Source organism: Eleutherodactylus coqui, chromosome 13 (genome assembly GCF_035609145.1).
Source record: "Eleutherodactylus coqui strain aEleCoq1 chromosome 13, aEleCoq1.hap1, whole genome shotgun sequence".
Taxonomy (NCBI): domain Eukaryota; kingdom Metazoa; phylum Chordata; class Amphibia; order Anura; family Eleutherodactylidae; genus Eleutherodactylus; species Eleutherodactylus coqui.
Window position 1 is genome coordinate 17,037,589 of NC_089849.1, and position 72,089 is coordinate 17,109,677.

A 72,089-nucleotide genomic window follows, 5' to 3' on the forward strand; every position below is an offset into this window, starting at 1 on the left:
ACTATGCAACTTTGTATAGCCAAAACTACATCCCTCTCCTCCGTAAGATAAGAGTACTTCTGGAAAGTTGGAGTCGCTATCACATTTCTTGGATAGGAAGAATTAACGCCTTGAAAATGACGCTCCTTCCTAAACTACTATACTTTTTTCGAGCACTCCCGATTAGAGTACCCGTACATCTGCTAAAAACCCTCCAAATAATATCCCACCGATTTGTCTGGAACGGAACGATCCCAAGAGTATCGCGATCCACCCTTTTTAGACATAGACGGAGAGGAGGCCTTGGAGTCCCTAACTACCAAAAATATTATCAGTCTGCCCAGGAGGCCCAGATGGCTCTTCTACACTCCTTTCACAACACCCCACTATGGGTATCCTTAGAAGCCATGGAAATACATCCTCTAACAAGAGATTCCTTACTATGGACTCCACCCAAACATAGACCCATAATAACAACCCGATTATTAATCACTCTCTCCACATATGGGATTCCATAAAGTATTCGGGGAAATTAATATCTCCTCATCTTCCCCTTGCACCTTTATTGCGCAACCCTATGTTTTTACCAGGCAAAGAATCGCCATTATCATTCGCGAACTGGACTAAGTCGGGTCTCACTAAATTACACCAGCTTTATACAACAAATGGACCAATTTCTTTCCCCACATTGCAAGAAAGATACAACTTACCACCTACTGAAATCTTTCGATATCTGCAAATAAAGCACTTTATATCCACTCTCCTCAAAAATACAAGCTCACCACCAACCCTAACACCATTTGAAAAACACTGCACCAAAAACCCACATGCAAAAGGACTTATATCACAGATCTACTCAGACCTAGTCCATTCTTCCTTCCGAACACAACTCCCATACGTAACCCGCTGGGAAAGAGACCTTGGCAAAACCCTCTCAGAAGAAGAGTGGACCCAGATATGGAATGCCACTAATAGCAGTGCCAGAAATATATTAATGATGGAAACATCCTTTAAAGTCTTGCTCCGCTGGTACCTAACCCCGGACTGCGTAGCCCACGCAGTCCCCGAACGATCCCCCAACTGCTTTCGCGGATGCTCAACCCCAGGAGATATGCTCCATACCTGGTGGACTTGCCCCCGAGTAAAAAGACTTTGGATTAGAGTCTATTCTCTAATATACTCAGTCACAAACCACAATATTCGTAAAGATCCTTGGGAGGCTCTCCTAAACAAACGCATAGACAACATCCCTTCTGACTCTAGAAAACTAATATCATTTTTCTTCCTAGCCACAAAGCAAGTAATTGCTCATTCATGGCGAAAAGCCTCACTAGACTTCACTGAAGTCAAACGTAGACTAGACTGGTACCTAACGAACGAAAAACTAACCTCTATCTTGGCTGACATACACGAAAATTTTTTAAAAATATGGTCCCCATGGCTAGACTACTCATTCCCTTCACAAAACAACAGATTCTTGACCTCTCTATAAGGGACAGAAGAAAATATCAAATGAAATTTAAAATATAACAACCACACGAATCGAAGCTGTCTCTGGTAGCGTCCACCCCATGGGAAACCCCCAAGAAGTCTCAGACACACACCCCTCCACCATTTCCCCTCGTTATCTACCTCCCATACCCACCCAACCCCTTCTATAAAACCAAGTTGGGCCCTGGCCAGGCCGATTATTTCAAATGCTATTTCTCTTAATTAACAGTTTAAAGTTAAGACTGAGCTGGAATACTACAGGAGAGCACCATCTAGAAGGCTCATTTGAATGTATCCCCTCAGTCAATTCTATTTCTCTGTAGACTATGATTATAAAAAATGAATATGACTGTTCAATTAACCTGTAAAATGTCTACCATTTTGTTGTAAAACCTGAAAATCTTAAATAAAACATAAGTAATAAAAAAAAAAAGTGCTCTTTAGTGATCCATTCACAGTAATAGAGCCCCTCAGTGTTCTTCTCACAGTAAGAGTCCCCCCAGTATTCCTTACAGTAATAGTGCCCCTCAGTGACTGTTTCTCAGTAATAGTGCCACTTAGTGTGCCTCTCACAGTAATAATGCCCCTACATGTCCCTCAGTAATGGTGCTCCTGCATGCCCCCTCAGGAATTCAGTAATACTACCCCTGCATCACCCCCTCAGTAATAATGCTGCTGCATGCCCCCACTAATAATGCCCCTGCTCAATAGCCCTTCCTGTTATGTAGTAATATAAAAAACAGGCGGTACAGTACTTACCTCTTATGCCCCCCCCCCCACCCCATCATTCTGTGCCCATTCATCATTCTGTGCCACTTTAGTCACCCGCTCACTTCTTGGTAGCACAATCACATGATCGCTGCAGCCAGTCTCTGGCTTCACCGTTGGCACAGCTGAGGCCAGTGATTTGACTACAGCGATCCCTTCAACACAGCACATGGTCACACTACCTGGAAGTGAGCTGGGGGGTAAGGGGTGCGGACCAGAGCGGCAGGGGGAGCGAAAGAGGAGCAAAGGGAGGCAAAAGTTTTATAATTTTACTCCATTACCAGCCGCCCAATTAGACCCGTCTCCTGCGATGGAGGGACCAGCCCAAAAACTGAGACTGTGCCGCCGAGTCCGGGTCGCATATATCTATATTACACTCAACTTCCGCACTATGGAGCAATTGTCGGTTGGGAGACATAGTCTCTAGATTTAAGCAGGAGTGTTTCCATTCTCTCAGAGCAAGCAGAGATCTTGAACACTTTGATAAAGTTTGCTAGAAATCTGCAGAACTTTTCTTTATACAGAAATGAGCTTTGCTTCTGTTTGCAGTGAAACTGAAATCACCCTATTGCTTTCTGTTATCAGCCACTTCACTAGTGTAGTGTTCTTCAATGGTTTGAGTCCAGAAATCTCCCTGTGCCCCACGGTCAGCACCTTACACCACATATCAGATCCGGGGAGCAGCAGGAGGGAGTCCACACATAGGTGCGCAGCACTTGTATATAGGGGCCCTTTAGCTGTAGGATAACCAGGGGGTTCGTTCGTGTACTCTGCCAGGAGCCTGGTGGCGGTACGGAGGACTATCACCCAATCCAACCACCCAAAATGTAAGCAGCTGAGATGCTAATGAACCCCCACTGCCCAAAGAGAGTGTTATAAAGAGCGACAAGGCTGCTGAGCGTCACAATGGATCAGTGTAGTCATTGGGGGAGGGGGTGCAGCGGCGCCGTGTGGATAACTGACTGCAGGCGCGTCTGTGGGTTTCTGTGTGTGCGCCGGCCTCGTATTTAGCTGATTGTCAATCTGAGGTTTGGATCGGGGGTCCATCATGTTCGTGCATGTTGTCACCCAACTTTCCCAGAGTCCTGAATGGTTTCTGCCTAGTAATGCACTGACACCGCCAGCTCCCATATTAGGGCCAGTTCACATTAAGAGCCGCACGTGTTCAGTGTGGGTTCGCATCTCTAGCGGCCGCGGGTCAGCATGCGGATTATACAAAGGGGCAAGCCTGCTTTTGGGGAAAGTGATGCAGATTTCACATGGATCCCATGCAAGGTCCACTTTTCTCTTGTGACCTGTCGCACATGGATAAATCAGCGCCGTAGAGATCATGGTGCAGAAACAATGGGGACAAATCGGACGCAGATTTCGCCATGGATGTGATGCAGAATCCACGTGAAATCAGTGAGGACTCCACATCAAACCTGCTGTGAAATTCGCCATGTGAACAGGGTCGTAGGATTGGGTCACACGAGGGTAACCTGCGCCATAACACACAATGCCGTATATTGGACTTCAGCACAGATTTCCATCACAGTTACTCCTCCCTCACACGGGTATTGCGTACAACAGTCGCGTAATACGTAGAGTACTTATGCAGCTGTAATACGTGTATTCCCTGCGTATTTCGGACTTTTTTGCGTGCCTATTTACGCAGTGATCACGGCATATTTCGGGCTCTTGCACGTGACCGTATGTGCATATACACTCGCGAGACTATGACATGATTGCACTCTAAATAGAGCGTTATCACATGCTTTCTCGCTTGTGTCCGTACATTTTACTATACTTTTTGCACTGCTGGACCCGTTCACATTGGCGCGGGATGCACGCACGCTGTTCTTGCAGCAGCTGATCAGCCTAATTAGTTCCCAGTGTTATCAAATAACACAGCGAAGTCAAACAGTTACATGTGCGATATCGCGAGGATGCGGTTCTCATTTGTGCACCCCCATAGAATTCTTTAGTGCCTTTAATGCGCACAAAATAGGGCATGTCGCGTATTTTTTCCAGCAACGGAAATGCATGTGCAAAAACGTGACGTCACACGGGTGTATTTAAAAGTTGTGCCCGAGATTCTTCGGCGCAACTCGCATCGGCCAGCACTCGGACACCCGGTCTGTATGCTGAACAATATACAATGACGTGCTATTCTCGTCCAAAAATGCTGAGATTTTTTTTTATGTCCGTGTGCAAGTAGCCATATGTGGATTTGTAGCAGCCACGGATCTGCCAGTGGATACTGCATGGAATCTGCATCGCGAAGTGACATCAGAAAGTGCTGAGGATTTCCATTACAGCTTATGATGCGGATTTTGGCCCAGATTTGATGTGGAATCTGTGTTAAATCCATGGCAGAGCCCAACTAGATCCAGTGCAGTTAGAGAACTGCAGGGTTATAACATAGCATGAAATACACTATCCTACCAAAAGTATTTGGACCCCCTTATCGGTAGGCTGGGTCGTGTCTTACTAGCATGTCACGTGTCCTACACCATGTTACATAAGATGCATTGCAGACCCTTGGAGGTGGTGCAAGAAGGTGCAAGAAGCGTCGTCATGGGACAGTTGAGCAATAGAGGAAAGTTCTATGGAGTGATGAATCACGCTGCTCCTTCTTCATATCAGATGGCTGTACCCGGGTGTGGAGGATGATGGGGAACGTCTTCGGCTTGAGTGTGTTTTGCCAACAGTTAAGTACGGCAGAGGTTCGGTTACGGTCTGGGGATGGCATGGCATGGTCTTGGTCCGTTGGTTGTAATGACCAGAACCATGAACACAGAGGTGGACCCTGACATTCGAGACAATAATGTGCTGCCGACCATATGGCAATACTCTGGGAATGGTCGGCCATACTTCCAACAAGACAAGGCACCTTGTCACAAATCCAACACTGTTTTATGTTCGTTTGAGGATGGTGCACAATTGAACTGGCTGCACGGAGTCCCGACCTGAACCCACTGAACATCATTGGGATGAGCTGGAATGTCGGGTCAGAAAAAATGAACAGCATTCCTCTTCTTTGAGAACACATTCAAGACATTTGCAGGATGAATGGAGGGAAATACCAGCTGAAGTGTATCAAATGTTATTAGAAAGTGTGCAACAGAGAATATCCGATGTCATTAGGGCCAAAGGAGCCCCACTAAGTATTAATATCTGGAAATAAATGCTACTTTAGATTCTTGCTCAGGTGCCCAATTACTTTTCGTTGAATAGTTGTATGTTATGAAGAAGGCAGCAAACAGTTCTAAGCATTGTGGGTAGCTGTGGCCGTGGGCTGCTCTCCTCTGCTCTGCCGTGAGTTCTCCACATGGTCTCATGAAAGGTTCAGTGTCTAGTAGGAGATTTATAGCCAGCAGGCCTGTGCCTACAAGGTGTCTTGTAATGAAATGCATCCAGCACAGGAACAAGTCACAAGAAGAAGGGGAAGGGGGCGCAGCATATGGAAGCGAAGAGACAGTGAATACCACGAGCGATATAACAGACGGAGAGAACCTAAAGGAACATTTACTTATACATCCATGATTCACATTACAACTCCTCTTAGAATGCAGCTTAGTGTTCCTTTAAAAAGCATTTCTAAAGTATTTATAAAAAGGGCAGTATTATAGTAGTTATATTCTTGTACATAGGAGCAGTATTATAGCAGTTATATTCTTGTATATAGGGGGCAGTATTATAGTAGTTATATTCTTATACATAGGGGGCAGTATTATAGTAATTATATTCTTATACATAGGAGGCAGTATTATAGTAGTTATATTCTTGTACATAGGGGCAGTATTATAGTAGTTATATTCTTGTACACAGGGGCAGTATTATAGTAGTTATATTCTTGTACAAAGGGGGCAGTATTATAGTAGTTATATTCTTGTACATAGGGGGCAGTATTATAGTAGTTATATTCTTGTACATAGCGGGCAGTATTAGGCCTCCTTCCCACGAGCGTGACGGGCTCCGCAGCGTAATATTCCGCTGCGAAGCCCGTCACGGCGCCCCCCAGAGCCCCTATACTTACCTGCGGGAGATAGCGTGAAATCGCTTCCCCGCCCACCGCCGCGCGTCACCGCCCGTCACCGCCCACCGCCCTCGCGTCACCAGCCGTGTCACGTGCACGGCCGGCCGTGTCACGTGACGTGGCCGGACCGCGTCATTTGGCGTCATATGACGCTCGGCGGTGGGCGGGAAAGCGTTTTTTCACGCTATCTCCCGCTGGTTACAGCGGGAGATAGCGTGAATGGACGGCTTCCATTGACTGCAATGGAAGCCGTCAGTGCGTACAGCCCGTCCTCACCCGCAGAAAATAGAGCATGCTGCGGGTGAGGACGGGAGAAATCGCGGTGCGTAATTCCGCGGTGGAATTACGCATCGTGAGCATTGTGCTATTAGGTTCAATAGAACCTAATAGCTGCGGGCAACGCAGCGGATTTTCGCCGCGAATTACGCGGCGGAAATCCGTTCGTGGGAAGGAGGCCTTATAGTAGTTATATTCTTGTACATAGGGGCAGTATTATAGTAGTTATATTCTTGTACATAGGGGGCAGTATTATAGTAGTTATAGTCTTGTACATAGGGGCAGTATTATAGTAGTTATATTCTTGTACATAGGAGCAGTATTATAGTAGTTATATTCTTGTTCATAGGGGGCAGTATTATAGTAGTTATATTCTTGTACATAAGGGGCAGTATTATAGTAGTTATATTCTTGTACATAGCGGGCAGTATTATAGTAGTTATATTCTTGTACATAGGAGGCAGTATTATAGTAGTTATATTCTTGTACATAGGGGCAGTATTATAGTAGTTATATTCTTGTACATAGGGGGCAGTATTATAGTAGTTATAGTCTTGTACATAGGGGCAGTATTATAGTAGTTATATTCTTGTACATAGGAGGCAGTATTATAGTAGTTATAGTCTTGTACATAGGGGCAGTATTATAGTAGTTATATTCTTGTATATAGGGGGCAGTATTATAGTAGTTATATTCTTGTACATAGGGGGCAGTATTATAGTAGTTATATTCTTGTACATAGGGGGCAGTATTATAGTAGTTATATTCTTGTACATAGGGGGCAGTATTATAGTAGTTATACTCTTATACATAGGAGCAGTATTATAGTAATTATATTCTTGTACATATGGGGCAGTATTATAGTAGTTATATTCTTGTACATAGGGGGCAGTATTATAGTAGTTATATTCTTGTACATAGGGGGCAGTATTATAGTAGTTATATTCTTGTACATAGGGGGCAGTATTATAGTAGTTATATTCTTGTACATAGGGGGCAGTATTATAGTAGTTATATTCTTGTACATAGGGAGCAGTATTATAGTAGTTATATTCTTGTACATAGGGGGCAGTATTATAGTAGTTATATTTTTGTACATAGGGGGCAGTATTATAGTAGTTATATTTTTGTACATAGGGGGCAGTATTATAGTAGTTATATTCTTGTACATACGGGGCAGTATTATAGTAGTTATATTCTTGTACGTAGGGGGCAGTATTATAGTAGTTATATTCTTGTACATAGGGGGCAGTATTATAGGAGTTATTTTTTTGTACATAAAGGGCAGTATTGTAGCAATTATATTCTTGTACAAAGGAATAGTATTATATTAGTTATATTCTTGTATCTAGGGGGCAGTATTATAGTAGTTATATTCTTGGTGGCTGGTCACGGCGGCCGGCGGCGCTCCCCGCTCCGTGCGCAGGCGCACCTGTCCGCTGGTCGGCTGTGCAGCGCTCTGGTCAGTGCGTGCCTCTGGGGGGAGGTGACTTTGTGATTACCTCTGGTGTCATGTGACTTCTCCTTGCCCCTCTGGGCGGGATGTTCTGCTTACATACCTGGCTGGGCCAGACACTGGTTGCCTACACCCGCATTATTGACCTGACAACTTGTGTTCTGACTTCGGTTTCTATTCTGACTCTGTTTTTGTTTTGTCATCCTGTACTGCGCACGTGCCTTTCTAGTTTGACCCGACCTGTTTCCCAACTGCTCTCTGGTTGTTTAGTTGTTTGCGTCTTGTCGGCTATGTGGTACCCACCTGCCGGTCTCCCTGCCCCTCTTCTCTTGGGGGTCCCTGTCCCTAGTGCAGCGCAGGGACCGTCGCCCAGTTGTCACCCTGGGGCCTAGCCCAGGCAGGCAAGTAAGTATGGACACGGGAGAGGGCTGGCGTAGGCACCCCCTGTCCACCTGTCCCAGCCAACCGTAACAGAAACACTGGCCCATATTGCTGCTGGGTTCCCGTTTTGACCTCCCCGCTTGAACTCTGATATGGAGGCAGTTGCGGGCTTGCCAACCAGATGCAAGTCTTGACTGGTTTGGTGCAGGACCTGTCCGCTTGACTCCAGCATCAGTCCCGGGGTTGGGGGTCGAGCCTAAGTTCTCTCTGCCTGGCGTTTTTTCAGGTGACCGTAGGATGTTTTTCTCATTTCGGGAAATTGTGCCGGTTATATTTTGTCCCCACTCATCGGGTTCAGAATACCAGAGGGTGGGCATAATTATTTCTCGTTTGAGGGGCGACCCTTAAAACTGGGCATTCTCACTACCTCCCGATTCACGGCCCCGTCAATCGGTAGATGCCTTTTTTACGGCCCTTGGGCAGATTTATGATGAGCCAGATATGGCAGGGTATGCCGTGAATAAGTTATTGAGTCTTCGTCAGGGAGGGCGTTCCGCGAAATTCTGCTCCCAGTTTTGGCAGTTTTGTATGGAGTCAGGGCGAGCACCCACTGGCGTTTTTTTACCTGCGTTTTGCGTTTTGCGTTTTTCCTGCACAGGCATAGAGATAACATGTGTTCCTGTCCACTGGCGTTTTTTTTGCGTTGCGTTTGCGTTTTTAACATAGGAACTGTCAGTTGCATATGTGTCCTTATTTTTCTCCATGGAAATTAATGGAAAACCCGCGAAAACGCCGCGAAAAACGCGCGGAAAAATCGCGGGAAACGTGGCGAAAACGCGGCGTTTTTTCCCCGCGGAAAACGCAAACGCCAGTGGGTGCTCGCCCTCAAGGTGGAATGATTTATTTCTTACTGGGTTGTCTGAGTCTGTTAGGGATCTGTTGTTGTCGCACTCGGAACCCGAGACATTAGAGCAGGCCATGACTATTGCGGTAAAGGCGGACCGTCATCTTAGGGCCCGACGCAAGACGCACACCGAACTGCCTGTGAACCGGTCCGACAATTCGTCCAGGACCTCAGCTACCCCCGAAGTCGAGTCAATGGAGGTGGGCTCTATGTCCCCACGGGAACGCAAGGAATTCCGGCTCAGGAACCGATTATGCCTGTATTGCGGAGGTCCAGGTCATCGGGTTGCCAACTGCCTTAAGAAACAGCTGCCGGAAAAACTTCCACTCCTAGGCGATGTCCGGAGGTATCGCCTAGGAGCCCAGGTACTTCTGGACTGTTCCAAATTGTTTGATTGTTTGTGCCGTTCACTATCTCTTATAATGCCCATCATCTCCATGGTCGGGCTTTCATTGATTCGGGGGCTGCCGCGAACTTCATTAATTCTGAATTTGTCTGCATGTCTTTTACCGGTGAATCCTCCCATCCGGGTCTCAGTATTGATTCTACTCCGTTGTCTGCGGGGTAAATCAGTACGAGGACTCCTGAATTAGTTTTTTCTGTAGGGGGCGCTACATTCTGAGGTGTGTTCTTTTCTAGTGATGGAGAGCCTATCAGTCGATTTGGTCCTTGGGTTACCCTGGCTCCCACTTCACAATCCCCTGATTGATTGGTCCTCTGAATTAGTGCAATGGGGGCCGGGTTGCAGCGAGCATTTGGTCTCAGTCCAGGTGCCTTCCACTGAGTGTAAGATAAAGAGGTTACCTCCGTATATTGAGGATTTTTCTTACGTGTTTTCGAAACAACTGTCTGTGACGTTGCTCCGCAGCGGGAATGGGGTTGCAAGATTGATCTTATTTCCAAGAGCAAGATCCCCAAGGGGGGAATATACAATGTAACAGTTCCTGAATGCGAGGCGATGAAAGAGTATATTATGGAGAGTCTCGCCAAAGGACATGTACGTCCTTCCGAATCACCTGCGGGGGCAGGGTTATTTTTCGTGAAGAAGGAGGATGGTGGCCTTCGGCCCTGTGTTGGTTATAGAGCCCTGAACAGTATAACCATCAAGAATCAGTACTCTTTACCCCTGATTCCTGACCTCCTCAATCAGGTTGTAGGAGCCTGTTGATTCTCCAAGCTTGATCTTCGGGGAGCTTATAATCTCATTCGTATCAGGGAGAGGGATGAATGGAAAACAGCGTTTAATACTCCTTTGGGGCATTTTGAATGTTTAGTCATGCCATTCGGGTTACGTAACGCGCCAGCTATTTTTCAAGGTTTTATGAACACCATTTTCCACGACATCCTGGGCACGTTCATGGTTGTATATTTGGATGACATTCTGATATTCTCTTCTGATTGGGAGAGCCATGTTAAGCATTTACGGACAGTTCTTTCCCGCCTTCGAGCCCCTTACCTGTATACTAAATTTGAGAAATGTCTTTTTGGGGTACAGGAAATTACTTTTCTAGGATGTCATTTCTCCATCAGCCATCCGGATGGACTCAGACAAGGTCAAGGCCATCACAGAATGGGTGCAACCCGCCAACTTAAAAGCGTTACAACGCTTTTTGGGGTTCACAAACTTTTATCGGAAATTTATTACGAACTTTTCGGTGGTGGTCAAACCCTTGACTGACCTGACCAAGAAGGGGGCAAGGGTTGATTTCTGGTCGCAGGAGGTGGTTAAGGCCTTCACAATTCTCAAGAGGGCTTTTTCCACAGCACCGCTTTTGGCTCAGCCGGATTTAGATCGCCCGTTCATCATTGAAGTGGATGCCTCTGAGCATGGTGTGGGGGCAGTCCTCTCGGAGGAATCTCCCGGCCAACCTGGTCTTCAACCCTGTGTGTTCTTTTCAGGGAAGTTTAACCAGGTGGAACGCAACTTCGATATTGGCAACAGGGAATTATTGACCATAAACTGGGCAATTGATGAATGGAGACATTTCTTAGAGGGCGCTCGTCATACTATTACGGTCCTCACAGACCATAAGAACTTGGTTTATCTGGAGTCCGCCAAGCGCCTGAACGCTCGTCAGGCTAGGTGGGCAATGTTTTTTTCACACTTCAATTTTGCAGTGACATATGTGCCTGGGTCCAAAAATGTCAAAGCTGATGTTTTGTCCCGCAGCTTCGGGGTACCTGAGGTAGAGGAGCCTCAGCTGTATGGTACTTTGGGCCCGGACGTGGTGTTAGCTGCTCTTACATCCGACACTGCTGCTCAACTCCGGGTGGCTCAGCAGTCCGTTTCCGATGGCCTCCCCGAGGGGAGGTTATTTGTTCCCAGGGCCTTGCGGCTTCTCATACTGGAGGAAGTTCATTTTTGGTCTTAGCATGTCATCCAGGTGACCAAGGCACCCTGGAGCTGTGTGGTCTTCTGTATTGGTGGCCACAAATGTCTCGGGACGTAAGGGAATTTGTCAAGGCCTGCCCTAATTGTGCCCGGGGGAAGAGTGTACGGAGACGGCCTGAAGGTCCGCTTCTTCCCCTTCCCGTTCCATAGAGACCATGGACCGATCTGTCAATGGATTTTATTACCGACTTGCCCAAGTCCCAGTGGTGCTCGTTCATCTTGGTGGTCATCAACAGATTTTCCAAGATGGCGCATTTTACTGCCCTTAAGAAGCTTCCGTCCGCTCCTGAGCTAGCCACCATATTTATCAAGGAGATTGTGCAGTATTGGTATCGGGTTGTCGCTTTCCTCTGCCTTCCACCTGGAGACTAATGGGCAGACAGAACGTATGAACCAGGAACTGGTTCAGTACCTCAGAATGTACGTGAGCGATTGTCAGAGTCTCTGGGTCAATTATTTAGCGTAGGCTGGATTCGCTATCGTCTGGCGTTTCTCCCATCTTCTGTAATTTTGGTTTTAATCCCAGTTTCACAGAGTCCTTCTCCTCCTCCTCTAACAAGCCTTCTGCAGACACTCGGGTCCAGGACCTGCAGGAGGTGTGGGAGAAGGTGCGTGGCAACTTGGAGTCGTCCAGAGGTGTGGTGTTAAGGAGGAGCAGAAGTACCCATACCATTTCGGAACCTTTTTCTGTGGGCCAGTTAGTATACTTGTCTTCCAAGAATTTGAAATTAAAAGTGCCTTCTTTGAAGCTGGCTCCCCGATTTGTGGGCCCTTTTCCAGTCACCAGAGTGGTTAATCCTATGGCGTACGAGCTGGCCCTGCCGGACACGTGGAGAATCCATAGGGTGTTTCACAAGTCGCTCCTAAAGATGAAGCCTGTGTATGACAGTGTGCATTAAATATGCTGTCAAGCGCAGGCAAAAAGTGCTGCCATATGCCGCGATACGCAGGTCCACAGCTCGGTAAAATGCTGTGTTATATTCGCAGCGTTTTACCACAAGCACATACGCCTTGAATCAAAGTAAATGTAATTTTCAAATCAATGTATTATACATTCATTAATCTATATGCATATTTATCCATAATTTCATATTTTGGGTATTTTTCCTCACTTCTAAATATTTAACCCATCTTAGTTCTGTCGTTTTGAGGTTCAGTGCTGACATGATCAAATGGCTCATTATGGATGGACACTGTAGTTCATGTATGCCAGTGATGGTATTTGATGATGGTAATTATGGGATACATGGTCTCTTGGTCAACGCTATGACATTAGATCGTACTCAATAGATGATGTCTGGGTATTTCAAGGACTGCAGCCTGGGAATTTTTAACTTACAGGATATTTCATGCCATTTTTTTTTTGCTCCCAAGCACTCTGATATAAAATATACTATTGTCTCCTCCTGCTGACAACCCAAAGGATGCTTTTGATCTGACATACCTTTGAGTTCCCTCTAACATAAATTTTCCCATGTAAAGACAGCCAAGCAATATCAGAAACCGTATCAGGGAGCCTCACTCCATTGAGAAATGTCATACTTTCCCGTAAGGTTGCAGTTATGCAGTCTTTCAGTATGGCCTGTAAGTAGAAAAACGTCCTACATACTCTGAAGTATAGGTCCTTCCTGGTCTTACTTGGAATAAGGACTTTTTTATACCCCATTTTTTCAGACACCTAAGTCCATTGTCTAGAAACAGGGGAACGTAGTCACGAGACCATCTTCACCTCTTGAGACTGCTGCCTCGCATCCAAGATTCTGCAAAAGGCAATATCCAATCCCTCATACTGTTTGCCCACAAGGAACTATTGTTTGAGTCCAGGTCTGAAAAATTAACTTTTAGACACAAGGAGTCAAAGAACGCCTTTGGATTTAATACATCCAGCCAACCCTCTCTCTGCTATAGGTAGGTAATCCCCCTTTTTTTATTCAGTTCAACCTGTTTCGCCAAAGGAGCTGAAAAAACGGACTGAAGAGCCCAGCCGAGAAGGATTCGGGCAAGGCAAGAACCACAGAAACGTACAAGAAGACAGGAACCAGGTAAGTCTTCAACATTTTAACCCTTTCTCTATAGGACAGCCTCCAGTTCTTCCATCGCTGAACCTTTTACATTTCTGGTTTCCAACTTCTCCTCCCAATTTAATTGGAGATTATCTTCCCTCCCAAATGTAACCCCTAGGATTTAATATAGGTGGAGGCTTTCACAAACTGTGGCAGATCAAAGTCAGGATCAGTATTCAATGTCCAGAGAGCTTGCATTTTTTTAAGGTTAACCAGAGACCTTGAGACCCCTGAGAATCTTCTGATGGCAGCTAATGACATCTGCAAATCATAAGGCTTGGACATCACCACTGTCACATCATCCGCATAGGCAATAACTCTCAGAGGCAGACGTGGGTGGACTGGTACCCCCCGAAAATCACACTACTGCCGTGACTTCAGAAATGGGTCTATGGTGAAAAAATAAAGCAGTGGACTCAAAGGACATCCCTGCCTTACCATCGCCTCAACCCTAAAGGTGTCACCCTGCCAAACGTTGATCAAAGGAAAGCTCTCCTCCAGTTCTTGATGTCACTAGGCTCCTTACCTTTAGACAGCAGAATCAACAAGGGCCCTCTCATGGATGGAGACATCCATGGAGGTGATTTTCTAGACAGGTTTTGTACACATCCACAAGGATTGGAGCCAAAGGTCTCTAAACTTCTTGTAAAACTCTGCTGTTATATCATCAGGACCTGGTGCCTTCTTCAGATGAAACTTAGCAATAGCCTCCTTAACCTTCTCCACCATTAATTCCACTGTCAAAATAGAAAAGTCCAGATAATTAGTATCAGGGATTGGAGTTGTGTCCAAGAATTGAGTCATCTTTTCTGTATCCAAAACCTTCTTCTGAAAAAAGTCAGCATAGTAAGGACCCATAATCCCGTTCAAGAACCAGGGACGTATACCAGTTGTACTAATACTACCTTACCTCAGATTTCTGTTTCATCCTTTGTTGATCATCCCCACCCGCCGAATAGAGTGACTCTAATTCTTTATGCAGCTTGAGATACCGGCTATACTTAATCTTCCCTTTCTTTGCTGACTGTCTATGTAAGAGGGATCTGATCTCCTTCTTGAAGTCCTCCTACCGGTCAGCCATGATGATATAAAAGTCCACTCTCTGTAGTTGTTCCCGAATAAGGGCATAAACATAACTCTAAACATAAACCTCCTCCATGAGACTGGAACTCATTTTTCATAACCCCGACCAACATCGGGAAGCTCAGTGACTCTTAAGCAGAAACATAAGGCCTTATGATCTGAGAAAGAAACGATTTTTTTCACCTATTCCGCTGTATCAGTAGGACTCATAAAGGCAAAATCTGTCCTACAGCTCCTATCAGCACAGGAATATGTGAACTACGGCCCCCGACCACCCTGTGTGAACACGTCACTCAAGTGAACCTGCAGGATCATTTTATTTAAGACCTTGGAGTCCCTGTTCTGGTCGAGGATCTGTTAGCTGATGTCCTGACAACATTGAAATCCCCAGCGATCACCACCCGTACAGAGGAAAGAGATATTGCTTCACCTGATATAACAGCTGGATCCTATCGGTCACTGTCTGTGGGCCATAGATAATAATGAATCGGAGGCTTCTACCATGGATGGTGACTTCCAGAATCAAATATCTTCCCATAGTCTCCTGCGTTAATCTATGTACCGTGACATCATTGGTATTAAATAGTATTGCTGCTCCATCATAAGGCTCCACAGCCAGTGACCAGACCGCCATTCTCTCTCAGCCTTGCGTATAAGTCCCAACGTGGTCAGACGTGTCTCCTTTAGGAAGATGACATCTTCATCCAGATGTCTAAGATGGTCAAAAACAACATGTCTCATCCTCCTCACTTTAATGCTATTCATATTGCTTGATGTCACTTTTAATGTGAACCCCCCACATCGTAATGCAACACCACAAGAGCAGAGAAATGGACGCCAACTTCACATGTTGCCATCTGAGCCTCTCTGCGCAGCACCTGCCTCCATATATGACTCTACATTTACAGGGGGTTGCTCTTGGCAGAGGATGGTCCTCCATGTCCCCGTCACACGCGTTCTCTGTCCTTTTTAGTTCTTGCTCATAATCACCATCTGTCTCTGATAGGGCGTCATATCTATTACATAACACCATGACTCCTGTGTCATCACTGACCCTTTTCTTTGGCCTTTGGTCGATGCTGTACTCACCCTCAGGCTTACAGGAAGACTTGTCTTTTTCCTGCTCTTGTTTAGAGTGACATTCCTTAGATACAGATTGTGATATAGAAGAGGCCCCTTTTGACCACCTCTAGCCCCGAGGGACAACCTGTATGCCCCCCTGTGCATTCTCTGAAGGCTGAGGGTCTGGCGCTTTATTACCCGACACCTGCTGGACCTCTTGTCTTGGCAGTATTGCCCGCGTCATCAAAGCCTCCTCATCAGCATCTGCCCTGCCACAAGCTGTTCATCGGGAAACTCCTTGCAGATGTTGTGCCAGGCTTCTGGACAATCCCTGTGAAGGCGGCCGATCCTTCCAAATAGATAACAGCGGATATTATGGCATTCTGCGCTTACGTGGCCGACCTCACCGCATAGGTTACACTTCACCACCATGTAGATACTTGCCACATGACCCACCTAGCCACACTTAAAACACCTACGGGGTTGACCAGGATGGAAGCAGATGCCTCTTTCACTGCCAATAAAGAAAGTGTTGGGCAAATGCCAAGAGATGTTATTATGTTGGTGCAATTTTACCAGAACCTTCCACCCACCAGTCCAGATACCATCAGAGACTCTGTTCTTGGTCAGGTCAGACACCAAGTCACAGTGCCTCTGGAGCCGCACCACAATGTCTTGGGGGGGGGTAACAGACTCATTCCAGAAGACGATATTAGTGGTGACGGTATCTGGCTTGGAAATCAGGATGAAGATAAACTTATTCCAGCCGTCTGTATCCCTGAACTTGGGGAGGTTGGCCCAAGTATATCCAGGTTGGACATGAGCTTAAAGCTTATATCATAGCCCTGCCATTCTGGAAGATTGTGTGAGGACCTGGACAGTGATTCACAGCTCAGTCTTTGCTCCATGTCTGTTCCTTATTTCTGTAGGTGCAACCGGCAGGGAGAGGGGGAAGGGGACGGAGCCCCTGCGCTTAGTTATTGTTTCTAAATTGGGGTAAAGATCCTGTATCACTCGTGACGCCACCGTTCCCACACACACCATTATTCTATGCCGCGGAGTAATAAACACAGTGACTTGTGTGTCGTACCTCTGGCCCTTAGGAACGGTTCAGGCCCGGTAAAACTTTACTTAAATAAACTTGAAATAACAGGCAGTTACAGGTATCCTTCACTTGCATAACATTCCATCAGAAGCTTAGAGGTTGGAAGGAAACACAGGAACAATACGGCCCTTTAGTCCACGTTATCTATATGTCGCCGGAAGTGGAAATTGGCTATACTCCAGAGGAGGTAAAAGGTAGGGGTCACTCTACATACACTCTGGCAGACAATTATTGAAGACGGCTTAGCCTAGATGCAGCCCACACAACTTTCGCGTTGCTGTCACAATCCTGTACCTCTGTCTGGTGATCCTAATGGTGGACGGCCACAGAGGAAAAATGATGCCTGTAGTGTAAACGGGTACCTGGTTCAGTGGGTTGCTCTATACAGAATTATTTGGGGGTTGCTCTCACTCTGGGGGATTTTAGTAACTCACTTGTTCTCCCATGTATTTCACATGCGGTAGTGATGTCTCTCCTTCTTCTCCATATTAGACACAAGGAAACCAGAGGTGTCTCCCTGTGCCCCTGCGGTTTCTCCAAAGGACTGTGGAAGAGGGAAGATCCTCAGCTCTTCCATAGGGAGCCTCTCCTTCTTCTCCATTTTAAATGCAAGAAAGCTAAAGGTGCTTCCTTGCATCACTGTGGGTCCTCCAACAGCATGGGTAGATGGATGATCATCAAAAACTTTTCCTGCTCTCAGACATTCACTTTTATCACCTCACTTGTACCACATGACATAGTAGGAAAGATACATTCAGCAGACAAAGCTGATAGGCAATGATTTTATGGGAGTTAACCCTTCAGACGCCGCAGCTGTGCAACACACATACAGAAAGTGGACATGACAGCTTTGCACAGTACATCCATATGAGACAATACATGTATGACAATGATGGATGGGACCAGGATGTTATTCTGGGACACCACATAGGTCTGAGCCAGCAGTCCCATCCTTTCCAGGATAGTGTCCATCTCTCTTACCATAGTAGCAAGTTCCAGGCGGAGTGCATGAAGCTTCTGCACATAAGGGTCTCACCTGCTGGATTAGCAGTCCATCTCCACCTGCAGCATTTGTTTCTGGAACATTAGATCAATCATTTTCTTCACCAGAGCTGGGATCTCCTCCGCCAGCTGCAGCTCAGGTGTCCGTGCCGTCTTTTTACCTGGCTGTATTGGCTTCTCAGGCTGTTTGAACTCAGCTTCCTATTTTCCCATAATGGCTCCCATGGGTTCCCCACTGGCCCAAGACCGACTTACATTAGCCGTATCTGGATCGCACTCTCCAAGTCTTGCAGAGGTAACTATTGTAGTTGTACTGCAAGAACTTTCTGTAGATTTCCCAGACTTTAAAGCATTTTTACTACTGCCGCTGCCAGACTGCGATCTCACATGGCCTGGATGCGCCATACTGGTGACCACATCATGCTGCTGCAGGATTTCCTGCAAAGTCTGTCTTTCTAGTGATTTCGGCTGTGTTCAATGTGCTGGGGGGCTCAGCTGCACACTGGCTATATGTGATGTGCTCTACTTCGCGGCCGGGGGACCTTGCTGGCTCTGCTTTACACTTTTTAGGTTTTCTACAACAGAACCTTTTGAAAGTCACTTGCTGTGTGCTCCGTGTACCCTGGCGGCCGGCTGCTGCACATCACTCTTCTTTGCTCCACTTGCTGCTGTTACTTCTTTGATTACTTGCAAGACTGGAGGTACTCACTCCGTTATGAACCGGTCCCCTTCTTAACCTAAACGGAAAACTCCACACATATTGGCTTTTTAAGTGGGGTAGGCCACAGCTTTATTAAATTCCAAACAACTTAAAACCTATAAACTTTAACCCTTTTCATGCTTAAACTCCAATTTTGATTTTGAGTCCGGAAGGCATCCAAAAGCCCCGATATATCGGGCTTGATGAACCACCCTTCTCCTACATAAATGCTGGCATGGAAAGAATTTTCCGCCTACACCTACAGCTTGACGACTTTCAATTCCTCAGTATCCAAAAGTCCACGACTCCAACAAGAACCTTCTGCCCTCTTCTCCTAGGAGGGCAGGAGGGTGTCTTCCACTTGGCTCTAACTGTGGTGCTCCTCCTTCTTCTTCCTCTTCTTCTTCTTCCTCTCTCCCTATCTCTTTCCTCCTTCATCCCTTTCACTCCACCCCTCTCCCTGCAGGTTGCAGCCCCTTTCCTAACCTAAACGCACCCTACAGTCCATGGCAGCTGCATTATGCTACCTTGCAGACTGGAGGTACTCACTCCGTTATGAACCTGCTCCCCTTCTTAACCTAAACAGAAAACTCCACACATATTGGCTTTCTAAGTGGGGTAGGCCACAGCTTTATTAAATTCCAAACAACTTAAAAACTATAAACTTTAACCTTTTTCATGCTTAAACCCCAATTTTGGTTTTGAGTCCGGAAGGCGTTGGAAAGCCCGGATATATCGGGCTTGATGAATCACCTTTTTCCTACAAAAATGCTGGCATTGAAAGAACTTTCCGCCACAAAGGATGCAGTATAACTCCTATGCTGCACTCCACCCCACCTGCCAGCACCAATGCTGCCTCTAACCCATCCCGTAAACCCGACAAAAACAAATACCAACCATATATGGTTCAGGTGCACTCCATCCTCCTGAAGAACGCTCCAATCCCTGCTCTCCAACTCCAAATGCCTCACAGCTACTCCCCCCCATTGATTGAATCAACTTGGGAAGACCAAATCCAAATAACCATCATCCCCTCTTACCGGCACCCAACCTACCAAGCACTTCAAAGAACCATCGAATCCAGATGCACATAAAACTTGTACTCATCCGATTTCCATCTACCCAACCTTTTTACCCCCTCTGTATTTACATCACAAGCATTCGCTGTCATAGCCGCTCCGATCCTAAACGAATGCGTACCGAATTCCCTCAGATCCAAATCCAGCTTCCACAAACATGACCAAAAAAACAAAGAAAGTTGATAGCGCGTCAGTGGAAGGCCCGAAATGTGCACCAATAACTGATTTCCGACCTTGTGCTGTGCTAAATACTTCCCCACTAACCCAACCGGACACCCCTCCAAATCCAACGCACCTACAGACAGCCATTCTTCCCTGCCATAAATATTCATCTTTGGGGCTACTGACGCACACCTTCAACACTCCATTCACCACCAACACATCCTCGCACCTCAAACCTGCCAACTTGGACTTGCTAGCCGGAACCAATTCAGCAATTTTAAGGGCTGCAAAAACACCAGCGCAAAACCAATTCTGAATAACAACGTCTCTTGCTCATTCACGCACACCTCCTTCAAGACCTCCAAAATCCGACACAACAAAGAAAATGAGATAGGGTGGCAACTGTTGACCCGCCCCTACTACTTCCTCCAACCTTTTACAGTTTGGCCAAAAACAGACTGCTTTGTCACATCAAGCCTGCCATGCAAGCACAATAAAAACGCGATACCGGAAAGGTATTTCGTGGCTACTTCCATCGAAACCCACCTGCTCCACAATCCCGACAACATGTCCAGCGTTACCGATCATGCCCGCTCAGTCCCCCGCAAAACCCCTTCTGTAAAGGACAACCACAACAACCAAATGGTACTGTAGCTCCGCCAAGTATTTTCTGACACCGATGCCCAGACCAACTTCTACTATCCCCCATAAAAAGAAGGGCAGCATACCCCCTCGGCATCCGTCATCGGGTACATTTCCCTGAATGCCATCATCTGAAAACAAGAAAGTGCATCAGCCGCTCCATTTTGATACCCAGGCACATGTTTTGGCCTGAATCTCACATTTGATTGCAAGCAATGAAAACCAAATGTCTCAACAACGCCAAAACAGGAGGGCGATGAAGAAGATAGCTTATTAATCACCCGTACCACCAACTCGTTATCTGACCAAAAGTGTATTCTTCTATCAACCATATTTGGGCCCCACCCCTCTAACGCCACCACAATGGGAAAAAGCTCCACAAGCGCCATATTCTGCTTATCTTTCCAGCACCTGCACCAGTGATTGCCAAAAATAACCCCAAAACCGATGTGTCCAGCCACATCTGAAAACTAGCTGAGCTCGCTATTGGGCAACTCCTCCTTTTAACATACAACCTGTCCATTGAACGATTGCAGAAACTCTCTTCAGAGATGGAGATCGTTCCGTATGCTCCGCGTAATCTGCACAAAATGGTGAGTTGCTTTCACTTCAACCGTCGCCGATAAAAGTCGTCTTGTGAACGCGTGACCCATAGGCATGACCTCGCATACAAAGTTCAGCAGTTCCAAAAGCACCTGTATTTGATGCAACGTCGCTTTCTTTCAGTTGCCGACCATCTCCACCATTTGCCTCAGATGTGCCACTGTTTTGAACAGCAACCGAAAAACCATGCCTTCCGTATCTATCTCGATACCCAGAAATCTAGGCGTGACACCAGCCCCATCATTTTTTCTTCCGACAAGGGGACGCCGGCATCAGCCTCCGAAACAACCTCAATAAAAACTCACAGACCGTCGAACCTTTAGGTCCTACAAATAGGAAAATCATCCAGATAGTGGATGACCGATATGATGCCCGTCTCGTAGATCAACATTCACTCCACGAATGAGCTGGTTCTGTCTCTCTTTGCTGCATGGATGCATGCTGAATTAGTTATGCCTGGGAGAAGGTTGGAGGTGGGGTTCTCTAATTGCTTTGCTAGTCCTCAGGTGAGGAGTAGCTTTATATTCTCACCCTTCCCTTTGCTCAATGCTGTTTATTCAGCTCCATAGAGGAATATTGGAGTTTGGCGTTCCTCTGTGTCGGGTGTTCTGCTACGTCTAGATAAGTTGCTGTTGTTTACTTTTCAGTTTGTATTTCTGTTTTCATTTCTGTTTTGCTTTGCTGTTTGGTTCGTCTCTCCAGGGGTCTCAGTAGGGACAATCAGGGCCCAGGAATTACACCATGGGGCCGCCTCTATTGAGGCGATTACTCCGTTTCTAGGCAGGAACCCTTCACCCCCCTGCTAGGTTAGGGCCAGGCTTCCTTCTCCCTGGAGGGGTGCTACTGTTCAGCATAGTGAGGTGCGCACTGTTCTACAGTGCATGGTATTGTCAACTCCAGTGGTTGTGAATGTCACCCTGCGTCCTTGCTGAGCGTGGTGCTTGTGTGCCTCAGGGACGTGACAGTATTATAGCAGTTATATTCTACTGCATAGGGGATCAGTATTATAGTAGTTACAGTATTGTATATAGAGGCAGCACTGTATATGTGAAAGGAGAGGAAATCTGTGTTCCATTCTGAGGCATGTATCATTCATTACATTTTATCTCAGCTTAACATCTTGTAGGTCTAACTATTTCATTTTTTTGGGGGGGGGGGGGGGGTCTTTAGCAGTAATATCTGCTGTGACTGGCGTGGCTCTTTAATTGCTGTTTATTGGAAGTCACCCCATCCAGGTTTCTTAGCTTCTGTAACTACTGGAGACTGAAGTTATGGCAGCTCCGCAGTCCCGAATTGACAGACAACAAACATGGTCGTAAATAAATATAATCCAATGAGTATTTCAAACACTTAAAAGTGAAAATGAGATAGATGACTTTCCAAGAACGTCTCTGGTAGAACGCGGGACACATCACACATACTGAGAAATTCTGGCTCCATGCCATCACTATGATGGGAGATGAAGATGACTGTGTGCATCACAACCAAAGAAGATTTCTGTAGTTTATAACATGATGAATGGTGAAGAAACAGGATATAAACTTTAGGAAAATGAAACATCTATCTATCTCATATCTATCTATCTATCTATCTATCTATCTCATTATCTATCTATCTATCCCATATCTATCTATCTATCTATCTATCTATCTATCTATCTATCTATCTATCTCATATTTATCTATCTATCTATCTCATATCTGTCTATCTCTCTCATATCTATCTACCTATATCGCATAGCTATCTATCTATCTATCTATCTATCTATCTATCTCATATCTATCTATCTCATATCTATCTATCTATCTCATATCTATCTATCTCCTATCTATCTCATATCTATCTATCTATCTATCCCATATCTATCTCATATCTATCTATCTCATATCTATCTATCTCATATCTATCTATCTCATATCTATCTATCTCTATCTCATATCTATCTATCTATCTATCTATCTATCTCATATCTATCAATCTATCTATCTCATATCTATCTATCTATCTATCTCATATCTATCTATCTATCTATCTCATATCTATCTATCTATCACATATCTATCCACCTCTCTCCTATCTATCTCATATCTATCTATCTATCTATCTATCTATCTATCTATCTATCTATCTATCTATCTATCTATCTCATATCTATCTATCTCATATCTATCTATCTATCTATCTCATATCTATCTATCTATCTATCTCATCTATCTATCTCATATCTATCTATCTATCTATCTATCTCATATCTATCTATCTATCTCATATCTATCTATCTCATATCTATCTATCTCTATCTCATATCTATCTATCTATCCATCTATCTATCTCATATCTATCTATCTATCTATCTATCTCTCTCATATCTATCTATCTATCCATCTCTCTCCTATCTCTCTATCTATCTATCCATCTCTCTCCTATCTATCTATCTCATATCTATCTATCTATCTATCTCATATCTATCTATCTATCTATCTATCTATCTCATATCTATCTATCCCATATCTATCTATCTATCCCATATCTATCTATCTCATATCTATCTATCTCTCTATCTTCTATCTCACATCTATCTATCTCATATCTATCTATCTATCTCATATCTATCTATCTATCTATCTATCTATCTATCTATCTATCTATCTATCTATCTATCTATCTATCTCATATCTATCTATCTATCTATCTATCTACCATTGTATATAGTCTAGAAGCTTACTCTGTAGTGGTAACACACCCTGTGTTGAGCACATAGCATGCTCTAATCTCCAGACAATACAAATCCGTCATATAATTGTATAAAGTCTGCGCACTTTCTGTAATTACAAGTCCGAGCGGGCTGCTCATTGGTGCTTTGTGATTGGTACTTTCAGAAGAGTGAACTTTGTGGGATTAGCAGATATTTAATCATGTACATTTGTGGATTGCTCTCTCTGCCATGTTTCACTTTAATCCCTTTTCTGGTTGGGAGATTGACAACCTGGAAAGTTCTTATGTGTGGAGAGCAGGAGGTCAGCATGGAAGATAACAGCAGATATTAAGAAACTTCTCTATAATATTCTTGCACTGTAGAATTAGGTAAGGGGCTCAGACATTTTTCGATCATGCATTATAAAGGAGTGCAAAGGCATATTGTTGTAGAAATGACACTTCTACCTGTAGATGTATAGGTTGTCTGACATCTGCACAGAAAGCGGGGATCCATATATTCCCAGATAAATAGGTGGATAGATAAATATGAGATAGATGGATAGATGGATAGATAGGAGATAGATAGATAGATAGATAGATGGATATGAGATAGATAGATAGTAGAGCTGAGCGAGTATACTCGCTAAGGCACATTACTTGAGACGAGTATACTCGTCTCAAAAGATTCGGGGGCCGGCGGGGGTCGGGGAGCGGCGAGGGAGAGCCGGGAGTTACCGAGGGGAGATCTCTCTCTCCCTCTCTCCCCCCCGCTCCCCGCGGCAACTCACCTGTCACCGGCGCCGCCCCCCGAATCTTTAGAGACGAGCGGGGAGATACTCGGTTAAGGCACTACTCGCTCATCTCTAATAGATAGATAGATACTGTTTATCTGTTTTTGTAAAATGTAAACACCTCCCTTTCCGCCATAAAGTTCTCCACTGTGCTGCGCCACCTTATGTCTCCCCCTTCCTCACCTCTCTCTACCACCCTACCCGTGTATTCTGCTAACAACCTTACACTAAATTCCTCAATAATCTGAATCTCCTTCTCCCATCTGCAAGACTTTTCTCCAGATGCACCAGCTCTCTGGAATGCGCTCCCCCAGACAATCAGGTTTACCTCCAATATCCACAGTTTTAAGTGAGCCCTAAAAACACAATTGTTTTGGAAAACCTATCACATTCCTTAATCTAACTCTTCTTAATTCATCTTCAGAATCTGTCTCTCTTCATCCAATGTTATCCCCCACACTCTATACACCCTAACACACCTCATACCTGTACGTACACAGATACAGTACCAGCTGGTGAGCGGCTCATACAGATCTATATACGCTTCCCTATTTATATAAAAGATGGCCAGGCCATTGTGCAGAACAAGCACTGCTACCTCTTATGTCATCACTATTTCCTCAAACCTGTAAGCTCTTGCGCCCCCCCCCCCCCCCATTTCCTCATAGGTTGTAAGCTCTTGTGTCCTATTTCCTCACAGCCTGTAAGCTCTTGTGTCCCCTGCTTCCTCATAGATTGTAAGCTTTTGTAAGCAGGGCCCCTACCCCTATAGATCACATTGTTTATAGGTCTATAGGTCTGTATGTAATGTCTGCTTTTTCGTCTATATGTTCCCTCTGATTAGTAAAGTGCTGAAGAGTATCAGGTGCTGTATAGATAAAGAATAGACAAGAGTCTATTTCCAAACTTTTCCAAAGACCCCTCTTCCTCATTATCTACACCAGGTGTTATGTGGCAGCTGGATGATATAATGTATATACTTATATCATCTCTTTACCACCAGTGTCTCTCTCTCGCCTTTCCATGCTGCATTTCCTCCACTCCATTGTGTCTGACATCCTCTTGCCAGTCCATCACTGTGTGAGCACTGCCGCTTCCATGATTTTTGCTGCTGATGACCCTGAATTTATTTTGCACCCCTCCCACATCTTCTCTATATTCCCTATATGTTTAAATTCCTGGTCTCCAACCTGTGACTCTCCAACTGATGCAATAGCCTGCCTGGGCATGATGGGAGTTGTAGTTTCATAACAGCTGGAGAGCCGCAGGTTGGTCACCACGGCTTCAGATTGTGAGCTCCTAGGCGCAGGGCTGTCATGTAGCAATTTTTAGACACATGGGAGGGAATTTATCCTTAGGGGAACTTTGGATGCCACTTTTGTAACAGCTTATTTTTTTCTCCAGTTTGAAATGCAATAAATGTATCAAATATTGCAGAATGTTGATACATTTTCTTCTCCTCCGTACGAAGCGCTCTGTCATTCTACAAACCCTCTCCAATATGAAGACATGGTGCAGAATTGTGAGAACGCTCTCGAATTCCTCACTTGCTCGCAGACCCTGGAGCGGTGGATTTCACCCACCCACATGTCATGCTGCTCACTGGAGAACGCCACAGATTGAGGCACAATATGAGGAAGACCTCCCCGGGCAATGTGTACACAACCCACTGCGGAACACGGACTGTAGATTCATTGTAGCATCCTCCCCACAATACGAAGCAGAGTAGTACTGTAGAATGCTTGGAACGGGAGACGATCGGCAAAGGACTTAGATCGGCGCTCATTTACTAATCGCAGGATTGCTGATATCGGGGCCAATAATCTCTAGTATGATTATCCATCCCCCTACGGCTATCACTGTCAGCTGCACATTGCCCTCTTTACACGGTGCGATGTACAGGTGAAGAGCGAGCGCGACCAGACGACAAACGCAGACGATAATCGAACAAACGGATATTCTATTATTGGTGGTGTAAAAGATCCTTTAAGAACCCGTTCATACAGCTTATTCGCAGATTCGCATCAGACATGGATGTAACACTGAGGCTGTATTTACACCGGCGATATTCATGCTCGAGTTCTGAGCACTGGCGAGGCGTGTGTTAAAAAACATTATTTTCATTTGATTTTGAATTTTGCATGAGCGATTTTTTTTTTTTCTTTTCGCTTACACTGATAGTGCGAGATCGAGAAATTGCAGCATGTCCTATTTTTGCGTTATTCCGTCCATCATTTCCTGTAGGAGTTTGAAAAAAATCACATTGCGCTCACATGCGAGTGTGATGCGTTTGGTGCATGCCGGGTGTTTGTGTGTATGGAGTGGGCTTGGGAGCTGAGCGTGCTACATACACTATGGGTGTCAGCTGTCTGTGACAGCCAACACCTGCCAGCAACAGCCCTGATCAACTGTCAATTCTGACAGCATTTAAATGCCCTGATCGGCATTTGGGAGTCCCCAGGCCAGCCATGAATGATTGCCTATGAAGGTGTGCTTGTGACACACCTTAATATATGGCCTATCAGAACACGGTAGAATACTATATAATTGCATTATATGTCTTAGTGATCAGATGATCGCAAGTTGAAGTCCCTTATGGGGACTAAATAAAATGTAAAAGTGAGTTAAGAAAAAGTTTTATTAAATATTACAAAAAAATAAAAAGTAGTAAAAGTTAAAACAATCCTTTTCCCAGCTGTCTCATCCAAAAATTAGAAAAATAATTTGAAAAAGTAAAAATTCGATATCATTGCATCTTTGCAAAAGTCCAGATTATTCATATATTACATTACTAATCCTGAATAGTGAACACCATCAGAAAAAAATATAAATGCCAGAATTGCACTTTTGTGGCCCCCTCGTATCCAAGAAAAAGGGTTGGAGCAGGAAGGGGTTAAAGAAAATAGAAAAAATAGCGCTGCACTATTTTTTCCCAGTAACATAGCAAACAATTTAGGCAAACCGAACAGCCATTAACAATTTACAGTTAGTGAACGCTTAAATCATAAACAAGACTCATAGACCCTCATCTGTTAGGTGTCCGCTACCTGGAGCTGTACCTTTTATACATGGGAAATGGAAATAAAACTTTAGATTTACAGTCAACTTGAGGTGGCAAATATAGTGCTAGTAAAAGCATGGTGGATAACTTTGGCAGAAAGTAGGTGCAAATGCTACTTTTATATAGAACTGAAAGGAAATGATGACATCATCCATCAATGGGGATTTTGATGACCCGGTAGTCGAGAGGTTTTATCAAAAAAGTGATAGGAGAGAATATGAGAAAAGAGGATTTCAGAAACAGAAAATTGTGTGAAATCACAGTAGAAAAACAATGTGTGCAGAATCCGAGCAATGGAGAAGAGATGAGAAAAGAAGCAGATTACAAAATTGTTACAAGACAGGAGAAAGTTGTAGAAAATAAAACAAAAAGCGTCTAAAGAAGATGTAGAATATGAAGATTAAAAGGATGGGATGGAGGCTGCTGACATGGAGCGGCAGCAGAGGAAAGAGGGGACATAGCAAAAGGACTAAGGGAAAAAAGGAAGGAAACTGTGAATCTAAGGAGAATGGAAGTAGAAGATATATGAAGGCAGCAGAAGAAGAGACAGGAAGGGAGCTTTAGAGAAATGGAAGTCTACTAAGAAATGGAAGAAGAAAGCTGGAGACCAAAGAAGGAAAATAGTGGAAAGATGGAGGAAGGAAGCTTCATAGAGATTGAATTTGATGGAAAAAAGAAGAGGAAGGAAGCTGTAAAGCGAAAGAGGTAATAGAAGAAAGATGAGGATGAACATTGTAGATAAAAGAGGGTAAGAGAGGAAAGATGAAGAAGAAAGTTGTAGAGATAAGGAGGTAATAGGCGAAAGATAAAGAAGGAAGCTGTAGAGATGAAGAGGTAATAGAGGAAAGATGAGGAAGAAAGTTGTAGAATAAAGGAAGCGATAGGAGAATAAAGAGGAAGGAAGCTGTAGACATAAGGAGATAATAAGAGAAAGAAGAGTAAGGAAGCTATAAAGAAACTGAAGTTTACTGAAGAAAGATAAAAGGAAGTAAAGCTGTTAACCTAAGGAGGTAATAGAAGATGGATAATTAACTAATGTATAGATATAAAGAAGTAATAGAAGAAAGATGAAGAAGGAAACTATAGATATAAGGAAGTAATAGAGGAAAGACAAGGAAGGAAGTTGTAGACATAAGGAAGTAATAGAGGAAAGACAAGGAAGGAAGCTGTAGACATAAGGAAGTAATAGAGGAAAGACAAGGAAGGAAGCTGTAGACATAAGGAAGTAATAGAGGAAAGACAAGGAAGGAAGCTGTAGACATAAGGAAGTAATAGAGGAAAGACAAGGAAGGAAGCTGTAGACATAAGGAAGTAATAGAGGAAAGACAAGGAAGGAAGCTGTAGACATAAGGAAGTAATAGAGGAAAGACAAGGAAGGAAGCTGTAGAAATAAGGAGGTAATAGAGGAAAGACAAGGAAGGAAGCTATAAAGAAATGGAAGTCTACTGAAGAAAAATAAGACGAAAGTAAGCTGTTAACCTTTCGGAGGTAATCGTAGAAGTATGAGGAAGGAAGCTGTAGAAACGGGGTGACACAAGGAAGAAAAGGAAAGTAGCTGTCGGTCTACAGTAAACAGTTATTCAAAAGAAAGAAGAGAAATGTATCATAAAAGTGAAGAAGAATAATTAAGCTGTAGACATGGTTTAGAAATGAAAGAAGAGGAAAGATCTGAAGATCTTAATCCTTTCCTACCCCAGGGCATATATATATATATATATATCCTGGACGGGAAGGGGGCTTCCATGAAATTACATATATTTATGTCATATGGATGGAGCAGGCTATTGATTGCAGCATGTATGAGGTTAATAGAAGGAGGGCGCTCCCTCTGTGATGTCATCAGCCCTCCACCATGAAATTACAAAGGGCTGATGAGTTGTCATGGCAACTAGATGCCAGTCAATCGCGCCCAGATTTGGCATGGCCTGTAATCACTATAATAAGTGATAACACACTGCAGTATAGAAGTACTGCTGTGTATCATCTGATTTTTTTATTGTAAAAAAAAAAAAACCCAAAAAGCTCAGATAAAAATTACCAGAAAGATCCTTTTTGCGCATTTTCACCCATTTTGTTTAAAAAAATGTAAAAAAAAACATGTTTGGTAATGTCACATCAGTAACAACATATATAATAAATTGAACACACTTTTTAGACCAGTTTGCTATTAAAAAAATGTAAAAAAAAAAAAAAAGGAGCCAAAATGGTTTTTTTTTGTTTATTGCACTTTCCAAAAATGCAATAAAACTGATAAAAAGCCATATGCACCCCAAAATTGTACCACTAAAAACTACAGCTCGTCATGCAAAAAACAAACCCTCACAGAGCTTGGAAAAATAAAAAAAAGTTCTGGGTCTTTGAATGCAGCCATGCAAAATTAAAAGTTCCAAATAAAAGTTTTTTTTATTGTTCAAAAGTAGAAAAACCTACAAAATATATAATTTCGGTATCATTGTAATCGTACCAACCTGCAGAAAAAAAGTTATCATGTCATTTATATCACAAAGCGAATGTCATGAAAAGAACCCAAAGCAATGGCAAAATGGATGTATTTTTTTCTCCCAGCCCTCCGAAAAATTAATAAGTTATACAATACATTTTATTTGCCCCTAAAGGAGACCAATAAAAACTACAGGTAAACATGCAAAAAGCAAACCGCATACAGCCATGTAGATGGGAGAATAAAAAAGTTATAGCTTTTGAAAAGTGAAGATGAAAATCCCCCCAAAAATGTAGTCCTTAGGCGAGTCACTAAGGGGTTAATGAAATTAATGAAGAATAGAGGAAGGAAGCAATAGACTTAGGAGATAACTGAATAGAGAAGATGAATAAAGTTGTAAAACAGCAGAAGAGACATAAGGGGGTGATTGAAGAAAGGGAAAGAGATAATAAAAGCAGATCTGTGGATGAAAGGACTTACAAGGAGCAGGTAGGAAGATGTATATAGTGCTGGAGTTATGGGAAGAAAGAGTAAAGTATATATAGCTCCAGGGGCGCCCCTATCATCAGGCGACCTGAGACTGCTGCCTGCACCTCAGAGGGCCGGTGCTAGGGCTGCTGACCAGCACTATTAGTATGGCGGCTGCTATGGGGACCACTATTACTATTCGGGCCACTATAAGAGATACTATTGCTTCTGGAGCTACTATGGGGGACACTATTACTACCGGAATCACTATAGGGATCACTATTATTACTGGGGCTACGTTGGGGATCACTATTATTACTGGGGACACTATAAGGGTCCCTATTAGAGATGAGCGAGCGTACTCGGATAAGCACTACTCGCTCGAGTAATTTGCTTTATCTGAGTATCGCTGTGCTCGGGGCTAAAGATTCGGGTGCCGGCACGGAGCGGGGAGCTGCAGGGGAGAGCGGGGAGGAACGGAGGTAAGATCTTTCTCTCCTTCTCTCCCGCCCGCTCTCCCCTGCTCCCCGCTGCGACTCACCTGTCAGCCGCAGAGGCACCCGAATCTTTAGCCCCGAGCACAGCGATACTCGGATAAAGCCAATTACTCGAGCGAGTAGTGCTTATCCGAGTACGCTCGCTCATCTCTAGTCCCTATTATTATGGAGGTCACTATTATTACTGGGGACACTATAAGGGTCCCTATTACTATTGAGGTCACTTTTATTACTGGGGCCACTTTAGAGGTCACTATAACTAATAGGGCCGCTATAGAGGTTACTGTTACTACTAGCGCTACTATGTGGATCACTATTAATATTGGGCTACTATGGGGGTTACACTTACTACTGGGGGCCCCTATAAGGGTCACTATTACGTCTTGGACCGTTATGGGGGTCACTAGGTCTACTGGGGCCACTAACAGGGGCACTGTTATTATTGGGGTCACTATTGTGTGAGGGTCAAATATGTGTTGGAAATCTTGTGTATTGGCGCTCTCAGTGCCTGTGAAATAAGTGGGGGGCACTATTTCCCACTTTGCTTCAGATAGTTTACATATGGAAGAAATTATGTTCTTGAAGATGGAAACTTCATACAAAAGGAAGGAAATTCCTACAGAAGGAAAGGAGCAAGTGCAGAACAGGAGAGCAATAAACAGACAGTGCAACAGGACGACGACCAATGTAGATAAAAGGAGCACGTAGACGCCTAGGAAAGTGTGCTGTGTTATATGACAGGGGGTAGGAATGGAGAAAGGCAGAAGACAGTAAGTATACACTGTCCTATCAAAAAAAAAAATTGGACACCCCTACCAGTTGAATGGATTATGTCTTATTAGCATGTCACTTCTGAAACTATGCTACATAAGTTGCACTCCCTTGGAGGTGTCAGCCATAGTTTGTAATGGGAACTGCACACTATTGGATATACAGGTTATATCGCTGCACACAAGCCATCCATCATGAAGCACAATACATCAGCCTGTCTATAACGGTGCAAGGAGCGTTGTCAAGGGACAGTTGAGCAATGGAAGAACGTTCTATGGAGTCACACATCAGGCTGCCCCATCTTCAAATCAGATGGCCATACCTTGGTGTAGAGCAGTGTTTCCCACACTCCAGTCCTCATGGAGCCCCACGGGTCATGTTTTCATGATATTCTACTATAAGAACACCTGTGGCAATGTTCGAGGCACCGAAAATAATTACATCACCTGTGCAACACTGAGAGAATCCAGAAAACATGACCTGTGGGTGTCCATGAGGACTGGAGTTTGGGAAAGACTGGTGGAGAGGATACCCGGGAAATGCCTTTTGCCTGAGTGTGTTGTGCCAACAGTTAAGTACAGCAGAGGTTCTATTATGGTCCAGAGATATCTTACGTGGAATAGTCTCGGTCCATTGGTTGTAATGACCAGAACCATAAACATGGATGTGTACCCTGACATACTGGACAATAATGTGCTGCCGACAATGTGACAATACTCTGGGAATGGTCAGCCATACTCCCAACAAGACAACGTGGCTTTTCAGTAATCCAACGCTGTCTTACATTGGTTTGAGGAAATGGATGTTCTGCGATTGGACTAGCTGCAGAGTCCTGACCTGAACCTACCCTGTTTCCCTGAAAATAAGACATACCCTGAAAATAAGACATATCAGAATTTTTGAGGATGCAAAATGATTTTTCAGGCTCTTTGAGGATGCTTGAAATATAAGCCCTACTCCAAAATTAAGCCCTGCTAACAGTTAATTTAGAAAGTCAATTTAAATTGAGTCCAGGCAGCTATACTGTACATGTAAAAAAGTTAAACCTTTTTGAGCAAAAAATTAATATAAGACACTGTCTTATTTTCAGGGAAACACGGTACTAAACATCTTTGGGGCAAATTGGAACATTGGGCTAGGAAAGTTGAACAGCAACTATCTTCTTTGAGAGAACTCACCAGACATTTACAGGATGAATGGAGGGAAATACTAGCTGAAGTTTATCAGACATTAGTAGAAAGTATGCCACAGAGAGTATCCAATGTCATTAGGGCCAAAGGAGCCCCACTAAGTAGTAACATCTAGAAATAAATATTACTTTTCATTCCTGCTCTGGTGTCTACTTACTTTTGGCCTATATGTAATGGTATAGGTAGGGGATAGGAGGTTCATGCAGGAGATATCAGTAAGAACCAACTAAGAAAAATAATGCATTAGTGATATAATGTTCTCCAGATACGGATCCGGACTCAAAATGAATGGACTGGGAAAAGGAGAATGTCCATAATATGAAGCCACAGCATGGAACGTTAGAAAGTCTATATCATAGAATGGAGCATGAGAATGCCCGTAATGTAAAACATGAGACAATCCATAGCATAGAATCTGAGAATGACCACAGCATACTACGTGAACATGACCACAGCACACAACATGAGACTGTCCATACCATAGAAGTGAGGATGACCATAGAATAAAACATGAGAATAACCGTAGCGTAGAAGTGAGAATGACTATAGGAAAGAAGAACAAGAGAATGACCACAGCATAGAACGTGACAATGTCCATAGCATAGAACCTTATAATGCCCATAACATGGACCATGCGAATGTCCATAGCATAGAATGTGAGAATGTCCATAGCATAGAATGTGAGAATGTCCATAGCACAGAATGTGAGACTGTCCATACCATAGAAGTGAGGATGACCATAGAATAAAACATGAGAATAACCGTAGCGTAAAAGTGAGAATGACTATAGGAAAGAACGTGAGAATGACCATAGAATAGAAGATGATAATAATCATTGCGTAGAACAAGAGAATGACCACAGCATAGAACGTGACAATGTCCATAGCATAGAACCTTATAATGCCCATAACATGGACCATGCGAATGTCCATAGCACAGAATGTGAGAATAGACATAGCATAGAATGTGAGAATGACCATAGCATAGAATGTGAGAATAGACATAGCATAGAATGTGAGAATGACCATAGCATAGAATGTGAGAATAGACATAGCATAGAATGTGAGAATGACCATAGCATAGAATGTGAGAATAGACATAGCATAGAATGTGAGAATGTCCATAGCATAGAATGTGAGAATGTCCATAGCATAGAATGTGAGGATGACCATAGAATAAAACATGAGAATAACCGTAGCGTAGAAGTGAGAATGACTATAGGAAAGAAGAACAAGAGAATGACCACAGCATAGAACGTGACAATGTCCATAGCATAGAACCTTATAATGCCCATAACATGGACCATGCGAATGTCCATAGCACAGAATGTGAGAATAGACATAGCATAGAATGTGAGAATGACCATAGCATAGAATGTGAGAATAGACATAGCATAGAATGTGAGAATGACCATAGCATAGAATGTGAGAATAGACATAGCATAGAATGTGAGAATGACCATAGCATAGAATGTGAGAATAGACATAGCATAGAATGTGAGAATGTCCATAGCATAGAATGTGAGAATGTCCATAGCATAGAATGTGAGAATGACCATAGCATAGAATGTGAGAATGACCATAGCATAGAATGTGAGAATAGACATAGCATAGAATGTGAGAATGACCATAGCATAGAATGTGAGAATGTCCATAGCGTAGAACCTTATAATGCCCATAACATGGACCATGAGATTGGCCATAGCATAGAATGTGAGAATGACCATAGCATAGAATGTGAGAATGACCATAGCACAGAATGTGAGAATAGACATAGCATAGAATGTGAGAATGACCATAGCATAGAATGTGAGAATGACCATAGCATAGAATGTGAGAATGACCACAGCATAGAACGTGACAATGTCCATAGCATATAATATGAGAATAGACATAGCAATGAACATGAGGATGACCATAGTGTAGAACATACTACATGACCATAGCATAGACTGTGAGAATATGCATAAACCAAGAGGAACAGTCTAGAACTTTCTAAAAGCAGAAGAGTAGATGTACAGTATCTGATGTTGGTTTTGTAGGTGCCTCGTTTATGGCCTCCATTATTTAGAAGGTCAAACAACGAAGCTTGTTACATGTCAGGAATGATAAAGATGAATGTTGTCTCCTTCGTAAGCACAAGACGCCTCAGTAACGTCTTCATTAGTTGTTAAATACCAGAAAGGAGTCAGGTTCCAGGACAAAATCCTTCTACTTCCAATTAGCACAGGATGGCAGACAGCTCTGTAAATCGATTTAATAACCTTAACTGGTCCCACCCTGGGTTGTGTGACAGATCTATTGAGACATGTCCCTGCCCAGGGCCCTAGACACAACGAGGAAGCTGCTAATGAACACAGAATGAGCTCTGGTGCTTCCTATGTGTCTGGGATTTCATCTCAGGCGGCACAAGTAGTCTCATGGTGGAAAGAGCGGGTTTCGTATAGATGCTGCAGAGCTAGATTCATCATCTGGATCTTTAGATGGACATTGTGAGTCACAGTCCTAGGAAAAGACATTGTAATATCGGGAAATGACAAACTCAGCTCTGCTACATCGTCCATTATTATATTCTACGCACAGAGTAGCACGAAGCACTATTCTTTAAAGTAATATTGTGGATACCAGAATGGAAACCTGATGGACCCTATTATAGTCAATAGCATTTGTCGGGCAACGTTGGGGTCCGGCACCGCCAATAATTTCTTTGTTCTGCTTCTATAAAGTGGAAAAACAATAGAAAGTTGTAATGGTTTGCAAACGCCGATTTGATTAAGACGTTACATAACACTGTGAATAATGGCGCACATTTACTACCGTTGTTATGTCAGAACTCTGGGGTAAGTGGCGCCTCTTCTTATGTTTTTTGGTCAATTTAGATATATTTGCGTCAAATGATTTGCGCCAAAAAGAAGAGATGTTCCGTCTCTCACTTCACTTTTCAAAAGCATCTAGAATAGGGGCGGGGCTTGAGGTGAGTTGGAGTTTGGAATAGATTTAAGAATTGCAATTTTTTTAAAAGGTTGCAAAATTGTCGCAGTCTCATTCCAACAGCTGGGGGTGTGCAAGGTGATACGGTACTACACCGCTAGACATTGCGAAATTATCAACTACATGCGACATTTGATAAATCTATCTTCCTATCTGCCTACTTATCTATCTAATATCTATCTATCTATCTCATATCTATCTATCTATCTATCTATCTATCTATCTCATATCTATCTATCTATCTATCTATCTCATATCTATCTACCTATCTGCCTACTTATCTATCTATCTATCTATCTATCTCATATCTATCTATCTATCTATCTCATATCTATCTATCTATCTATCTCATATCTATCTATCTATCTATCTATCTATCTATCTATCTATCTATCTATCTATCTCATATCTATCTATCTCATATCTATCTATCTATCTCATATCTATCTATCTCATATCTATCTATCTATCTCATATCTATCTATCTATCTCATATCTATCTATCTCATATCTATCTATCTATCTATCTCATATCTATCTATCTATCTATCTCATATCTATCTATCTATCTATCTATCTATCTATCTCATATCTATCTATCTCATATCTATCTATCTATCTCATATCTATCTATCTCATATCTATCTATCTATCTCATATCTATCTATCTATCTCATATCTATCTATCTCATATCTATCTATCTATCTATCTCATATCTATCTATCTATCTATCTATCTATCTATCTATCTATCTATCTATCTCATATCTATCTATCTATCTATCTATCTATCTCATATCTATCTATCTCATATCTATCTATCTCATATCTATCTATCTATCTATCTATCTATCTATCTATCTATCTATCTCATATCTATCTATCTCATATCTATCTATCTCATATCTATCTATCTATCTATCTATCTATCTATCTATCTATCTATCTCTCTCATATCTATCTATCTCCTATCTATCTATCTATCTATCTATCTATCTATCTATCTATCTAATATCTATCTATCTATCTATCTATCTCATATCTATCATCTATTTATCTATCTATCTATCTATCTATCTATCTCATATCTATCTATCTCATATCTATCTATCTATCTATCTATCTATCTATCTCATATCTATCTATCTCATATCTATCTATCTCATATCTATCTATCTATCTATCTATCTATCTATCTATCTATCTATCTATCTATCTCTCTCATATCTATCTATCTCCTATCTATCTATCTATCTATCTATCTAATATCTATCTATCTATCTATCCCATATCTATCTATCTATCTATCTATCTATCTATCTATCTATCTCCTATCTATCTCATATCTATCATCTATCTATCTATCTATCTATCTATCTATCTATCTATCTATCTATCTATCTATCTATCTATCTATCTATCTATCTATCTCCTATCTATCTCATATCTATCATCTATCTATCTATCTATCTATCTATCTATCTATCTATCTATCTATCTATCTATCTATCTATCTATCTCCTCTCTATCTATCTGCCTACTTATCTATCTATCCATCCATCCTCATATGATCAGTATTTTCCATTTCATTAAGTTAATGCTATTCTTACATTTTGGGGGATCATTGCATTACAGGCTACATGCATCGGTCACGGTGAAATCACTATTTTTACATTGATTGTTACCCAGCCTAGAACCCGCACCTATGTATTATGATACATGCAGAAAGTACTATTTACACAATATAATATGTATTGAAACCAATGTAGCAGAGCTGAAGTGTTTCCTTTATGTACAAAAACCATATAAAGCACACAAGAATGATAGATGCCATACAGCTAACGACATCTTCTTCTTTCCATACCTCAGATCTTACATTGCGCTTCCTCTAAATCCCAGGCGGACATTGTTGAACTCCATACATTATGTACGCATTTAAACTAAACCCTGCTTTACTTCCCAGACTCCACACAGCTACATCCGACGAAATCAGCTGTGCTGTATTTCCAACCATACGTACGGATGCAGCAGAGCTTAATTTGTCAGTTAGCTGTTTCTTTTAACTTTTTTTCTTCTATTTCACTTTGATAACTCACTAAGCCCCTCCCCCCTCACACGGGCGTATTTGCGCTCACAATACGCAGTGAATAAAACTATAGAATTTAATGGGTTTGTTCACATAAGCGTATTTTTCCTGTGCGTTCCAGTTGTGCAAAAAAACCCTACAGCATACTCTATTTTCCTGCACATTTGCGCACCAAAAGACCCCATAGAAGTCAATGTAGATGCGCAAATATGCACGCAATATGCCATAAGATGCGTGAAACACTGCATAATTGCGCAGCAAAACAAACACATCTTAAACTCGTTAGACTAATTATGGCTGGGATCGTTGGTGTGTATTTTTTTGCGTTCACAAAAAGTACGGTAAAATACATGAATGCGCATACAAAGAGGCAACGTTCATTCCTCAAAAACGCTGCACCATGCGTGTGCACGTACAGATATGCTCATGTGAATCCGGGCCTAAGTGAAGATAATGCTATACATTTACCTGGAGAACCCCTGGTAACACATTATATCACAATGAGAAGTGCTACATGACAAACTCAGTATTGCTGTACAGGTGGCTAGACATGAGGAATGAACTGTAGAGATGAGCATCTCTATATACATACATGAGGTAAATGCTAAATACTCTGTGCTAAGACCACAAAGGCAGTGCCTTTACATGTGAGAATCACTGTGCACTAATACATTTCCTTTTTAGATATGCATGGCCATTTAAGATGTAGCAGAGCTGAATTTGTCACATACATGTTTCTTGGTGCATACAGCAAAGTTGAGATAATGGGGTAAAACGTACTTCTCCAACGATAACAAATAGTAATATAATCCCACCACCATACTATCCTATAAGGCACCACAGACAGCAACAGATGTAGCAGAGCTGAAGTTGTCATACACATGAGTTCAAATAATAGGGTATGCTTACAGCTCCAGGAATAACAATATAATACTGGTGATATAATGCTACCATAACACTGCCCCTTTAGATATGACCTTAGATATGACTATCACTGATGTAGCAGAGCTGAATTTGTTATGCCCAGTTTTTATTTTGTGCACACTGAGTTACAACACATGCAGCACAGAATGATGCAATGGCACATGACAAACTCAGCTCTGCTATATGTGTATTCAATATAGACACAACAATTATGTAACTTTTTGCTAAAACACTATTACTTCTATTACTACTACTACTAACTTCTTTAGGTATGGCAGTAATTAACAGAATGGCTGCATATTAGTCACAGTCATAAACAAAATAGTCAAATAAATTAAATTAATACCCATTTAATAAGCAGATTGGAAATCACAATTACCGGGGCAGCGAGCAAGCAAGAGTCCTGCTAGCTGGTTTAATGCACATATCTGAATAGATGTCCTTTAATTGTACACCTTGATAACCTGGTAGTGTTCTGTGGTATCAGCCACAGTTTGCAGAATAAAACCGTTTATTAAATCAGCTTTGGTCAATGTATTTATGATGGAGTTTTTTTCTCACCGTTAGTTACAATCACCCTCATCTTAACCATGATGATCACCACCATCATCCTCATCTGCAATGTAATGAAACATAGAAGAAAGCAACGATCCAAACTTTTCATTCATTGACATCCCATTTATTAGCGATTAATCATATCAGCAATTGTCGGCCGACGTTACCCGATCTATGGTTCTGCACCTACAATGAATGAACAGCTCTGCTCATGGATGATCATGATGACGAGGATGACCGGTGAAATATTACCGATAGTCCTGAGAAGATGATGGGACAATGATGGGGGTTGGAGTCCTGGAAATGGTCTACATGAGAAGGTCCATCAAGGTTTGTCTGTGCAATGTTTGCAAAGGCTGGAGGTGCCAGCAGGGAAAGCTGAGCATTTTTCAGCAGTACTGGGCACATTTGTACCAGGGTAAGGGTAGACTGAAGATTGTCCAAATGGTGGCAAGGAGGTGTTGAGAGTCTGTCCTTGGTTGAGATAGGCCACCAGTCTCCTCATCTCCTCCAGGGCTTGGGCCTGCATGAGGATGTAGTTCTTGGCAAGGAGCAGGGTGGCAATTTTGGACAGTTTCCTGACTGATGGGCTGTGGGCATAAGGGATAACAGATCTGAGCCCATCCAGGGCATCGTTCAGGTCGTGCATCCTCCTCCTCTCCCTGGCATTGATGCTCAGTCTCAGTGATCGCTGCTCCTTGGGTTTCTTGCCAGTAAGTTTGCCCTCATTGTCATAGGATGGGCTGCCCTTTGTAGGGTCGAAGCTGTCCTCATCATCCCCGGTCTGGTCATCGCTGCTGTCCCCAGACCTGTCCCTGGAGCTTGGGTTGAAGTCTAGAACTGCAGGTCCTCCTGCGTAATTGCGCGTCCCTTCAGCACCACGGAGAGCTCCATAGAAGCTCTGCCCATAGGACTGTGCCAGGGACATGTAGGCATCAGCAGGGACAGATTTCAGATCAGCCATGCCCTGTGCAGCTCCCTCCCCGACACTCATAAATACATGGACCAGAAGTGTGTGGGGGGCAGCTACGGGCTGTAATCCGATGTGCCAGCTCCAACCAACCCTTCTCTGCCCACTACCAGTCAGTGCTCTGCTCACTGCCAGTCTCACCTTGAACTGTTCTGCCCACTGCCGGCGTCACAATGCACAGTTCTGCCCACTGCCTTGTCCACTGCCAGCTTCACCCTCATCTGCTCTAGTCAGTGCCAGCCTCACCAGAATTGCACTGCCCACCAGTACTATGCAAAGCCACTTGCCAGTCTGTCTTCTCCTTAATACTTCTGCAAAACGTCTTCCATGGACAGCAGCTGTACAGTGCCAACTTCAGCAGGCACAGCTAGTGCCAGTCAGTCTCACACAGCTGTGCTCCAGCTAGCAGCCTCATAGTCTCAGGGTAGGTGCATTGCCTATTCTATTCCCAAGCTTGCATTTGGGGGGCTATTCCCTTCCTGCCAGTCTGTAGAGCAGGGAAGGGGCTCCAGTCACTGCTTATATGAGCATGAATAGTCCTTAGGGACAGTACAGCCCCGGCCAATCATTACATTGGTGCTTGGTTAACCCTTTCACAGCTGGGCAGAGGAGCACAGTCCATAGTTCCTGTGAGATTAAGGATAATATAGTTTAAACAATTTTTCGTTAAGTTTTTGGACCAGAAAATCACAAAATAGAACACGCTGCGATTTATTTTTTTTTGCTCGGACTGTTCATCCGATTTTAAAAACCGCACGTGAATTAAACCATTTACAGTAATATGCTTTATTTTCATCTGATTTCAGTCCGATTTTTTTCTGGTCCAAAAATCAGATGGAAATAAAACATATTATTGGAAATGCTTTTATTTACGTGCGATTTCCTTTAATCAGACAAGCGAGAAAAAAACAAACCGCGGAATATCCTATTTTGTTGCAATTTGTGTTGCTATCCGTTTCTATCTTGTATAACCATGGTAATAATACAAAGTGTGCAAAACCTTTAATTACATCATTTCGCCCATCATGCAAAAAAATAGGATGCAAAACGGATGAAAATCGTCCGGAAAAATCACAGAAATGCGTAAAAATCCCATGAAAAATCAGGCCAATATTTCAGAGCTGAAAAAAAACAACCCTTCCATGTGGATATATCCTTAGGGCTCATTCACATGGGTGTATGCAATTTGATCCATGAAATATTAGCATTTTTACTGCATATCCGTTGTGTATTTGGTGGACGCGCTTTTTTTTCTGCGCATATTCACTGCATTTTTCATATGCGCAAAAAATGCCAGAAGGCCCCATCGATGTCACTATGTTTTAACCACGATCTCCTACCAACATATGTAAAAATGCAGTTAATAAGAATACAACTGCATATTTATCGTGGTTTTACGTGATCCCATATACTTTAATGGATATTTAAGTTCAAAATAGGACAAGCTGCGATTTTTTTTACATGCGTAAAATACGCAAAGCGCACATCTAAATCATCCAATCCAAATTAATGGGTCCAAATATTACTGTTCGTAATACACATGCACGTAATATGGAACGAAAATATGCCTATGTGAATGAGCCCTTACGTGGCTACCTTGTTACATTGTCTCTATTGTCATATTTTATGAAAGAAGTGGTGCCAGTGTCCAGTTTACTTTGGCGAAGGGGGCGCATAGATATTCAAAAAGCACCTAAACACACAGCTGGGGTCTATAATAGAGTCTACAGTACTTAATGGAGCCTTTGCCTTTGTTGGTTCAGATAATAACTGCTAGCCCTTGCCTGATATTGGAGAATTGGTCCATATCTATGTACTGCCATCTGCAGGACAAGGAGAGAATGTACAACTACTCTCATTATCCACTGGATTGTAGAACTACAAGTGCCAGAGTTCTTTGGCATATTCCACTCTGCTAGGTTTTATATAATGTTTGTTCTACTATTATACAGCTTTGGACCCCCAATAGGTCATACAGCATTTGTCTATTCTGCCCCTATAGGAGCAGTAAACATTTTAGCTTTTTTCTTGCATTAATACACTTGGCCCTATCAATCCATTTGTATTGTAAGGATGCCATCTAGTGGGCTTTTCTGCTTAAATGGGCCACTAAACCTAAATGCTGTGCCTTATAATAGTGCAGCTGCATTATAATGATGCTTGCATTATTGAAGATTCTCACTGGAGGTATGTGACATAAAGTAGCCATCATGGAACTGGGTGGGAGGGGGTCACATGGATTATTGTATGTACTCTGTCAATCAGTTTATTCAAGAGCTCTGTAGTCAGCCTCTCACTTTCTCTCTGGATGAAATGGCTGATAACAGGGAACAATAGATTACATTGACCTGTACACCCAAATAAATATATATATTATTGGTGTCAGTAGTGGGCTTATCAAGCCCTTGAGGCAGGGGGGTCTAGGCAGAATGGCTCTACCCCAGATCCCACTACATGACGCGCTCAGGCCCTTTAACTCGTAGCATTGCCTGATGCCAAGCCTGACTCTTTCCCAATCTCCCACTCTCAGTACTGGGAAAGAAGAGTTCTGCTGCTGGCCAGCTATTACTTTATGGGGTCACAGAGGGGGCACTATTATTTTGTGGGGCTACGGAGGGCAAATTCTTAATTTATGGGGGGTCTCTAAGAGGGGCGCTGCAAATAATGGCAGCAGGATGAACAGAATGTGCAGAGATGAGTTGTGACAGGAAGAAATCTTCATGGCAGATATGGAAGAAAAATGAAAATTGAAAAGTCTGAAATCATCATCACTGGAGGTAACAGCACAGTAATCACTAACACCAAAGGATTTCCCCGGCAGCACTCAATGATATCCAACACGGGTGGGACACAAATCAAATGCAGGAGCCACAGTGTACAGGAACCTGAACCTTCGTTCCTTCAGTAAAGTCCAGTACAGAAGAAGATGTTCTGTGGCAGAATATAAAGGTGCAGGATAAATCTTTTAAGAAAACTTTATTCCTCCACGAAATGCGACATTTCGACCAGAGAACTGAGCTTGACAAGCTTAATAAAGACCAATTCTCTGGTCGAAATGTTGCATTTTATGGAGAAATAAAGTTTTCTTAACCCCTTAATGACACGGCCTATTTTGGCGTTGAGGACCAAACGATTTTTGGTATTTTTTCATCTCCAATTTTCAAAAGCCATAACTTTTTTATTTTTTTGGCCGACGCGGCCGTATAAGGGCTTGTTTTTTGCGTGGCGAACTGCAGTTTTTATTGGTACCATTTTTGGGTACATAGACTATATTGTAAAACTTTTATCATTTTTTTTATGATCGTAGGGAGAGAAAACGCATCAATTCTGCCAGAGATTTTTTTTTTTAAGCGTTAATTATGCAGCATAAATGACACACAAAATTTTTTTCTGCGGGTCGGTACGGTTACAACGATACCAAAATTCTTAGATTTTTTCAAGTTTTCCACAATAAAAACCCTTTTTTGGAAATTATTATTTTTTTCTAAACTCACTGCATTCAAAGTCCTAGAACTTTTTTATTTTTTGTACTTTATTTTTCTGTTCTTTTTTACACTATTTGTGTCCCTCTGAGGGACTTTTACTGCAGCACTGCAGATCGCTACAATAAGGCATGGCAGGACTTCTCTCCTGCCATGCCTTATCGCTTACTATAGCGATCGCAGGCTATGGCAATACCGGATGCCAGTATCTGGCGTCCTGTTGCCATAGCAACTAGCCGGGCTCTCGCAATGTTATGGCGAGAGCTGGTTGGAGGCACAGAGGGAGCGTGCTCCCTCTGTTAACCCTTTCCCTGCCACAATCTACTTAGATCACGGCAGGGAAGGGGTTAACAGCAGGGGGCACATCTCCGATGCCCCCACACTTTTGCAGCGTGACGCCGGCTACTAGTGACAGCCGGCTCCCGCTGCGGGATAGCGCGAGATCTGCTATAATGTCGCGCTATCCCTATGACGTAAGGGTACGTCATTTTGTGGCAAGTACCCTGCTCCCCTGATGTACCCTTACGTCATGGGGCGGGAAGGGGTTAAAAGATTTATGCAACACCGTGATTACTGTTGTGTAGATGTAAAATTGCTATTTATTATACGGTGGCGATATTATTTAGGGACATACTAAAACAGAGGTTCTGTATGTAATATCTAAGACTGTCGTGCTATAGAAGTTTTCTTATAGGCATACTGTATTGAGCGGGGGGCTCAATTGTAAGTTTTGCTGTGGGGTCTAATGGGTTCTATATATGCTCCTGTTTAGTGCTCATTTAATGGCAAAGCATATAGTCAGCAGTGGTGCATGTACACTCTTTGCCCCCCAAAAATCCAGCCCCTAGAAGTTGTCGTTTTGCTACAAAACTCGGTATGCAGTTACCACCTGAGGCCCTAAAAGTGGTTCCCCCCATAGCCTATAAGAGTCTCTTGGAGGCTCCTTGTGTGTAGTGACCTCTTCTTCCGCTTGTAGAGCTTGTTGGCCACTAGACGCCTCTACGACGCAGAGAAGAGATTTCACCCCGTTACCAGAGTCTGAGAGGGGCGCATTATTGGGATGTGAGAAGCTGGAGGATCGTATCGATGAATTGTCCCCCACTGGGCCGTTCTGTCCAGACTGTTAGGAGGTGTTGGGACCAGTGGATGTGTGAGGGCACACAAGGTGACCGGGCTCAGGACCCCCTATATATCACCAGTAGAGAGGAGTGTCTGACCAGACTGTTAGGAGGTGTTGGGACCAGTGGATATGTGAGGGCACACAAGGTGACCGGGCTCAGGGCCCCCGACAGACCACCAGTAGAAAGGAGCGTCTGACCAGACTGTTAGGAGGTGTTGGGACCAGTGGATGTGTGAGGGCACACAAGGTGACTGGGATCAGGACGCCCCCTACAGACCACCAGTAGAGAGGAGCGTCTGACCAGACTGTTAGGAGGTGTTGGGACCAGTGGATGTGTGAGGGCACACAAGGTAACCGTGCTCAGGACGTCCCTGACAGACCACCAGCAGAGAGGATCGTCTGATCAACCGACAAGCATGAGCAACTCCAACTGTTTTGTTGTCCACCATCGTTACACCCCTGTGTCTGTCGGAACGATTTCCAGACATTCGGCTGAAGGACATTAGATCCCACAGCGCCCATTATATGTATTGCCTTTGACACCCACCCAGCATGCCTCCATTTGCAGTGGATGTGCAAATGACAAAACTGGACTACAATGGAGTGGAACCGGGTTGTGTTCAATGACGAATCCAAGTTTAGTTTGGTTGCTGACGACCGCCGTGTTCATGTCTGGAGACCTCGGGGGTGAGCGCCTCAATCCTGCCTTTGCTTTAGAGCAGTACACTACCCCCACTACTGCTGCGATGGTCATAGAATGGTAGAGTTGGAAAGGACCTCCAGGGTCATCGGATCCGACCCCCTGCTCAGTGCAGGATCACTAAATCATCCCAGACAGATGTCTGCCCAGCCTCTGAAGACTTACATTGAAGGAAAACTCACCACCTCCCGTGGCAACTTGGTCTAGGGGGCCAAGACATACGACAGTTGGTAACCCCTAGCAGTGGTACGACAGACAATGACAGCTCAAGGATATATTCCGGACACCCCGCAGCCACATGTGTTCCTCTCATGGTGGATTCTAAGAGACATTTTCCAGCAGGGAAAGGCTCGGCCGCTCATACAAGGGTGACACAGGAATGCCCCCACAACATTGCCACTGCCCGATGGACAGATTTATTGGCAATAGAAAATGTATGGGACCATCCGGGATGCCAACTGTGAGAGCCTACATGTTTGTATGATGTAGAGGCTCAGTTACAGAAAATATCGAGGGATGCGCTGCAGGATACCATTCGGAACCTGTATGCCTCCATGCCCACTTTATTATAGTACATCTTGTATCCAAGCTAAAGGCAGCCGAACAAAGTGCTAGAGCCTCCATGCCTGCCTGTATCACATCTGGTATCCAAGATAGAGGCAGACCAACAGGGTACTTGAGACACACACACACAGCTCTGCTACATGCATGTCACACACACAGCTCTGCTACATGCACATCACACACAGCTCTGCTACATGCACGTCAAACAGAGCTCTGCTACATGCATCTCACACACACAGCTCTGCTACATGCACATCACACACACAGCCCTGCTACATTCACGTCACACACAGCTCTTCTACATGCACGTCACACACACACAGCTCTGCTACATGCACATCACACACACACAACTCTACGACATGCACATCACACACACAGCTCTGCTACATGCACGTCACACACACTGCTCTGCTACATGCATGTCACACACACACAGCCCGTTTACCCCTGACAACGAGTGATATGGGAGCAGAAGCCTATCGCCCACCTTATATAACCACCAAGCCCATGACACAACATGTTGCTTCCTTCATGGGCTACATGCTGCCAGCGTTGAAAGTATAACATTACTCCACTGTCTCTGTGTGCTAATTATGTTTTTTTTTAAAGGCCTATTTACATACAGCGATCATCGTTTAAACTTCATTCAAACGAGCGAAAGTGATTGTTAATCGTTAGATGTAAACGAAGCAGCCATCATTCACTATTTGCTCACGTGTCGTTTATCGCTGATTTCAGCCTGCATAAAAATAGTCGTTAGTTCCTTCACTTTTTATTTGGGTTAAATGACATCTGTTTAGTCTGTCAAAGGACTTGAGGGGTTGGGTGATCGTTTGCCTTGCTAAACACAAGGACTACTTGTTTACTCATGCGGCAGTAGACAATGACCTTTCTTTAAACTAATTAAAAACCTCCTGGTCACATAAACACACTCCCACCTGAGCAAACAACATATAAAGTGTTTACTTTAGCTAATGAGGGAAATGGCTACCCCGCTTGTCTTCTGCATCCCCCGCTCGGAGCGCAAGAGGATCGCTCAAAGTTTGAGCGGTCATCTTGCTCTGTAAAAAACACACAACGATTATTGCTCAAAAATCACTCAAAAGATTTTTTGAACGATAATCGTTGTGTCTAAACCAGGCTTTAGGGAAAGCATCACTTAATGTATGCTATTTGGACAAGCAGAGCTGCAGTGTAAAGCATGGGGGAAGGACAGAGCAGCTGTCTAATTCTAAAGGTGTCCATAAATATTTAGATACATCTTGGCTGAACTCACTGATTTTAGTAGGAGCAGTTTACCATACAATGTGTATGGGGATGATTTGACTCTCCCCTGATGGTACATATTGCGGGAAAGAAGGGTTGGACATGTTAAATTTCAACAAGGTAGATAAGCCACTGCTAGAGGTGTCTGGTAGTGGTCTATTCCTGTCTCCCCATTGAGAACATAGGCCGAGTTGGGAGGGGTTAGGGGTGGGGCTTGTGAGGAATACCTGTCACCTGAACACTCAGTTACCTGAAGTCTGCAGCCACCTAGACTTCTCAGGGTGCTTTTACATGAGCCAACTATTGGGCTAGAAGTAGCTCCAATGAGTGATTGTAAATGATAATCGGCCGATGCAAAAGCGGGACACAAATGAGAAATCACTCATTACTCACTAGGGCTCATGTTCAGTCTATGATCTATTAGTATACCCAAGTCTTTTTCACATTTGTTGCTGCTTAACCCAATTCCTCCCATTCTGTATGTGCTTTCTTCATTTTTCTTGCCCAGATGTAGGACTTTCATTTCTCCTTGTTAAATACCATTCTGTTAGTCGTCGCCCACAGTGCAAGCTTTTCTAGATCTTTTGGAATATTCTCTCTCTCTTCCCTAGTGTTAGCTATCCCTCCGAGCTTTGTGTCATCAGCAAATTTGATCAGTTTCCCATCAATTCCCTCCTGCAGATCATTTATAACAATGTTGACCAACACTGGTCCCAGGACAGACCCTGTGGTAGCCCACTTGATACATTCTTCCACTTGGATGTGCAATTAGGAAGGCTGTCAACACCCGGCAGTTGTCCCGTGTAAAAGCACTCTGCTCTCCAGACTTGATTTTTCGGACCGGTTCAGTGACGGTGGCCGGTGGCACATGGGTGTAAGCGCATTTATGTAGGCATTTGTGATGCATGTTTTCAAAAAGGAGTTGCATATTTGCGCTCGTAAAAAAAACATGCTCCCATTAATTGAAATGGGCAATTAGTGTAATTAATTCAATATGTGCTCTTTTCTTCCACAAATACGCAGGAAAATAGAGCATGCTGCATACTTTTTTGCACAAGCGAAATCCATGCGCAAATTATGCTTATGTGAACAAACCTATTGAAATCAATGGGTTCTTTTCACTAAGTATTGCGCGTGCAAAACGCTATGTGAATACGTTCGTGTGACACATGCCTTAATGATGTGGCCTGCGTTTTTTTTCCTACTCTCCATTTTCAAAAAAATCATCACTACTTCATTTATCCATTTTTCTGCCAATATTCAGCGTTCAAGATAAATAATGCATTATTTTGATAGATCAGACTTTTTTTGGACACATTGATGCCAAATATGTTTGGGATTTTTTTGTTTTATTATTATTTTTTTATTATGGACATGTGAAAGGTGGGTTGAACTTTTAATGTCCTTTATTTTTTATACTGAGGTATTGCAGTATATTGTTTTTCTGCCAGCATTCTATTAATGAGCCACATATACCCATCTATTGCCATACACACAGATACCTAATGCCATAATACCAAGTGTTACCATGTGCCATACATAACTGGTAGCAGCACCAGGGTGACGTTATTACCTGGTCGACGTGGCTATGGCTTCAGCTCTGCTTTTTACCTCTTACCTGTCAAAAGGTTCCTGTGAAATTGTCTGTTGGAAATACTTCCTTGGGGCCTTCCTCCCCACTATGTTGTAATATCTCCTATGGTGTATGGACTGATTGGTCGACAGGGAGGTGTGTTCCCTGTTTGGCCAATCAGCCCTGGTGTGAGTCTATTTAACCCGGTCACTCCCATTCCTGGGTGTGGGTCATTCTGTAGTGTGAGGATGTGTGCTGTGCAGCTCTCTGTCTGGATCCAGTTTGGTCTGTGAGTCTAGCTCTATGTTCTGTCGGTGTTAGTCTGGATTTAGATTGGAATTCATGTTTGATGTTCTTTGTGCCCCTCCCTCTATAGGTGCGTGGACGCCTGAATCTCTCTCCGTCTATAGGTGCACAGACGCCTGAATCCCCTCCCGCCTGTAGGTGTGTGGATGCCTAAATCTCCTTCCGTCCACAGATGCGCAAATACCTGAATTGCCTCCTGTCTGTAGGTGCACGGACACCTGAATCGCCTCCAGTCCATAGGTACGCGGACACCTGAATCTCCTAGGACTGACTAGGCCCTTAGTTAAGAGATGCAGAGCCGTTCTTGTCAGGACAATCACCCTGCTTGTAAGTGCTGGATAGGAGCCTCTGGTGTAGCAGCCTCATGTCTGGAGAATAGTCAGGGAAGAGCCAGAAGTGTTTCCAGAACTTTGATGTGAACTGTACCCTTCTGTCCAAAAATCCATTATCATGAATGCCTTATAGGTGAAAAACTTCTCGGATCATCAACACCATGGTGTACTCAGGGGTGGGAATTCCTTTAAAAGGCATAAAGGGAATCATCTTCATAAGTCAGTCCACAACAACAAGAATGGCGGTCATCACTTTCGAGGGAGGTAGCTCTACAATGATGTCTACAGATATAGACTCCCGTGGCCTGGATGAGATTGGAAGTGGTTGTAAGAAACCCAGAGGGTGAGCTCGTGGCATCTTATTCCGAGCAAATACCTCGCAAGAGGTGACATACCTCTTCACATACTTCCTGCAGTCGGGCCACCAGAAGGAATAAAGGAGTTCCAGAGTCTTTGTGACCCCAAGATGACTGGCCAGCTTGGAATGGTGAACCCATTTGAAGACTTTGAGTCGACTAGCCTTGGGAACGCATAGTTGGTGTTCTCGCCCTCCAAAGTCCATTCTTGAAAGATAGCTTCACATCCTTAGAAGGATATCTCAGGAATAGGTCACTTTCATAGCTTCCCTTGAGCTTTGTTAGGAGGTCCTCAGAATGCGGGATACCCCAAAAAATTTGGGGAACAGAATTGCGTGGTCTTTATTTGACTTCTCTTCAGGCTCCGAAAATATCCTGGACAATGCATCTGCCTTGCCGTTTCTGGTACCAGGGCGTTAGGACACAATGAAATGAAACCTGGAGAAGAACAGGATCCATCACCCCTGTCTCACAGACAACCTTTTGACAGTACGGAGAAATTCTAAATTTTTACGGTCAGTAAGAGGTGCCTTCATTCAGTGAAAGCCACCTTGATGGCCAGAAGTTCCTTGTTCCCGACATTGTAGTTTTTCTCCACAGGTGATAAAGTGTAGGATAGAAATGCACAAGGCTGTAGTTGCATCTTATCTCCGACTTGTTGTGACAGGATGGCTCCTACTGCGGAGTCGGAGGTATCCACTTCCACCACAAAAGGCAATTCTGGTCTTGGGTGGATCAGTAGCGGTGCTGAAGTAGACAGAGTCTTTAGTTTCTCCAAAGTGACTTGTGCCTCCAGGGAGCAGGCAGACGTGTGCTTTCTTTATGAAGGAGGTGATGGGAGAGATGACTATTGAGAAGTCCTTGATAAATCTTCTGTAAAGTTTGCGAAACCGATCACGCATTATACTTCCTTCACATTTCTTGGAGTGAGCTAATCTAGGATGGTTTTAGCCTTGCTGGGATCCATACTTAAGCCATCTGGGAAGATAATGAATCCCAAAAATTGCATTTGGGTCTGTTCAAACTCACACTTCTCTAGTTTTATATAGAGGTTATTCTTTTGGAGTTATTCCAAGACCACCTGAAACCAAATGTTCCTGAAGGATCTTTAACTTTGGTTCTGAGAGATTGCAGATATGCCCAAATGAAATAGAAGATCGAAGAAGCAGCTCTATAGGACAGTCATACGGCCGATGAGGTGGCAGCTGGTCAGCTTTCTTCTTGCTGCAGACATACCTGAAGATCTGGTAGTTACCTGGTAATTTCGCAAAGTTCTGTTGACCATCCTCAAGGTCTTGCACTGGCTTAGGGGCAGATGGTGCTATCTGGCAGTTCTCTTTACAGTATTCTAAAGGCAAGGCAATGCTCCTTGCTTCCCAGTTGGTAGAGGGATTATAGGTAGAGAACCAGGGGGTCCCGAGAATCCGTGGAAATTTAGGGGACAAGAGGAGTTGGAAGCTGATTGTTTCTTGATGGTCACGTTTCATGCGGAGCTCCAGTTTGATTGTGTCCCGTGTGACAGGTACCGAGGACAAGGGTGACCCATTCACGGTTTCCATATCGATCAGTATGGGCTTAAGCCTGGTGTCAATGTTTTTGTGAAGAGCGAATTTTAAGTCCATGAAGTTTCCTCCCGATCCTGAATCCAACATTGCTGGGCACTGCATCTTCTGAGTACCTGTTAAAATCTCTATTGGGAAGAAAATGGAGCTGGGGAAGAGTTTTCACACTATCCTGAACTACCGATGCAAAGGTGTATTTGGTGGCATTCCCTTGTTTAATGAAGGCTGAATTGGACATGGTCTTAATGGTGGCTAGGGCGAGAGTCCTTTGTGTTATTTGGACAGTTTACGGCATAATGTCTCGAGTATCCACAGTAAAGGCACAGATTTTCAGCCTGGCACCTTTCTTTTTCCGTGGTGGAGAGTGGTTTGCGGATAACATCAACCTGCATCAGTTCTGGTTCGGCTTCAGTTCTCGGCTAGGGCCTCAACGTGAATTGACTGAAGGAGTAAGGGGTGTTGGTACACAAACCCTGCAATCTCTCTTTTCGTCGCTTGGAAAGTCTCTAATGAATTATGATGCACAGCTGGGTAAAATATTCTAGATTATCAGGGGTCTCCACTCTGGCTAGTTCATCCTATACCCACTCAGATAATCCCTAATGGAATTGGCTCTGTTGTGCGGCTGGGTTCTACGTGGCATCATTTGTCCAGCGTTGAAATAATGCCATATACTCTGCAATGGAACGTTGTTCTTGTTTTAGGTTATGTAACCTCCCTTCAGCGCTGGCACATTGTTTGGGAACATCAAAGATTTGACCCATAGTGGTCGTGAAAGCATCAAAGCTGTCAAGGAGATTACTACTGGTCTTTATGTACGGCGAGGCCCAATGCGAACGGCTGATTGGTGAGGAGGTTAATGATGAAAAACACTTTCTTCCTGTCACTGGTAAACAAGGTGGGCTGGATCTGGAAATGAATCTAACATTGATAAAGGAAGCCTCTATACTGATGACGATCGGCCCCCCCTGAATTTTGCGGGCAGTGCCATGCGGACATCAGAGCTGGAGTGATGTAAATCCAGAAGTTGCCTTTGTAAACTGATTACTTCCTTTTCTTGATCTAGCACCAGTGCCTGTAATCCAGCAAACTTCTCTTGATAGGAGGGTCAAAACTCCTGGAGCTCTGTAACTTGCTTCTGCAGAGTGGTCACTACGGGCTCCTTGTTTTGGGCGTGATTAATTTGTAAAGTGTCTTACCAGCGCTGGATAGGAGCCTCCGGTGAAGCAGACTCAAGTCTGAAGAGTAGTTGGGGAGGAGCCAGGAGTCAGCAGCGGGAAGTCTCAGTTTGCATCAAAAAGAGATGAGGTGGGTAATGTAGTCAGGTGGAAAGCCAGAAGTTGATATCAGGTGGTCTTGTCACAGTAGCAGAGGAACAGGCAGAAGGGTGCAGTGTCTGAGGAGCAGGCCCACAGCCGAGGAGATAGCGGGGTAAATTGAGGCCTTGTCATGGGGCTCTACCATCTCCTCCCCTGGGGGTAGCATGGAACCCGTCTGAGTTACTAAGCATCAGCCAATCACAGCCAGCACTTCTAAGAGACAGGGATTTTTTAAATTCCCGTCCAGAAGAGAAGAAAAAGATCAGTGTCGGGGACCCGGGGAGAAGCTGCGGCCGGGCTGACAGCGCGTCTAAGGTGATGTATGTGGGTTTTTTTTTCTTTTTCAGCTACGGCTTATTTTCGGGGAAGGGCTTATATTTCAGGCCTCCCCCGAAAATCCTTGCATGTGGAGCTACAAAGTCCCATGACTTTGTAGCACCACATGCGACTTTGTAGTGCTACAAAATCATGGTATTACCGCGAGAAACTGCAGCAATATCGCACGGGCCAGTGATGTGATATTGCTGCAATTTTCTCGCGGCAATGCTGTGTCGCTTGTGTGAACGAGGCCTAACAGGCGAGAATACCACTAATGAAAACAAAACCATTGAAATCGCTTTCTGGCTCCCCGGACGGTAATCACTCTGCAGTGCTGCAGGCCAGATGCACAAACTGCCGACAATGTATGCATCCGCTATCCTCATCCGGAAGCAGCGCTGAGAGGAGCATCGGTGCTGTGAAGACGAGGAGGAGGGTAAGTATATGGGTCACTGTGGGGGTCACTATTATTTCTGTGCTGGTAGAGGGGAGGGCTAATACTATGGGGCTACTGTGGGGGACATTTTTATTACTGGGCTGGTAGAGAGGAGCATTTATAATATTAGGGCTACTGTGGGGGTCACTATTATTTCCGGGCTGGTATAGGGGAGGGCTAATACTATGGGGCTACTGTGGGGGGCACTATTATTGCTGGCCTGGCATAGGGGAGGGCTAATACTATTAGAGCTACTGTGGGGGTCACTATTATTGCTGGGCTAGTATAGGGGAGTGCTAATACTATGGGGCTACTGTGGGAGTCACTATTATCGCCGGGCTGGTATAGGGGAGCTCTAATACTATTGGGGCTACTGTGGGGCTCAATATTATTGCTGGGCTGTTGGAGAAGATAACTAATACTATGGGGCTACTGTGGGAGTCACTATTATTGCTTTGCTGGTATAGGGGTGGGCTAATACTATTACGGCTACTGTGGGGGTCACTATTATTGCTAGGCTGGTAGAGTGGAGTGCTAATACTATGGGTCTACTGAAGGGGGCACTATTAGTGCTGAGCTGGTAGAGGGGAGAACTAATACTATAGGGCTACTGTGGGAGTCACTATTATCACCGGGCTGGAATAGGGAGCTCAAATGCTATTGGGGCAACTGTGGGGGTCAATATTATTGCTGGGCTGGTATAGGGGAGGGCTAATACTATTACAGCTACTGTGGTGGTCACTATTATTGCTGGGCTGGTATAGGGGATGGCTAATACTGTTGGGGCTACTGTGGGGGGCACTATTATTGCTGAGCTGGTAGAGGGGAGAACTAATACTATAGGGCTACTGTGGGAGTCACTATTATCACCGGGCTGGAATAGGGAGCTCAAATACTATTGGGGCTACTGTGGGGGTCAATATTATTGCTGGGCTGGTATAGGGGAGGGCTAATACTATGGGGCTGCTATGGGGAGCACTATTATTGCTGGGATGGCATAGGGGAGGGCTAATACTATTAGGGCTACTGTGGGGGGTCACTATTATTGCTGGGCTGGTAGAGGGGAGAACTAATATTATGGGGCTACTGTGGAGGTCACTATAATTGCTGGGCAGTTAGAGGGAAGCGCTACTACTATGGGGCTACTGTGGGGGACTTTATTATTGTTGGGCTGGTATAGGGGAGGGCTAATAATATTGGGGCTACTGTGGGGGTCACTATTATTGCTGGGCTGGTAGAGGGGATGGCTAATACTATTGGGGCTACTGTGGGGGTCACTATTATTGCTGGGCTGGTAGAGGGGATGGCTAATACTATTGGGGCTACTGTGGAGGTCACTATTATTGCTGAGCTGGTAGAGGGGAGAACTAATACTATGGCGCTAATGTGGGAGTCACTATTATCAACGGGCTGGTACAGGGGAGCTCCAATACTATTGGGGCTACTGTGGGGGTCAATATTATTGCTGGGCTGGTATAGGGGAGCGCTAATACTATGGGGCTGCTATGGGGAGCACTATTATTGCTTGGCTGGCATAGGGGAGGGCTAATACTATTAGGGCTACTGTGGAGGTCACTATTATTGCTGGGCTGGTAGAGGGGAGAACTAATACTATGGGGCTACTGTGGAGGTCACTGTTATTGCTGGGCTGGTAGAGGGAAGTGCTAATACTATGGGGCTACTGTGGGGGGCTTTATTATTGCTGGGCTAGTACAGGGGAGGGCTAATACTATTGGGGCTACTGTGGGAGTCACTATTATTGCTGGGCTGGTATAGGAAAGGGCTAATACTATGGGACTACTGTGGGGGTCACTATTATTGCTAGGCTGGTAAAGGGGAGTGCTAATACTATGAGGCTACTGTGGGGGAACTATTATTGCTGGGCTGGTATAGGGGACCACTAATACTATGGGGCTGCTGGGGGGGGGGCACTATTATTGCTGGGCTGGCATAGGGGAGGGCTAATACTATTAAGTCTACTATGGAGGTCACTATTATTGCTGGGCTGGTAAAGGGGAGTGCTAATACTTTGGGTCTGCTATGGGGGGGTCACTATTATTGCTGGGTTGGCATAGGGGAAGGCTAATACTTTTAGGGCTACTGTGGGGGTCCCTATTATTGCTGGGCTGGTATAGGGGAGGGCTAATACTATTGGGCTACTGTGGGGGTCACTATTATTGTCGGGCTGGTAGAGGGGAGAACTAGTACTATGGGGCTACTGTAGGGGGTCACTATTATTGCTAGGCTGGCATAGGGGAGGGCTAATACTATTAAGTCTACTATGGAGGTCACTATTATTGCTGGGCTGGTAAAGGGGAGTGCTAATACTATTGGGGCTACTGTGGGGATCACTATTATTGCTGGGCTGATATAGGGGAGAGCTAATACTATGGGACTACTGTGGGGGCACTATTATTGCTGGCCTGGCATAGGGTAGGGCTAATACTATTAGGGCTACTGTGGGGGTCACTTATATTGCCGGGCTGGTATAGGGGAGCTCTAATACTATTGGGGCTGCTATGGGGGTCACTATTATTGCTGGGCTGATATAGGGGAGGGCTAATACTTTTAGGGCTACTGTGGGGGTCACTATTATTGCTGGGCTGGTATTGGGGAGGGCTAATACTATTGGGCTACTGTGAGGGGTCACTATTATTGCTAGGCTGGTATAGGGGAGCTCTAATACTATTGGGACTACTGTGGGGATCACTATTATTGCTGGGCTGATATAGGGGAGAGCTAATACTATTACGGCTACTGTGGGGGTCACTATTATTGCTGGGCTGGTATAGGGGAGTGCTAATACTATGGGACTACTGTGGGGGGCACTATTATTGCTGGCCTGGCATAGGGTAGGGCTAATACTATTAGAGCTACTGTGGGGGTTACTATTATTGCAGGGCTGGTATAGCAGATGGCTAATACTATTGGGGCTACTGTGGGGGTCACTATTATTGCTGGGCTGGTAGAAGGGAGAACTAATACTTTAGGGCTACTGTGGGAGTCACTATTATCGCCGGGCTGGTATAGGGAAGCTCTAATATTATTGGGGCTACTGTGGGGGTCAATATTATTGCTGGGCTGGTAGAAAAGAGAACTAATACTATGGGGCTACTGTGGGAGTCACTATTATTGCTGGGCTGGTATAGGGGAGGGCTAATACTATTAGGGCTTCTATGGGAGTCACTATTATTGCTGGGCTGGTATAGGGGAGCACTAATACTATGGGGCTACTGTGGGAGGCACTAGTATTGCTTGGCTGGCCTAGGGGAGGGCTAATACTATGGGGCTACTGTGGGGGAACTATTATTGCTGGGCTAGTATAGGGGAGCACTAATACTATGGGGCTACTGTGGGAGGCACTATTATTGCTGGGCAGGCATAGGGGAGGGCTAATACTATTAGGGCTACTGTGGGGGTCACTAATATTGCCGGGCTGGTATAGGGGAGCTCTAATACTATTGGGGCTGCTATAGGGGGATCACTATTATTGCTGGGCTGATATAGGGGAGGGCTAATACTTTTAGGGCTACTGTGGGGGTCACTATTATTGCTGGGCTGGTATAGGGGAGTGCTAATACTATAGGGCTACTGTGGGGAGCACTATTATTGCTGGCCTGGCATAGGGAAGGGCTAATACTTTTAGAGCTACTGTGAGAGTCACTATTATTGCTGGGCTGATATAGGGGAGAGCTAATACTATTATGGCTTCTGTGGGGGTCACGATTATTGCTGGGATCGTATAGGGGAGTGCTAATACTATGGGACTACTGTGGGGGGCACTATTATTGCTGGCCTGGCATAGGGTAGGGCTAATACTATTAGAGCTACTGTGGGGGTTACTATTATTGCAGGGCTGGTATAGCAGATGGCTAATACTATTGGGGCTACTGTGGGGGTCACTATTATTGCTGGGCTGGTAGAAGGGAGAACTAATACTTTAGGGCTACTGTGGGAGTCCCTATTATCGCCGGGCTGGTATAGGGAAGCTCTAATATTATTGGGGCTACTGTGGGGGTCAATATTATTGCTGGGCTGGTAGAAAAGAGAACTAATACTATGGGGCTACTGTGGGAGTCACTATTATTGCTGGGCTGGTATAGGGGAGGGCTAATACTATTAGGGCTACTATGGGGGTCACTATTATTGCTGGGCTGGTATAGGGGAGCACTAATACTATGGGGCTACTGTAAGAGGCACTAGTATTGCTGGGCTGGCCTAGGGGAGGGCTAATACTATGGGGCTACTGTGGGGGAACTATTATTGCTGGGCTGGTATAGGGGAGCGCTAATACTATGGGGCTACTGTGGGAGGCACTATTATTGCTGGGCTGATATAGGGGAGGGCTAATAATTTTAGGGCTACTGTGGGGGTCACTATTATTGCTGGGCTGGTATTGGAGAGGGCTAATACTATTGGGCTACTGTGAGGGGTCACTATTATTGCCGGGCTAGTAGAGGGGAGAACTAGTACTATGGGGCTACTGTGGGGGGTCACTATTATTGCTAGGCTGGTATAGTGGAGAGCTAATACTATTACGGCTACTGTGGGGGTCACTATTATTGCTGGGCTGGTATAGGGGAGTGCTAATACTATAGGGCTACTGTGGGGAGCAGTATTATTGCTGGCCTGGCATAGGGAAGGGCTAATACTATTAGAGCTACTGTGAGTGTCACTATTATTGCTGGGCTAGTAGAGGGGAGAATTAATACTATAGGGCTACTGTGGGAGTCACTATTATCGCTGGGCTGGTATAAGGGAGCTCTAATATTATTGGGGCTATTGTAGGGGTCAATATTATTGCTGGGCTGGTAGAAAAGACAACTAATACTATGGGGCTACTGTGGGAGTCACTATTATTGCTGGGCTGGTATAGGGGAGCACTAATACTATGGGGCTACTGTGGGAGGCACTATTATTGCTAAGCTGGCATAGGGGAGGGCTAATACTATTAGGGCTACTATGGGGGTCTGTATTATTGCTGGGCTGGTATAGGGGAGCACTAATACTATGGGGCTACTGTGGGAGGCACTAGTATTGCTGGGCTGGCATAGGGGAGGGCTAATACTATGGGGCTACTGTGGGGGAACTATTATTTCTGGGCTGGTATAGGGGAGCACTAATACTATGGGGCGGCTATGTAGGTCACTATTATTGCTGGGCTGGTAGAGGGGAGCGCTAATACTATGGGGCTGCTGTGGGGGGCTTTATTATTGCTGAGCTAGTATAGGGGAGGGCTAATACTATTGGGGCTACTGTGGGGAAACAATTATTGGTGGGCTGGTATAGGGGAGCACTAATACTATGGGGCTACTGTGGGAGGCACTATTATTGCTGGGCTGGCATAGGGGAGGGCTAATACTATTAGTTCCACTATGGGGGGGTCCCTATTATTGCTGTGCTGGTATAGGGGAGGGCTAATACTTTTGGGGCTACTCTAAGGGTCACTATTACTGCTGGGCTGGTATTCGGGAGGGCTAATACTATTGGGCTACTGTGGGGGTCACTATTATTGCCGGGCTGGTATAGGGGAGCTCTAATACTATGGGGCTACTGTGGGGATCACTATTATTGCTGGGTTGATATAGGGGAGGGCTAATACTATTACAGCTACTGTGGGGGTCACTGTTATTGCTAGGCTGGTATATGGGAGTGCTAATACTATAGGGCTACTGTGGGGGGCACTATTACTGCTGGCCCGGCATAGGGAATGGCTAATACTATTAGAGCTACTGTGGGGGTCATTATTATTGCTGGCCTGGTATAGGGGAGCACTAATAATATGGGGCTACTGTGGTAGGCACTATTATTGCTGGGCTGGTAGAGGGGAGAACTAATACTATGGGGCTACTGTGGGAGTCACTATTATCGCCGGGCTGGTATAGGGGAGCTCTAATATTATTGGGGCTACTGTGGGGGTCGAAATAATTGCTGGGCTGGTAGAGAAGAGAACTAATACTATGCGGCTACTGTGGGCGTCACTATTATTGCTGGGCTGGTATAGGGGAGTGCTAGTACTATGGGGCTACTGTGGAGGACAGTATTATTGCTGGCCTGGCATAGGGGAGGGCTAGTACTATGGGGCTACTGTGGGGGTCACTATTATTGCTGGGCTGGTATAGGGGAGTACTAATACTATGGGGCTACTGTGGGAGGCACTATTATTGCTGGGCTGGCATAGGGGAGGGCTAATACTATGGGGCTACTGTGGGGGAACTATTATTGCTGGGCTGGTATGGGGGAGCACTAATACTATGGGGCTACTGTGGGAGACACTGTTATTGCTGGGCTAGTATAATACAATTGGACCAACAGCTCCACTATTTCAAATACCCTTTTCAGTGGAGGCTTCTCACTCTGCACTGCTGTAATAGGGAATAAACTCCAATTTCCCACACGTCATAAATCCTTATAAGTATAAACAGAAGCAGACTTCTTTTTAGTGCAATAAAATCTTTCAAAAGTTTATTCCTCCATAGACAGGATAGAAATGACTACGCGACGTTTTGACCATTATTAGGTCTTTTTCAAGCAGGCTCATACTATTAGGGCTTCTATGGGCGTCCCTATTATTGCTGGGCTGGTATAGGGGAGCGCTAATACTATGGGGCTGCTATGGGGGGCACTATTATTGCTTGGCTGGCATAGGGGAGGGCTAATACTATTAGGGCTACTGTGGGGATCACTATTATTGCTGGGCTGGTATTGGGGAGGGCTAATACTATTGGGCTACTGTGGGGGTCACTATTATTGCCAGGCTGGTGGTGGGGAGAACTAATACTATGGGGCTACTGTGGGGGGGTCACTATTATTGCTGGGCTGGTATAGGGGAGCTCTAATACTATTGGGGCTACTGTGGGAATTACTATTATTGCTGGGCTGATATAGGGGGCACTATTACTACTGAGGCCACTCTGCACATGGCAGTGTACCTCAAGCCAATTTAGGGTATGTTTACACATGGCAGAAATATGCCATGGACTTACCTATATGTTGGACTGCTTGCTAGAGACAGGTTGCACCTTACAAAAACAGGTAAGCATATATTTGGTGGGCGCCTTGCTTCACTTATTAGGAGAGCTTTAAACTAGAACAATATGGGAAGTGAAGTGAAAGGCCAGGTAAAAATATACAGCTAAATAATACATTTGAGAACCTTGCTATTAGAAGTGAAAAGAAGGAACAAAGACAAAAAATTCAGAAGGCAAGTAGAGGAGCAAGAGACACCGATCACAAACTAACATGTTTATACACAAATGCACAGAGCTGGGAAACAAACAAGGAGAATTGGAGCTCCTTACACAGGAAGAGAAATATGTCATAGGCATCATGAAAACTTGGTGGGATGATACACATGATTGGAATACAAGGCTTGAAGGGTACAATTTATTTATAAGAAACAGACCTAAAAAAGAGGAGGAGGTATTGTGTTGTATGTTAGGAAAACATTAATCTCCACAGAGATTCCAACTTCAGAGCTGGTAGTTCTGTAGAAACTGTTTCGGTAAGGATATACGGAGAGAACAACAGAAAGGACACCATTGTAGGCATTTACTATAGGCCGCCTGGACAAGCAGAAGATATGGATAAATTCTTTCTACCTCAGATGGCCAAGTTCTCATAAAGCCCAACACAGTGATCATGGGAGATTTTACCCATCCAGACATTTGTTGGGAATCTCTCAGGTAAAAGTAATGGATCCAACAAATTCTTATCTGCTCTTGATGACAACTTTAACTTACAAAAGGTAGAAGAGAAAAAAGGGGATCTACTATCTTGGGCCTAATTCTTACCAACAGGGAGGAAATGGTTGAGGAAGTAAGAGTGGCTGGGACCTTAGGAGGCAGTGATCATGCTATCCTTGAATTTTGGATAAAAAGGGGAGGAAGACCTGAGAAAACTCAGACCTCAAGGTTGGATTTCAGAAAGACAGATTTTAATGAACTCAGAAAGATGATAGGAAGCATCCAATAGCTGTATGTTCTTAGGGACACAAATGTCCAAGAAGGTTGGGAAATATTGCATAATAAGATTCTCAAAGCACAATCATTAATAGAGATGAGTCTCTATGCTCGGGTGCTCGTTACTCGGGACGAAATTTTCACGATGCTCGAGGGTTCGTTTCGAGTAACGAACCCCATTGAAGTCAATGGGCGACCCGAGCATTTTTGTATATCGCCGATGCTCGCTAAGGTTTCCATTTGTGAAAATCTGGGCAATTCAAGAAAGTGATGGGAACGACACAGCAACGGATAGGGCAGGCGAGGGGCTACATGTTGGGCTGCATCTCAAGTTCCCAGGTCCCACTATTAAGCCACAATAGCGGCAAGAGTGGGCCCCCCCCCCCTCCCAACAATTTTTACTTCTGAAAAGCCCTCATTATCAATGCACACCTTAGCTAAGCACCACACTACCTCCAACAAAGCACAATCACTGCCTGCATGACACACCGCTGCCACTTCTCCTGGGTTACATGCTGCCCAACCCCCCCCCCCCCCCCCGCACGACCCAGTGTCCACAGCGCACACCAAAGTGTCCCTGCGCAGCCTTCAGCTGCCCTCATGCCACACCACACTCATGTCTATTTATAAGTGCGTCTGCCATGAGGAGGAACCGCAGGCACACACTGCAGAGGGTTGGCACGGCTAGGCAGCGACCCTCTTTAAAAGGGGCGGGGCGATAGCCCACAATGCTGTACAGAAGCAATGAGAAATATAATCCTGTGCCACCACCATCAGGAGCTGCACACGTGGGCATAGCAATGGGGAACCTATGTGTCACACACTATTCATTCTGTCAAGGTGTCTGCATGCCCCAGTCAGACCGCGGTTTTTTATAAATAGTCACAGGCAGGTACAACTCCGCAATGGGAATTCCGTGTGCACCCACAGCATGGGTGGCTCCCTGGAACCCACCGGCTGTACATAAATGTATCCCATTGCAGTGCCCTGGACAGCAGAGCTAACGTCAGATTAAATGCAGGTGGGCTTCGGCCCACACTGCATGCCCCAACCTGACCGGGGTTTTTAATTCATAGACACAGGCAGGTACAACTCCCTATTGTGAAGTCCCTGTGGACCCACAGCATGGGTGGCTCCCTGGAACCCACCGGCGGTACATAAATATATCCCATTGCAGTGCCCAGCACAGCTGAGGTAATGTCATGTTTAATGCAGGTGGGCTTCGGCCCACACTGCATGCCCCAGTCAGACTGGGGTTCTTTAGAAGTGGACACATGCAGTTACAACTCCGTGTGGACCGACAGCATGGGTGGGTGCCAGGAAGCCACCGGCGGTACATAAATATATCCCATTGCATTGCCCAGCACAGCTGAGGTAATGTCATGTTTAATGCAGGTGGGCTTCGGCCCACACTGCATGCCCCAGTCAGACTGAGGTTCTTTAGAAGTGGACACATGCAGTTACAACTCCGTGTGGACCGACAGCATGGGTGGCTCCCTGGAACCCACCGGCGGTACATAAATATATCCCATTGCAGTGCCCATCACAGCTGAGGTAATGTCCTGTTTAATGCAGGTGGGCTTCGGCCCACACTGCATGCCCCAGTCAGACTGGGGTTCTTTAGAAGTGGACACATGCAGTTACAACTCCGTGTGGACCGACAGCATGGGTGGGTGCCAGGAAGCCACCGGCGGTACATAAATATATGCCATTGCAGTGCCCAGCACAGCTGATGTAACGTCAGCTTTAATGCAGGTGGGCAAAAAATTAATTGGATTACACTGTAGGCGAGGGCCCCCCAAAATTGGTGTACCAACAGTACTAATGTACGTCAGAAAAATTGCCCATGCCCAGCCAAGAGGGCAGGTGAAACCCATTAATCGCTTTGGTTAATGTGGCTTAATTTGTAACTAGGCCTGGAGGCAGCCCAGTTAAAATAAAAATTGGTTCAGGTGCAAGTTTCAACGCTTTAATGAGCATTGAAACGTATAAAAATTGTTTACAAAAATTATATGACTGAGCCTTGTGGGCCTAAGAAAAATTGCCCGTTCGGCGTGATTACGTCAGGTTTCAGGAGGAGGAGCAGGAGGAGGAGGAGGAATATTATACACAGATTGATGAAGCTAAAAGGTCCACGTTTTTGATGGTGATAGAGAACAATGCTTCCATCCGCGGGTGCAGCCTACGTATTGTTTAGGTATCGCTGCTGTCCGCTGGTGGAGAAGATAAGTCTGGGGAAATCCAGGCTTTGTTCATCTTGATGAGTGTAAGCTTGTCGGCACTGTCGGTTGACAAGCGGCTACGCTTATCTGTGATGATTCCCCCAGCCGCACTAAACACCCTCTCTGACAAGACGCTAGCCGCAGGACAAGCAAGCACCTCCAGGGCATACAGCGCGAGTTCAGGCCACGTGTCCAGCTTCGACACCCAGTAGTTGTAGGGGGCAGAGGCGTCACCGAGGACGGCCGTGCGATCGGCTACGTACTCCCTCACCATCCTTTTACAGTGCTCCTGCTGACTCAGCCTTGACTGGGGAGCGGTGACACAGTCTTGCTGGGGAGCCAGAAAGCTGTCAAAGGCCTTAGAGTGTGTTCCCCTGCCTGTGCTGTACATGCTGCCTGATCTCCGCGCCTCCCCTGCTACCTGGCCCTCGGAACTGCGCCTTCAGCCACTAGCACTGTCGGATGGGAATTTTACCATCAGTTTGTCCGCCAGGGTCCTGTGGTATAGCATAACTTTCGAACCCCTTTCCTCTTCGGGTATGAGAGTGGAAAGGTTCTCCTTATACCGTGGGTCGAGCAGTGTGTACACCCAGTAATCCGTAGTGGCCAGAATGCGTGTAACGCGAGGGTCACGAGAAAGGCATCCTAACATGAAGTCAGCCATGTGTGCCAGGGTACCTGTACGCAACACATGGCTGTCCTCACTAGGAAGATCACTTTCAGGATCCTCCTCCTCCTCCTCAGGCCATACATGCTGAAAGGATGACAGGCAAGCAGCATGGGTACCCTCAGCAGTGGGCCAAGCTGTCTCTTCCCCCTCCTCCTCATCCTCCTCCCCCTCCTCCTCCTCCTCCTCAACGTGCTGAGATATAGTCAGGAGGGTGCTCTGACTATCCAGCGACATACTGCCTTCCCCCGCCTCTGTTTCCGAGCGCAAAGCGTCTGCCTTTATGCTTTGCAGGGAACTTCTTAAGAGGCATAGCAGAGGAATGGTGATGCTAATGATTGCAGCATCGCCGCTCACCATCTGGGTAGACTCCTCAAAGTTTCCAAGGACCTGGCAGATGTCTGCCAACCAGGCCCACTCTTCTGTAAAGAATTGAGGAGGCTGACTCCCACTGCGCCGCCCATGTTGGAGTTGGTATTCCACTATAGCTCTACGCTGCTCATAGAGCCTGGCCAACATGTGGAGCGTAGAGTTCCACCGTGTGGGCACGTCGCACAGCAGTCGGTGCACTGGCAGATGAAACCGATGTTGCAGGGTGCGCAGGGTGGCAGCGTCCGTGTGGAACTTGCGGAAATGTGCGCAGAGTCGGCGCACCTTTCCGAGCAGGTCTGACAAGCGTGGGTAGCTTTTCAGAAAGCGCTGAACCACCAAATTAAAGACGTAGGCCAGGCATGGCACGTGCGTGAGGCTGCCGAGCTGCAGAGCCGCCACAGGTTACGGCCATTATCACACACGACCATGCCCGGTTGGAGGCTCAGCGGCGCAAGCCAGCGGTCGGTCTGCTCTGTCAGACCCTGCAGCAGTTCGTGGGCCGTGTGCCTCTTCTCTCCTAAGCTGAGTAGTTTCAGCACGGCCTGCTGACGCTTGCCCACCGCTGTGCTGCCGTGCCGCGTGACACCGACTGCTGGCGACGTGCTGCTGCTGACACATCTTGATTGCGAGACAGAGGTTGCGTAGGAGGAGGAGGAGGAGGGTGGTTTAGTGGAGGAAGCATACACCGCCGCAGATACCACCACCGAGCTGGGGCCCGCAATTCTGGGGGTGGGTAGGACGTGAGCGGTCCCAGGCTCTGACTCTGTCCCAGCCTCCACTAAATTCACCCAATGTGCCGTCAGGGAGATATAGTGGCCCTGCCCACCTGTGCTTGTCCACGTGTCCGTTGTTAAGTGGACCTTGGCAGTAACCGCGTTGGTGAGGGCGCGTGCAATGTTGCGGGAGACGTGGTCGTGCAGGGCTGGGACGGCACATCGGGAAAAGTAGTGGCGACTGGGAACTGAGTAGCGCGGGGCCGCCGCCGCCATCATACCTTTGAAAGCCTCCGTTTCCACAACCCTATACGGCAGCATCTCCAGGCTGATAAATTTGGCTATGTGCATGTTTAACTCTTGAGCGTGCGGGTGCGTGGCGGCGTACTTGCGCTTGCGCTCCAACACTTGCGCTAGCGACGGCTGGACGGTGCGCTGAGAGACATTGGTGGATGGGGCCGAGGACAGCGGAGGTGAGGGTGTGGGTGCAGGCCAGGAGACGGTAGTGCCTGTGTCCTGAGAGGGGGGTTGGATCTCAGTGGCAGGTTGGGGCACAGGGGGAGAGGCAGCGGTGCAAACCGGAGGCGGTGAACGGCCTTCGTCCCACCTTGTGGGGTGCTTGGCCATCATATGTCTGCGCATGCTGATGGTGGTGAGGCTGGTGGTGGTGGCTCCCCGGCTGATCTTGGCGCGACAAAGGTTGCACACCACTGTTCGTCGGTCGTCTGCACTCTCAGTGAAAAACTGCCAGACCTTTGAGCACCTCGGCCTCTGCAGGGTGGCATGGCGCGAGGGGGCGCTTTGGGAAACAGTTGGTGGATTATTCGGTCTGGCCCTGCCTCTACCCCTGGCCACCGCACTGCCTCTTCCAACCTGCCCTGCTGCTGCACTTGCCTCCCCCTCTGAAGACCTGTCCTCAGTAGGCGTAGCAAACCAGGTGGGGTCAGTCACCTCATCGTCCTGCTGCTATTCCTCCGAATCCTCTGCGCGCTCCTCCCTCGGACTTACTCCAATTACTACTACCTGAGTGATACACAACTGTGTCTCATCGTCATCGTCCTCCTCACCCACTGAAAGCTCTTGAGACAGTTGCCGGAAGTCCCCAGCCTCATCCCCCGGACCCCGGGAACTTTCCAAAGGTTGGGCATCGGTCACGACAAACTCCTCCGGTGGGAGAGGAACCATTGCTGGCCATTCTGGGCAGGGGCCCGGGAACAGTTCCTGGGAGTCTGCCTGCTCCTCAGAATGTGTCATTGTAATGGAGTGAGGAGGCTGGGAGGAAGGAGGAGCAGCAGCCAGAGGATTCAGAGTTGCAGCAGTGGACGGCGCAGAATTCTGGGTGGTCGATAGATTGCTGGATGCACTTTCTGCCATCCACGACAGGACCTGCTCACACTGCTCATTTTCTAATAAAGGTCTACCGCGTGGACCCATTAATTGTGAGCTGAATGTGGGGACGCCAGAAACGTGCCTCTCTCCTAATCCCGCAGCAGTCGGCTGCGATACACCTGGATCAGGAGCTCGGCCTGTGCCCACACCCTGACTTGGGCCTCCGCGTCCGCGCCTGTGTCCACATCCTCTAGGCCTACCCCTACCCCTCAGCATGCTGTATTACCAGTAGTGCAGAAACAGAACGCTGTATTAAATGTGCCGCTTATTGGCCTGTGGTTGGCGGCTGACTTCGCTTACGGAACGCACAGCAGAGGCAGGACAGAATTTTGCGCAAGCCTGCTGTAACACTTAGCTGGCTGCGTATGAATTAGGACAACTACCCCCAGCAGAGATGCAGTACAGTCAGGACGGTCACAGGCAGCCCAAATAGATTTTTTTCCCCAAATTTTTTTGGAAAAGCCCACTGCATATATAGACTGGATATGTCTTTCACTGTCCCTGCCTCACCACCACTACTGGCCGTGGACTATGTAAAATTACTGCAGACTGTTTCACTCTGGACAGGATGACAGCGGGGATGTAAGAGGCAACGCAGAGGCAGGAAAGAATTCTGCGCAAGCCTGCTGTAACACTTAGCTGGCTCCGTATGAATTAGGACAACTACCCCCAGCAGAGACACAGTACAGTCAGGACGGTCACAGGCAGGCCAAATAGATTTTTTTTCCCAAATTTTTTTGGAAAAGCCCACTGCGTATATAGACTGGATATGTCTTTCACTGTCCCTGCCTCACCACCACTACTGGCCGTGGACTATGTAAAATTACTGCAGGACGCAATGCTCTGGACGCAATGCTCTGCATTTATACAAAAAAAAAAAAAAATGTGCAACACTGCAAAAAGCAGCCTCAACAGTACTGCACATGGTCAGATGTGGCCCTAAGAAGGACCGTTGGGGTTCTTGAAGCCTAAAATCACTCCTAACGCTCTCCCTATAGCAGCTCCGGCACCAGCAGCACTTTCCCTGATCTCTGTCAGAATGCATCTGTGGCGAGCCGCGGGAGGGGCCGATTTATATACTCGGGTGACACCTGATCTCGCCAGCCACTCACTGCAGGGGGGTGGTATAGGGCTTGAACGTCGCAGGGGAAAGTTGTAATGCCTTCCCTGTCTTTCTATTGGCCAGAAAAGCATGCTAACGTCTCAGAGATGAAAGTGAAAGTAACTCGAACATCGCGTGGTGCTCGCCTCTAGTAACGAGCATCTCGAACACGCTAATACTCGAACGAGTATCAAGGTCGGACGAGTACGTTCGCTCATCTCTAATCATTAACAATCCCTAAAATAAGTAAGGATGGGAAGAATTTAAAGTGACCAGGATGGATGAACACAGAACTTCCACGCATGTTAAAAAGGAAGCAAAATATGTTTTTCAAATGGAAAGAGGAGGGAATATCTAAAGAAGAATATAATGCAGTCTGCAGAATCTGTAGGGCAAGTGTCAGAAAACCTAAAGTTAATAATGAATTGAGGCTTGCAACAGAGGCCAAAAGCAATAAAAAAGGATTTTGGGGGGATGTCAAAAGCAAAATAAAAGTCAAAGATGCTATTGGATGCTTACAAGAGGAAAATGGTGAATTGGTTAAGAATGATGTTAAGAAGGCCGAACTTTTAAATTGCTATTTTGTATCTGTTTTCTCTCAGAAAGTAGATGGAACATCAACTGATCTTCCCTGTGCTATTGGGGGGGGGGGGGGGGGATAAAAGAATGCAGGATATCTATAAGCAGAGAGATGTGAGGGAACACTTAGCTAACTTAAATGAATTCAAGTCTCAAGGTGCGGATAAATTACATCCTAGGATACTAAAGGAAGCAGCGGAGGTAATTGCTGAACCACTCATCATAATCTTTGAAAATTCTGGGAGAATAGAAGTCCCAGAAGATTGGAAAAGGGCAAATGTTGTCCCTATCATCAAAAAAGAGAAGGAGGTGGATCCAGGAAACTACAGGCCTGTGAGCCTGACTTCTATACTGGGAAAGATCTTTGAACAAATTATTAAAAAGCATGTATGCAAGTACTTGGATAAAAATGGAGTAATTAACCAGAGCCAGCATGGGTTTGTAACAATTCAAGTCTCAAGGTTCCCATCACAGAAGGGGAAATAAAAATGGCCGTTACTTACTGAGTGAGGAGTGCATATAGATGCATCCTCTCACCATGCAGGTAGCTGACTACCCAATGGAGGAGCAAATAACACCGGTGCAGGACACTGATAAGAAAGCCACTCACACTGCCTCCTGATAATGAGGGGCGTGGCTGCTTGGCGTATACTCCCACACATAGTGGATACAGGGTGCCAGACCATTCTGATATATGTAGTTCACCATGCAGACCAGCAACTAATTAATGACACCATGATATTTCGGCGGGTTGCCCTGCAATTCCATCAGTGAACCACATTGGTACTGCCACCCTGGGCTCCCCCTGGAGTCTTAAAGCCACCGCTGCATGTGAATGATATATAATAAATGCAAGGCATTGGTTGGATTTTGGCCAAGATACATGAGCCCACTAACCACTTCAGAGTTCCTTGCGTTGGCTGTCTTATCGGTGTCCTGCACAGGTGTTATTTGCTCTTCCATTGGGTAGTCAGCTACCTGTATGGTGAGAGGATGCATCTATATGCACTCCTCACTAAGTAAGTAATGGCCATTTTCTGTGATTGTTTTTAATTTTTAATTTCCCCTTCTGTGATGCATTTATATTAGTGTAGGGACCCACTGCAACGCAAGAAACCATGAAGTGGTTAGTGGGCTCATGTATCATAGCCAAGATCCAACCAATGCCTTGCATTTATTATCTATCATTCACATGCAGTGTGGCTTTAAGACTCCAGGGGGAGCCCAGGGTGGCAGTACCAATGTGGTTCACTGATGGAAATGCAGGGTAACCCACCGAACTATCGTGGCGCCCTTAATAGGTTGCTGGTCTGCATGGTGAACTACATATATCAGAATGGTCTGGCACCCTGTATCCACTATGTGTGGGAGTATACGCCAAGCAGCCACCCCCCTCATTATCAGGAGGCAGTGTGAGTGGCTGTCTTATCGGTGTCCTGCACAGATGTTATTTGCACCGATGTCCCTCTGCAGAATGTGCCATCCCTCCCGCTCTCCTCACTTATTACCCTTGAAGGTAGCACCCCTTTTTATACAAATTTAACTGCAGACTGGAGGTTGTAGACCCTTCTTAGCCTTAAAGACATGCTCATTCCCTACAGTCCATGGCCGCTTCCTTATGTACTATACAGCCTTTGAGTATATGCACATAGAGGTAAGTTAGATTGTCCTCAGTATATGCACATAGAGGTGAGGTAGATTCTCCTCAGTTTATACACATGACATCATTGAATGGCTGTGATTGGTTAACCCAGCGCCGGCTTTCATTGGCTGACCCAATGCTGGATTCACCAATCAGAGCATTAGCTTGCTGGAGGTTGGGTATTCAAGCCCCGCTTCCAGGAAGAAATTCTCTCTCGGCATGGAGGAGGACGCGACAGCCTGTAGCAGCACCGTAGGCCATCATGAGGACCAGAATTCCAGTGGTAGGTGAGTATTAGACTTCCCCCAGCATAAGCTTGCGAGCTTCTTGACTTGAGAGCAGGCTCGTAACCCGAGTTTGTGCTCTTAAATCAGAGCAAAAATTCGGAAGAGAGCCTGCTTGCAAGTTAAGAAGCTTGCAAGCTGAGGCGCTTGTAAGCCAAGGTACCACTGTATATACACATAGAGGTGGGGAAGATTCTCCTCAGGCTGCATGTACCGATGTCCCTTTGCAGAATGTGCCACCCCTCCCACTCTCCTCACTTATTACCCTTAAAGATAACACCCCTTTTTATACAAATTTAACCCCAGACTGAAGGTTGCAGACTTTTCTTAGCCTTAAAGGCATGCTTAATCCCTTCATTCCATGGCCGCTTCCTTATGTACTTTACAGACTTTCAGTATATGCACATAGAGGTCAGTTAGATTGTCCTCAGTATATACACATAGAGGTAAGGTAGATTCTCTTCAGTATATACACATAGAGGTAAGGTAGATTCTCCTCAGTATATACACATAGAGGTGCTGTAGATTCTCCTCAGTATATACACATAGAGGGGAGGTAGATTCTCCTCAGTATATACACACAGAGGTCAGTTAGATTCTCCTCAGTATATACACATACAGGTCAATTATATTCTTCTCAGTATATAAACATAGAGGTCAGTTATATTCTCCTCAGTATATAGACATAGAGGTCAGTTATATACTCTCTCTCCTCCTTAGTGTTAACTATCCCTCCTAGCTTCGTGTCGTCAGCAAATTTGATCAGTTTCCCATCAATTCCCTCCTCCAGATCATTATAAAAATGTTGAACAACACTGGGCCTAGGGCAGAGCCTTGTGTTAACCCACTTGATACATTCTTCCATTCAGATGTGCAGCCATTTATGACCACTCTTTGAGTACGATCACTCAGGCAGTTGTGAATCCACCTAGCAGTCGCCTTGTCAATCCCATATTTGGTTACTTTTTCAATAAGTATGGTATGAGATACTTTTTCAAATGCCTTACTAAAGTCTAGATACACTATATCCACCGCATTTCCCTGATCAACCCAGTTGGTGATTCTGTCATAAAAGGAAATTAGATTTGTCTGGCATGACTTGTTTGTTACAAACCCATGCCGGTTCTGGTAAATTACTCAAATTTGAACCAAATACTTGCATACGTGCTGTTTAATTTATGCACAGATCTTCCCCGGTATAGAAGTCAGGCT

At 45.1% G+C, this 72,089-nt stretch overlaps 1 protein-coding gene across 1 annotated transcript; it reads right to left on the reverse strand.

The window, feature by feature from the left end:
* Positions 1-39,769: 39,769 nt before the first annotated feature.
* On the reverse strand, positions 39,770-40,644 carry BHLHE23 (basic helix-loop-helix family member e23). Its single transcript, XM_066586947.1, has one exon. The coding sequence runs from the start codon at positions 40,631-40,633 to the stop codon at positions 39,965-39,967; it is 669 nt and encodes a 222-aa protein (XP_066443044.1). The 5' UTR covers positions 40,634-40,644; the 3' UTR covers positions 39,770-39,964.
* Positions 40,645-72,089: the final 31,445 nt, after the last annotated feature.

Bases quoted from the DNA above. Each gene is read 5' to 3' on its own strand.
- BHLHE23 (XM_066586947.1), bottom strand. From the start codon at position 40,633: ATGAGTGTCGGGGAGGGAGCTGCACAGGGCATGGCTGATCTGAAATCT.